At 41.5% G+C, this 72,089-nt stretch overlaps 2 protein-coding genes across 5 annotated transcripts; both read right to left on the reverse strand.

Moving 5' to 3' along the window:
- Nucleotides 1–11,883: 11,883 nt before the first annotated feature.
- On the reverse strand, nt 11,884–38,221 carry LOC110520995 (podocan). 4 transcript variants are annotated; one of them, XM_036969218.1, is made up of 13 exons: nt 38,016–38,220; nt 37,541–37,586; nt 35,108–35,449; nt 34,706–34,799; nt 26,967–27,031; nt 23,085–23,194; nt 22,529–22,685; nt 19,589–19,704; nt 18,119–18,332; nt 17,606–17,810; nt 15,759–15,997; nt 15,444–15,592; nt 11,884–13,132 (listed from the first exon to the last, which is right to left on the reverse strand). In XM_036969218.1, the coding sequence occupies exons 3-13, from the start codon at nt 35,402–35,404 to the stop codon at nt 12,946–12,948; spliced, it is 1,833 nt and encodes a 610-aa protein (XP_036825113.1). In that variant the 5' UTR covers nt 35,405–35,449; nt 37,541–37,586; nt 38,016–38,220; the 3' UTR covers nt 11,884–12,945. The 4 variants fall into 4 exon arrangements, with proteins under 4 accessions (XP_036825113.1, XP_036825112.1, XP_036825116.1 ...); XM_036969217.1 differs by having other exon boundaries at nt 35,108–35,479; XM_036969221.1 differs by lacking the exon at nt 37,541–37,586 and having other exon boundaries at nt 38,016–38,221.
- A 5,780-nt stretch (nt 38,222–44,001) lies between these two features.
- On the reverse strand, nt 44,002–54,890 carry LOC110521778 (non-specific lipid-transfer protein). Its single transcript, XM_021599631.2, has 5 exons — nt 54,729–54,890; nt 53,438–53,537; nt 50,110–50,239; nt 49,851–49,930; nt 44,002–45,970 (listed from the first exon to the last, which is right to left on the reverse strand). Exons 1-5 carry the CDS (start codon nt 54,770–54,772, stop codon nt 45,875–45,877), a joined length of 450 nt encoding a protein of 149 aa, XP_021455306.1. The 5' UTR covers nt 54,773–54,890; the 3' UTR covers nt 44,002–45,874.
- Nucleotides 54,891–72,089: the final 17,199 nt, after the last annotated feature.

A 72,089-nucleotide genomic window follows, 5' to 3' on the forward strand; every position in this document is an offset into this window, starting at 1 on the left:
GGATGTAATATTGACATTTCATAGTCACCCTTTGCGTAACAGTGAAACTCTACATAATTAGATTAGTTTACCCCAATGCATTTGCACCTTAAAAATAAAGGTGCAAGTTGGAACCAAATAAGGTTATTGACATACGATGCCATCCATAAATGAGATTGTTCTTTGAAGAACTATAAAAAAAATCCCAAACCAGAAATCGGAATTGAATGTAACGTTTTAGGCCCTAAAACCCTGCTTGTCAGGTTGCCTTTTAAGTGAATTTTAGAGTTACCAGTAATACCTAGGACTGTGTTTGCTAGTGACAGACATGGTTGTTGCATTAATAAATGTTCAGTCCTGTGTCCTTCACCAAGTGAAATCCTAAGTTAATATGAGGTCATTAAAATGAATTGCTAGATAAACAAATACTCTGATCTCGTATATTATTTCGGGTGAGTAAAGTATTTCTGAGTAATAAAAAAGCAGGTTAAGAGAGCTTCATCACCACAATGATTATCCTCCCTTCATATAGCCCTCACCAACCTCAATCATCAGGCAGCAATAGTTCTGTTTCCATGTCCAGATGTGGCGGTTGTTTTGTAACGCTCCCATGTTCGTTATTATTAAACTCGCTTCCTGCTTCTTTATAGCAGTTGCCATGTTCAATTGTTCAAAGCAGTAAATATTTGAAGGTGAGAAAAGTGTACAGTAGCGGACGAACAGTAGTCCTATAAATCTACCCTAATAATCCTCACTAATCATGGAACTGTGATGACAACAGTCCAGTCTTCACGAACCATGCCCCAGATTCCAGGTTTAAACAGTTATGTGTGGTTTGCATTTCATAATGTTTCAAATAGGATACATGTCCCAAATGTCTGCCCACTTGTAATACGTTAACCTAATGTCAGTGAGCTCCAAAAGTATTGGGACAGTCACATTCTTTGTAGTTAAGGCTCTGTATGAAATTATAATATCACTATGAGGTTAAAGTGCAGATTGTCAGCTTTAATTGGAAGGTATTTTCATCCATCGGATGAACCGTTTCGAGATTTCTGTAATTTTTGTACATAGTCCCCCTCTATTTAAGGGTCCAAAAGTATTGGGACCAATTCACTTATGTGTATTATTAAATAGTTAACAGTTTAGTATTCAGGACTATCTGTAATCATGGAAGAATCCACATTAATGTACAAGTGTTAAGAAACATATTCTATTCTTATTTACAATAAAAGTGACTCCAAAATGACACAATACATTATTTACCATTAATTTCTACAGGGCACAAAATAACCTGAAACACAACCAAAACAAACAGCAAATGCATCCAACAAGTTTGTAGAGTCACATGCTTTACAGTGCCTTGCGAAAGTATTCGGCCCCCTTGAACTTTGCGACCTTTTGCCACATTTCAGGCTTCAAACATAAAGATATAAAAATGTATTTTTTTGTGAAGAATCAACAACAAGTGGGACACAATCATGAAGTGGAACGACATTTATTGGATATTTCAAACTTTTTTAACAAATCAAAAACTGAAAAATTGGGTGTGCAAAATTATTTAGCCCCTCTACTTTCAGTGCAGCAAACTCTCTCCAGAAGTTCAGTGAGGATCTCTGAATGATTCAATGTTGACCTAAATGACTAATGATGATAAATACAATCCACCTGTGTGTAATCAAGTCTCCGTATAAATGCACCTGCACTGTGATAGTCTCAGAGGTCCGTTAAAAGCGCAGAGAGCATCATGAAGAACAAGGAACACACTAGGCAGGTCCGAGATACTGTTGTGAAGAAGTTTAAAGCCAGATTTGGATACAAAAAGATTTCCCAAGCTTTAAACATCCCAAGGAGCACTGTGCAAGCGATAATATTGAAATGGAAGGAGTATCAGACCACTGCAAATCTACCAAGACCTGGCCATCCCTCTAAACTTTCAGCTCATACAAGGAGAAGACTGATCAGAGATGCAGCCAAGAGGCCCATGATCACTCTGGATGAACTGCAGAGATCTACAGCTGAGGTGGGAGACTCTGTCCATAGGACAACAATCAGTCGTATATTGCACAAATCTGGCCTTTATGGAAGAGTGGCAAGAAGAAAGCCATTTCTTAAAGATATCCATAAAAAGTGTTGTTTAAAGTTTGCCACAAGCCACCTGGGAGACACACCAAACATGTGGAAGAAGGTGCTCTGGTCAGATGAAACCAAAATTGAACTTTTTGGCAACAATGCAAAACGTTATGTTTGGCGTAAAAGCAACACAGCTGAACACACCATCCCCACTGTCAAACATGGTGGTGGCAGCATCATGGTTTGGGCCTGCTTTTCTTCAGCAGGGACAGGGAAGATGGTTAAAATTGATGGGAAGATGTATGGAGCCAAATACAGGACCATTCTGGAAGAAAACCTGATGGAGTCTGCAAAAGACCTGAGACTGGGACGGAGATTTGTCTTCCAACAAGACAATGATCCAAAACATAAAGCAAAATCTACAATGGAATGGTTCAAAAATAAACATATCCAGGTGTTAGAATGGCCAAGTCAAAGTCCAGACCTGAATCCAATTGAGAATCTGTGGAAAGAACTGAAAACTGCTGTTCACAAATGCTCTCCATCCAACCTCACTGAGCTCGAGCTGTTTTGCAAGGAGGAATGGGAAAAAATGTCAGTCTCTCGATGTGCAAAACTGATAGAGACATACCCCAAGCGACTTACAGCTGTAATCGCAGCAAAAGGTGGCGCTACAAAGTATTAACTTAAGGGGGCTGAATAATTTTGCACGCCCAATTTTTCAGTTTTTGATTTGTTAAAAAAGTTTGAAATATCCAATAAATGTCGTTCCACTTCATGATTGTGTCCCACTTGTTGTTGATTCTTCACAAAAAAATACAGTTTTATATCTTAATGTTTGAAGCCTGAAATATGGCAAAAGGTCGCAAAGTTCAAGGGGGCCGAATACTTTCGCAAGGCACTGCATGTAATCATTGCTTGTTAGTAATATGGGGCCAAAATCTAAACCCTTGACTACTTTAATATACATTCTGTATAAGTCAATTTGTCCCAATACTTTTGTTCCTCTAAAAGGGGTGGACTATGTACAAATAGTGCTGTAACTTCTTAACGGTTCACCCTCAAATGAATCCTGACAGTCTGCAGTTTATAGTCATTGTATAATTTCAAGTGCTGGAGTACAGAGTCAAAACAACAAAAAGTGTGTCACTGTCCCAATACTTTTGGAACTCACTGTTTGATCCACTATTGCTACCGATCCTCAGGAACAACCATACGAACGTGACAGAGGAAAGAAAGGTAAACTAACACCCACGGAAGAATGTTTATAGAGCTGTTATCTTCCAAATAAACTCTTAAGACCTGGTAATCTTTTACCTCAATAGCAGTCAATTATTAATCGTCACCTTTTTCAGTCTCATCTGAACGTCGTAGAATCTTCACGAACCCTGGCTAACAAGTTGAATCAGCAATACAACCTTTGGTTTAATTATTTATTTACTAAAAACCTAAATAATCACACATAATTACATATACACAGGATGGATCATACATTGATTACTAATTATGTCATAAAAGAAACGCCCCTGGTGGACGGAACCTATATGACGCTGGTTACACAAAGAAAGGGGGGTTGGGTTTGAATGAAAGCGCGGGAAGACTGAGGAACAAAAGTTTTGGGTCTCTGATCGTACCTTGTGAAGCTATGCTATCGTAAATACAGAATCTTATGCATTCTAAATAACCGCCCATTTGGAAAAGGAAAATGCAAGAAATATTTACTCTGAGCTGCACTTCAATAGGTTGGTCGTAGATGGAAGGCCGGGTTGCCCAGCAGGGATCTCTTGTCCTCTGAAGAATGCCTGGTGGTAGAGTGGGTACGTTGTAGTACCGTCATCGTGTGGCAGAATAAATACTTTGTCCGTCCTTTCCTAGCCCAAGTTTACAGCTGCTGCTGCTAACTCAACGTCTAGGAGGTATCACTTCTTTAGTGAATAAGAGTTTAAAGTTCATACCAAGTTGCCACACTTTGAGGTCACGCTGAGGTTGGCTTAGTTCTGTAGTTGATATTAGCCCTTTTAACGTCTGGACAGCAGTCCTCACATCCTCGGGAACACAAAGTTACATTTTCGTAAAGGGGCTTATGTAGTGGTGGGAGAGAAGGGCGTGTTTCATAGAATACAACCAATGTCTGTTCACTTGAGCGGGGCCACTGAGTGAGCAGAGTTTTTACTTTAGGAAAACCATTCTCTCCTTTAGAAGCTAAAATTACATTTAATCTTTTTACAAATAGTTTCATATTTAAACATTTAAATTGCACAACAATTCCATGTGAATCTGATAACTAGAATGTGTAGACTTTCCAAGATACAGTTTATGTCATCCTATCATAAGTAATAATGTCTCAGACAACAACTGATCTGACATCATATTATTTAAGTACCAACATATATTTTCAGCTGGTTGGATTACCAAAATATGGTTCCGGTCCCCAACCTTTTGATGTTTTCAGACTCTCTCTATGTTAACAAAGGGCTTTCCAAGAGACACTCTGTAGAGTAGAGAGAGAGGAAAGGGGGAAAGGTATTTATGGGAGTCATAAACCTCCCCAACAGGGCAACGTCATGACAATGTGATATGTCGATATGCTTCAGTTTGCTGCAATATGACTGATTTCACATTTGTCTCCCGCAATCATAAGGTAAAATAGACCTAAAACAAATGTAGTTTATGTTTACAATCCCCTTTACTCCTTTACCTAGCTCTTATCAGTAGCTCTTTTCAATTTGTAAATTACAGTGCATGGAGAATGGTGTTATTTCTATCGGGAAAAGTAGATGTTGTTCCACTTGGAACCGTCAGGTTGCTCAACCTTATTCCTTGTTTCATTGCGTTGTAAATGTGGTGCAATTATGAGAGAATTAAGTAAGGTCAGAATAATGTGTATCTGTAGACTTATCTCCACCCCAAAGAAATAGCGGGTGAATAGCACGCTATTCTTAAGCCTAAATTCAAGGTCAGAATACGCGTAGAGAGAAAAGTGCATAAAAAGGGAATTACGTTCCACATACGCATGCTTAACTCGGGTCGGAAATTCCCCCCTAAGACAATCCAATATATATTTCGGAAGGCCTAGTTTTACCCTAATACCGTGGCCTGAAAGGTATAGTTTACAGGCCACAGCAGGCCTGCATGTCACATTATGGTGGCTTGCAAAGTGATGTGTAATGCCTATTGGAATCCAGCCAGAGTTAGGATTTCCAACATTTGGAATTTGTATTCACCCGCAACCTGCAATATGAATGACTGCCAGGGTTGGGAAGACAATGATAGGAGATTAACTTAAACATCGAAACTGGAACAACCATTTCAGTAACGTGTGCAAGAAGTCAAAGTAACAGATTGGAATAGTTTAGAAAAATGTATGTTACTTATATTTGAGTAGCATAAGATTAATTAATCAATCAATGTCAATTTCAAAAACATGCTGGAAAATATGATAGGGATAGGCATGGTTTTGGTTCAACACTGGTTATTAACACCAGCATTTGGGCTATTTTACACCACTGAGTGTTAATTGAAATCTTTTACCATGTTCATTTTAACACATGCTAGTCAATTCTGGCCGGTTTTGTTGTGTGCTGTGAAAGGGACACATATGCAGGCTTCAATTCATTTCAAGAATATTCTTTCAGAATATAATTTACCCCTTTCACACTATTGTACATGCTGCCATCATCAAACCTAGCTAGTTCCCCACAGAGTACAACTCCTGTTGATACTCAGCGCAGGTCACAGACATGCTGGCACAGAGGGCACAGACCTGCTGATAAACCTGGCTACTAGTCTATCTGTCCTGGTCTGCCAAATGCGGTGGAGTTATTTATGACACACATTCATTTTTTTAATGAACAAGCTAGAGCCTATGTTTTGTGTGAGGTACTATATGTCTGGAAAAGTTTGACCGGTAATGTCTATCTGTCTCTGTGTCATCTCCCGTCCTCTACATTTCAGCACAATTTGTCTCCAACTTCCTGTCTATATGTTTCCTTTTCCCCACCTGTTCCTTTATCCAGCTTCCTCCACCCATTCCCTCTCTCCTTATATATCTTGATTACCCTCACCCCTCTCTCCCCATCTCGCCATCGCCACTCCCTCTCTGACCTCATTGCCTCTGATCGGTGAGACCAAGCCCATGATAAAAATCCAGCAGCTGATGAACTGACAGAACAACAACAGTAGCTTCCAGCTGCCTCCCCCGGGCCCAGGGGTCAAACCCGGAAGCCATCCCCTCCGACATGGCCTGTCTCATGCAGCTGGAGGAAAGAACACCCCCCCCCCCCTGTGCAACACAGGCAGCTGAAGAAGGATAAGGACCACTTTGCCACACAGGCAGCTGAAGAAGGATAAGGACCACTGTGCCATTGATTTGAATAGCCTTGAGACCAATGTACAACATCCCATTCCTCACCTCATATCACCACCACTCATGGCAGCGGGACTGATGTGCAAAGATCCATAGTTCATCACCAGGTTTCAACTGAGTCTCACCGTTCAGTACATCGGAATGAAAGGCCAACACCACTGGAATGTAGGTGGATATGGATGAACAGGTGAACAGAGGGAGCATGGATTGATCCCATCTTGTTTGTTATTGTTGAGTGATTGAGTGATTCGGTTTTATGTCTTGTTTTGTTTGTGAGAAACGTGAGTTTTGCGGCAAGACTTCGTTCCTGTGCTTTCATGCATGGTGGATATAGGGCGGGAGCACAGTGAATGGGGAAGGATAGGCGTCTCTGAAACCTGAGAGTGATGCACAGGGAAATAATTATTTTCCAGGAGTCCTTCACTGAAGCGGACACGTCACTAGCTGGGATAAGTCACAACAAGCACGGTGACTGGGTTTTTTTGTGGCCTAACAGAGGACATACTGTATTTGCTGTTCACTTTCCAGTACCTGTACATGCCATAGCTGCATAGCAGGAGATGCTCCGTTTGTGTACACTTACTGTATGTGTGCCTTTGGAAGAAAAAAAAATCCCTTAATTTTACCAGTTAAGTTGAATCAGAACACATTCTCATTTACAGCAGTGAACCGGGGAATAGTTGCAGCAGAGAGGAGGGGGGATGAATGAGCCAATTGGAAGCTGGGGACGATTAGGTGGCCATAATAGGGTTAACACCCCTACTTATGATAAGTGCCGTGCCATGGGATCTTTAGTGACGACAGACAGTCAGGACACCCATTTAACATCCAATTTGAAAGAAGACACCCTACACAGGGCAATGTCCCCAATCACTGCACTGGGGTATTGGGATTTTTTGGGGGGGGGGGATAGGAGAAAAGAGTGCTTCCTACTGGCACTCCAAGACCACTTCCAGCAGCATCTGGACTCTCATTTAGGGACCAACCCTGCTTAGCTTTAGAGACAAGCCAGCACTGGGATGCATAGTGGTATGCTGCTGGTTAAAACAAGCACTCTTCAAGGTGGAATACTCTTACAAATGTATACAGTTGAAGTCGGAAGTTTACATACACTTAGGTTGGAGTCATTAAAACTTGTTTTTCAACTACTCCACAAAAGTCTTGTTTCAAACTATAATTTTGGTTAGGACATCTACTTTGTGCATGACACAATTCAATTCAACTATTTCACTTACAATTCACTGTATCACAATTCCAGTGGGTCAGAAGTTTCCATACACTAAGATAACTGTGCTTTTAAACAGCTTGGAAAATTCCAGAAAATTATGTCATGGCTTTAGAAGCTTCTGATAGGCTAATTTACATAATGTGAGTCATTTGGAGGTGTAACTGTGGATGTATTTCAAGTTCTACCTTCAAAATCAGCGCCTCTTTGCTTGACATCATGGGAAAATCAAAAGAAATCAGCCAAGACCTCAGAAAAAAAATGGTAGACCTCCACAAGTCCGGTTCATCCTTGGAAGCAATTTCCAAACGCCTGAAGATACCACATTCATTAGTATAAACAATAGTACGCAAGTATAAACACCATGGGACCACGCAGCCATCATACCGCTCCTAGAGATGAATGAACTTTAGTGCGAAAAGTGCAAATCAATCCCGGAACAACAGCAAAGGACCATGTGAAGATGCTGGAGGAAACAGGTACAAAAGTATCTATATCCACAGTAAAAACGAGTCTTATATCGACATAACCTGAAAGGCCGCTCAGCAAGGAAGAAGCCACTGCTCCAAAACCGCCATAAAATAGCCAGACTACGGTTTGCAACTGCACATGGGGACAAAGATCATACTTTTTGGAGAAGTGTCCTCTGGTCTGATGAAACAAAATTAGAACTGTTTGGCCATAATGACCATCGTTATGTTTGGAGGAAAAAGAGGGAGGCTTGCAAGCCGAAGAACAACATCCCAACCGTGAAGCACAGGGGTGGCAGCATCATGTTGTGGGGGTGCTTTGCTGCAGGAGGGACTGGTGCACTGAATAGAGCCTATTCACTGATTCTTGCAGTTCGTTCCAGTCATTGGCAGCAGAGAACTGTAAGGAAAGGCGGCCAAATGAGGAATTGGCTTTGGGGGTGACCAGTGAGATATACCTGCTGGAGCGCGTGCTACGGGTGGGTGCTGCTATGGTGACCAGTGAGCTGAGAAAAGGCGGGACTTTACCTAGCAAAGACTTATAGATGACCTGGAGCCAGTGGGTTTGGCAACGAATATGAAGCGAGGGCCAGCCAACGAGAGCACACAGGTCGCAGTGGTGGGTAGTATATATGGCTTTGTTGACAAAATGGATGACAAAATGGATCCAATATGCTGAGCAGAGTGTTGGAGGCTATTTTGTAAATGACATTGCCGAAGTCGAGGATCGGTAGGATAGTCAGTTTTACGAGGGTATGTTTGGCAGCATGAGTGAAGGATGCTTTGTTGAGAAATAGGAAGCCGATTCTAGATTTAATTTTGGATTGGAGGTGCTTAATGTGAGTCTGGAAGGAGAGTTTACAGTTTAACCAGACACCTAGGTATTTGTAGTTGCCCACATATTCAAAGTCAGAACCGTCCAGAGTAGTGATGCTGGACGGGCGGGCAGGTATGGGCAGCAATCGGTTGAAGAGCATGCATTTAGTTTAACTTGCATTTAATAGCAGTTTGAGACCACGGAAGGAGAGTTTTATGGCATTGAAGCTTGTCTGGAGGTTTGTTAACACAGTGTCCAAAGAAGGGCCAGAAGTATACAAAATGGTGTCGTCTGCATAGAGGTGGATCAGAGAATCCCCAGCAGCAAGAGCGACATCATTGATGTATACAGAGAAAAGAGTCGGCCCGAGAATTGAATCCTGTGACACCCCCATAGAGACTGCCAGAGGTCCGGACAATAGGCCCTCCGATTTAACACACTGAACTCTATCTGAGAAGTAGTTGATGAACCAGGCAAGGCAGTCATTTGAGAAACCAAGGCTGTCGAGTCTGCCGTGAATGTGGTGATTGACAGAGTCGAAAGCCTTGGCCAGGTCGACAAATATAGCTGCACAGTATTGTCTCTTATCGATGGCGGTTATGATCTCGTTTATGTTATGATATCATTTAGGACCTTGAGCGTGGCTGAGGTGCACCCATGACCAGCTCGGAAACCAGTTTGCAAAGCGGAGAAGGTACGGTGGGATTCTAAATGGTCGGTGATCTGTTTGTTAACTTGGCTTTCGACGACCTTAAAAAGGACAGATATAGGTCTGTAGCAGTTTGGGTCTAGAGTGTCTCCCCCTTTGAAAAGCGGCAGCTTTCCAATCTTAGGGGATCTCAGACAATACAAAAGAGAGGTTGAACAGTCTAGTAATAGGGATAATTTTAGAAAGAGAGGAGAGATATGGGGGAGGCTTGGGCAAGTTGCTGTGGGGGGTGCAGGGCTGTTGACCGGAGTAGGGGTAGCCAGGTGGAAGGCAAGGCCAGCCGTAAAAAAATGAGACGATGAGACAACCTATAGGGAGGAGGTCAGAGACCTGGCAGTGTGGTGTCAGGAAAACAACCTCTCACTCAACGTCAACAAAACAAAGGAGATGATTGTGGAGAGGGTGGTGCGGTCTGCACAACGCATCATCGGGGGCAAAATACCTGCCCTCCAGGACACCTACAGCACCCGATGTCACAGGAAGGCCAAAAAGATCATCAAGGACAACAACCACCCGAGCCACTGCCTGTTCACCCCGCTACCATCCAGAAGGCGAGGTCAGTACAGGTGCATCAAAGCTGGGACCGAAAGACATAGAAGCTATTTTTATCTCAAGGCCATGAGACTGTTAAACATCCATCACTAACACAGAAAGGCTGCTGCCTACATACAGACTTGAAATCATTGGCCACCCTAACAAATGGATCACTAGTCACTATTAATGCCACTTTAATAATGATGTTAACACATCTCGCACTACTCATCCCAGATGTATACACTATATTTTATACCATCTATTGCACCTCGTCTATGCCGGTGGGTCATGGCCCATCCATTATTTATATGTACATATTCTTATTCCATCCCTTTACTTAGATTTGTGTGTATTAGGTAGTTGTTGTGGAATTGTTAGATTACTTGTTATATATTGCTGCACTGTCAGAACTAGAATCACAAGCCTTTCGCTACACTCGCAATAACATCTGCTAACCATGTGTATGTGACCAATAAACATTTATTTGATTTGATATAGCTTTGTTATTTTATTGTGTTTTTTCAAATTACTTTAGTTCATTTAGCAAATATTTTGTTAACTCTATTTCTTGAACTGCATTGTTGGTTAAGGGCTTGTAAGTAAACATTTCACGGTAAGGTCCACCACACCTGTTGTATTCGCCGCATGTGACAAATACAATTTGATTTGAGTGGGTCCACGCAACTTACGTGACTTGTTAAGCGCATTCTTACTCTTCAACTTATTTAGGCTTGCAAAGGGGTTGAATACTTAGTCATTTTAGCTTTTCATTTTTTATGAATTTGTAAAAATGTCTACAAACATAATTCCACGTTGATATTATTAGGTATTGTGTGTAGGCCAGTGACACAAAATCTCAATTGAATCTATTTTAAATTCAGGCTGTAACACAACAAAATGTGGAAAAAGTCAAGGGGTGTGAATACTTTCAGAAGGCACTGTAATTAGAAAAGCTCTTGTTCCATCATAGCCCATATTAAACCTTTTTACAACGGATTAATCACATCATACCATATAAGATCTGGAGTTTTACCTGGTTAGGTTATCAGATCAGGAAAAACGACGGGGCCCAGCAAAATAATTCACCACACCACTCTGGGACCTGTGGTGCCACCTCTGGTAGAATTGCAGGAAAGTATCTTCAGAACTAAAATGTGTCTCTCTGCCGTGAAGTAGGAGGCCACTAAAATTTTTGCTGGGAGGTGGGGGGCCCCCAAACTAAATCTCGCTTAGGGCCCCCAAAAGGCTAAAGCTGGCCCCGAATAAAGGTAAATAGCAGGAGGATAAAGAACATACATTGTCTATAGATTTCCCTGCTGGGTAGACAGGCAGACTGGAGGCAGACTTCATTGATCGGTGTCATTTGAGACATTTCTATTATTGTGTCTGAAATGGTACACTATTCCCTATAGTGCATCAATATCGACGAGGGCCCCATAGAAAATAGATTGCCATTTTTGACACAGACAAAATGAATAGTTGAATTCCTCCAACATGTGACCCTTGAAAAGTATTGTGAAACATTTGAACGTTGTTCAAAACCACAAACTCAACATCTGTTCTGGACTGTCTCTCGTTTTATATTTCTGTCATGATTTCTAGTTGCTCAATGTTTTTGTTTATATGCTGACATCTCAAAAAAAAAAAAAATCTTTATAAAGTGCATTTTATATACATTTCACGCTTAATATTGTTGTGTGCTCAGAAACCTGTTAATGCATGATATTTATTGCTGTGTGAAATCCATATGTATACATCTGAAGGTGAATACATTGGTTCATAGCAAGGTGACTAATTTAATAGCATGAGTTTTTCAGATACCATATGCAAATACTTGCCGTCTTACAAAATAAGACTGGATTAAATTACGGCATTACATTAACAGCATGGATCAAGCTCATGGTAGTCTAAGAGCGAGGACATTGTAACACGGTCACAGAACTTGTGGCATAGTAACGCTGATATAAGAATGACAAAATTACATAAAGCCAGACTGTCTTACCAGACTACATCACGCAATCACAACCAGGGCCAATATTCACAAAAGATCTCAGAGTAGGGATACTGATCTAGGATCAGTTTAGCCTTTTAGACCATGATGAATAAGAGAGGGACCTAATCCTCAATCAGCACTCCTAGTCTGAGATGCTTTACAGTATAAATACAGGCTCAGAACTGAAAACAAAAACTTCAAATCTTGACATAATCTTCTTTGTAAGGTGACACAGCTAGAACACAGTAAAGTTCAGAGATGGGACCCACACAGTATGATCAACATATGACAGATATGACTGTCTTCTCTTTTCTGCTTCCACTAAAGTGGTGTTGAGACAAAGTATCTGTCCCAAATGGCACACTATTCCCTATATAGGGCATTACATTCAACTAGAATCCTATGGGCCCTGGTCAAAAGTAGTGCACTCAATAGGGTGCCATTTGGCATGCACAAAAAGACACAAGCACAGAAATGCAACCGTATCTGTCATTGCATAGACAAGCAAAGCCCAGAAAAATAATAGAACAAACAAAAATATAATTTTATCTGGTATCCTGCACCAGAGATATGTGCATCGTCAATTCACCACTATATGGGAAAAAATATCACTTTGCGCTTCCATTCATAGTTTAATTTACATTTCAGAATTGAGCCTGACCACTTGCAAAAATACTGTTTTCTGTACTTTCAAAAGAACAGGACTTTGAGATTGCAGCCTAAACAACTGCAACATTTGGTTTTAGATCATTGAAGCTGTGTGTGTCCATGGTATAAACCTATGAAGCGAATCCTTCTCTCACTTCCTCTTCCATCATCTCCATCTCTTCCTCCTCCTCTTCCTCTTGTCTGAAGGATGCTCCGGAGGGGTTGGAGTGGCTCGAGTGGCCGATGTCCAGCACCTGCAGATTGGTCAGGTGTTTGAAGGAGCTCTCCTTCACAGAGTGGGCTAACAGATGGTTGAACCTGAGAGGGAGACAGAGCAGAGGGCTGAGGTCAGTAGACAGACTTGCAATATGTGATGGTGACTGAGCAGATGCTTGAGTTTGATGTGTAAACCAGCACAGCAAGAGCTGCTAACTGATAGGATGTTGTGCTTAGAGTCTGAACCAGCATACTATAAGACCCAATCCGATATTGATATTGTCCTGTAAGGAACAACACAACATGTGCTGTAAACAAACGCTGAGATTCAGTAACGCAGCCAATTAGAGTGCCTGTATACTATTCTTTCTATGACTCATCAGTTTGCCTTCCATTCAAAGTTCTATTGAGTTAGTAAGCACCCTGATACTCCCTATACTGCGTCAAGGGGAAATAAGGCCATGTTATCCGAATCAAGCCAATTTTCCACTGTCTTCAGAATGGGCTCATCTATGACGTCCTGAGTGTCAGTGAATCCGACCCATCTTAGTTTGTAATTAACTCACTATCTGACCCAGACACTCACGCATGTGCGGGCACACTCACATACGCACACACGTTTATATCACACACTCAATGTAAACAGACGCATACATAGGCCACACAGACTCAAACAGATGTGCACACACAAATCCACCTCCCCTCCTCCACTGAGGCCATGGAGCATTCCAGATTGGCTGTAATTGGCTCGGGCCAGCAGCTCCCAGATGTGGAGGGATTTGGTGGAAAAACAAGCATTTCTAACTGCTGTGATACTGCAGCAGCTGCTGAGGCTGAGCCCACAGCATGAAGAGACCAACAGGCCAGACAGACAGAGTGAGCTGGATGGGGTCAGGATTTGTATAGTTCATTATCTGATAAAGCACCAATTAGACTCCTCAAAACCAAACCGACAAAAACGCAGGGCAGCATCCCAACAGTCTTGGATGGTTTACATTCCAAACTGACCTGAAAAGTCTACATTTAAGTTTTAAAAAATGAACATGATGGAAACTGATACTAACCCTAGCTACATATACTAGTAAATATTCAGACCAGTGGTAGCAAAAGGAAAGGATACAAGTCGATGAGGTGACAAGGATTTTGTTGGTTTTTAGAGTGTTGGGACCCAGCCCGCCCTGCAGACAAAGAAGAGGTCAGAAGGGGACAAGAGTAAGGAAACTAAGAGAAAACAACTTGGCAGAGCCAAGCTGTTTTAGTTGGAAATCCAATCATTGACTTAATTTAATTAATGGGAAAAGCAGTGGATCAACAAGCCAAGAAACTGATCTAGACACAGCGGGGAATATCCCTAAAACTTTACCACCATGGGTTCTGTTCTGTTATATAGTCCTCCTTCCAAGAGAGGAAAACAGCCAAGAATGTCAACACAAAGGAAATCATGACTTTAACTTTGTAAAATACCCGATTCATTGAAATGATTTACATTTCATAACCTAACCAGATAATTATGAGAGTTAATTTACAATCCAAGAACACATGATGGGAAATATACATAGTGTATCTGTGTAAGGGATTTGAATGAGCACAGTCAGCGCAGAAGAAGAGCAGAAAGACAACTTACTCCATCCTCAGCTCCCTCCTCTGCATCCGTTACATAACAGTCTCCTCAGCACAGCGCAGCACACACAGACAGACACACACAGACACACACACACAGACACACACACACGCATGCACTCACGTACGCGCGCACACACACAAACAAACACAAACAGCACCACAGAGCAGAGTAGGTCGGATCCAAATGGAAAATAAACTTAAGGAGGGATAAAGAGGGAACTATCAACCAAATATCTGTCAGATATTGGCACCCTATCCCCTGTATAGTGCACTAAATTCCAGTAGGGCTCTGGTCAAAAGTAGTGCACTATATAGTAAATTGGGTGCCTTCGGATGCAGCTTGGGACTCAGTGGACTAAGGGATATGTGGCTCTGTCTTAGATTTGGCATCAATCAATAGGACTTTGTCACACACTCACAACAGAGGATGAATGGAGTGATGGTAGGAGCCCAGTAGAAGGCCAGAAATGTCTCATTCAGAAAAATGCTACAGACATGAATGGAACAGTGGACAGGAGAGTGTTCTGCTGGATCTAGGAGTTCATGGGGAGGGGCAGGAGTTGAATGACGGTTTAATTACGGTTCTATAATAACATAAGTAAGAGTGCGTGTATGTACTGGTTTGAGAGAGTGTATTCATTCATATATGTACTGTAAGTGATTGGTACTCACTATTGAATTTGGTACACACACGAGCTGTGGGTTTGAACCAAGAAATGGGTTCAGTCCAGTGTGTGTGTGTGTGTCTGTTTCTGAGTGTGCGTTCGTTCATTAGTGCCCAGTCTCTCACCGTAGGAAGATGCCCTTGATGTTTGGAGTGCCCTCAAAGGCGGTGGCGGGGACAGTGCTGATGTGGTTGGACTGCAGGTACAGGTACTCCAGAGACTCAGGCAGGTCAGACGGAACATGGGACAGCTGGTTACTGGACAGGTCCAAAGTCTGGAGGAACACATCAATCAAATCAATCACTGCATTTATAAAGCCCTCTTTACACTATCAGAGTGCGAACCAACAGGTCCAACAAATGAAGGACAGGGCCAACAGCCAGCTTATCACACAGAAAACCTGTAGGTGTTACTTGTGTTAACCCCCCACCCAGTCTCACCGTCAGAGCGCTGAGCTCCATCCATGCTCCCTGGTAGATGGAGTTGAGTCTAAGCTGGTTGTGGCTGAGATTGATGTCCCTGAGCTTGGTCATGCCCTGCAGCGCCCCTTCTGGTATGGAGTTCAGCTGGTTGTCCTTCACCCGGAGGACCTGCAGGGAGCGGGGCAGGCCCAAGGGCAGGAAGTGGAGGGCGTTCCCTGACAGGTCCAAGGTCACCAGCAGACGCAGCTTCCTGAAGGCTGGATGATTATCAACATGGTCTCATTTAAATATGAAAAAATAGATACAAAAAACATTGTAGCTAAATGTAGTTATAACTTTACTGATTCCGTTAGGAAATTCTTTCTGTGTCATACAGCAGGCCCAAAAATAGATATTCATATAGGGCTCCTGAATGGCGCAGCGGTCTTAGGCACTGCATCTTAGTGCTAGAGGCGTCACTACAGACCCTGGTTCGATTTCAGGCTGTATCACAAGTGGCCGTGATTGGGAGTTCCATAGGGTGGTGCACAATTGGCCCGGTGTTGTCCGGGTTAGGGTTTGGCTGGGGTAGGCCGTCATTGTAAATAAGAATTTGTTCTTAACTGACTTGCCTCGTTAAATAAAACAAATATAGACAGAAGATTTCATCACAAACATGATATGTGTGCAAGAGCCACATCACCAACAAACTATCATGGTCCAAATACACCAAGCCAGTCACGAAGAAGGCACGACTGTCTTGGTGTTCCCCCTCGGGAGACTGAAAAGATTTGGCATGGGTCCTCAGATCCTCAAAAAGTTTGGAAGGCACTATAGAGGGTAGTGCGTATGGCCCAGTACATCACTGGGGCCAAGCTTCCTGCCATCCAGGACCTCTATACCAGGCGGGGTGTAAGAGGAAGGCCATAAACATTGCCAAAGACTCCAGCCACCCATGTCATAGACTGTTCTCTCTGCTACCGCACGGCAAGTGGTACCGGAGCGCCAAGTCTAGGTCCAAAAGGCTTCTTAACAGCTTCTACCCCCCAACCCATAAGACTCCTGAACAGCTAATCAGATGGCTACCTGGATTATTTGCATTGTCCCCCCTGCTGCTACTCTCTGTTTATTATCTATGCATAGTAACTTTACCTCTACCTACATGTACATTCTACCGCAATTACCTCGACTAACCTGTGCCCCCGCACATTGACTCTGTACTAGTACCCTGTATATAGCCTCGCTACTGTTATTTTATTGTCGCTCTTTAATTATTTATTATTTTTCTATTTTCTTATTTATTTTTTTATTTTTTACTTCAGTTTATTTGGGTAACTACTTTAACACTTATTATTCTTAAAAATGCATTGTTGGTTAAGGGCTTGTAAGTAAGCATTTCACTGCATGTGACAAATAAAATTTGATTTGAAGAGCCACATGTCACGGATTCCCACTAATTGTATTTGTATATATGTGCCCTTTGTTTACCATGGTGCGGTCGATCATTGTTACAATGTCTGTTGGTGCGTGTGAGTACCTGTGCTGTGTGTTTTGGCTTTCGTGCCATTGTGGTTTGCGCAGATGATTACGGGTCTCGTCCCGTGGGATAATCATTGGGGACTTGTGTTATTTATTCAAGGTACTCCTCGCTCTTTTGTTTTGGGTTTCTACCCAGTGTTTGTATAGTGTTTGTTTGGTCTTCGTACCTGTGCCTTTACACGGCATTTCTGTGCCTGTCTCCCGAATCATTCATACCAGCGTGACACCACATATAGTTCTACTGTAGATGTACAGTATTCATGTAGATGACAGCAAAGCAAAGTACAACACAACAAAACACAATACAACAAAACATTTCCATATACTCCATATGTGGTCCAGTCTACCTTCTCTGTGTAGCTTGGGGCTGGTGAGGCGGTTGTAACTGAGGTTGAGCTCGGTCAGGGAATAGAGAAAGACCAAGTCGTTGCGTTCAATCACGTTGATAGTGTTGTGAAGCAGCATGAGAGTCTTGGCTCGGCGGGGCAGAGCCCTGGGGACACGCTCCAGCTGGTTGTTGTACATGTGGAGGGTGTGTAGTTTCTTCAGGCCCTGGGCGGAAGATACAACTCTTTATGTGAACATTTTCATGTAATTCTAATGGCATTTCATAGCACATTTCAGGATTCTCATTGCTCATTTAACAGACAAAAATATAATCAGAATCATAACATCAAAACAATTGTGCCCAACTCTCTGTGGCGGTTCAACCTGACCGAACTAGCAGTCAGATCAGGCTTTATATTATATTTAGAATATTTTTCATGGTCCTTCGAGCCATATACACCTGTGGTAATTCAACTATACGCAGTATGTCCTATAGCCCTCTATATAAGATTGAAGTATCCTGCAGCACCTACCTGGAATGCAGCATGGTGTATGGAGCGGGAGTGGAGCTGGTTGTTGTGCAGCAGTAGGTACTCAAGGTTACGACAGGCTGTGAGAGCATCGCCAGGGATACTGTGGATACTGTTCCTCTCCAGGTGTAGCAATATCAGACTCCGGGGCAGACCCTGAGGAACCACACTCAGGTTGTTGTTGGACAGGTCCAGATACTCCAGACTGGTCAACTGGCTGAGAGAGGAGAGGAGAGAGGAGAGAGGAGAGGAGAGGGTGACATTATATTTGATACAGGAGAGGTGAGGTTAGGGCGTCACTTTATCTTTAAGCGGTCATCTTATCTTTCCATGAATAGACAAATCTCACTTTTCTCTCCCATTTTGACATTTTCTCAGAATGTACCAGTTCAACCTAATCTCTCACCACTGACTTATCACTCTCTCTCTCTCTCTCTCTCTCTCTCTCTCTCTCTCTCTCTCTCTCTCTCTCTCTCTCTCTCTCTCTCTCTCTCTCTCTCTCTCTCTCTCTCTCTCTCTCTCTCTCTCTCTCTCTCTCTCTCTCTCTCTCTCTCTCTCTCTCTCTCTCTCTCTCTCTCTCTCTCTCTCTCTCTCTCTCTCTCTCTCTCTCACTCACTCACACCACTCTATTCTCTCACATTCTCTCGCTGAACTGAACATGAGATCAATATACATACATCGAAAGTAACAAGTGGACACTCAACTCACCATTCCCTTATGTACCTTCTCAGAGTTTGCCGTGTTGTCAAGTCTATAGGTCTTTGTTTTGAATTGATGCACTATGTAATAACCATTGACACATAATGGGCAACAGTGCTAGTGTTCAACCTTGGATATATCGAATCAACTGCACTCAGGTGGAGTGACTGAATGACTCTGTCGAGCGTGTTTGTGTGTCTGAGCGTCCTACAATAAAAAGAGAGTAGTTGTAGTTCGCAGCTAAAGTATATTTAAAAAAAGAACCCTGCTGAAAGTCTTATCTATTGACTGAAACATTGGTTATAAGATCCAATGAATTGTTTGTGGAGTATTCAAGAACACCCGACACACTCTTCCTACTACAGTACGTGAAGGTGTCATTGTCCATGCCTTATATTTGCCTGTGTTGTAAAGTCTACAGTATAGGTCTTTGTTTTGAATCAATACCCTTGGTTTTAACGTAACATGTGGCCTCAGATATGTCGAATCAACTTAGAAGAAGAGGAAGAATAGAAGAAGACAGCTGGACTGAATTGCTCTCTGTTGAGTGTGTTTTATTTGTTAGTGTGTCTTATTATACTACAAATTGATAGTAACAGGTCCTCCAGTACCTGGAGGTCTTATCATCCATGCTGTACTAAATCAAATTAAATTGTATTGGTCACATACACATGGTTAGCAGATGTTATTGCGAGTGTAGCGAAATGCTATTACAGTACTATTAAAATAGTACTACAGTAATACTAGAATACTACTACAGTACTACAACATTACCTGAAGGTCTCGTTGTCCATGCCTTCGTTGCTGAGCAAGTTGTTCTGTAGGTAGAGCTCTCTGAGCTGGGTCAGGCTATCAAAAACCCCTGACGGGATCTTCTCCAGCTTGTTACTCTGTTAACCAAGAAGAAGCACAGACACACAATCAAGCATCACATATCATTATCACAGATAGGGAGTAATGGATTGCATGTAATCAGTTACATGTAATGGATTACAAAAAAAAAAAGAAAAAGTAACTAACCTGTTATGTTACCAGCAAAAATATATAATATATATATCAGATTACAGATACTTTTGAAGAAAATGTATTCTTACTTTGAGGATTACATATAAATTCAGAAAGGATGTTTGCGAAAAACAGAGTATACACCTTTCTGTTTTCTCAATGACATTCAAATCAGCTTTGAAAAAAGGCGCAAGTTTAAGTTTGTTCCGCCTGAGAGAGTCACCACAAGTCAGAGACCACTATGATGACACACCAAATGCGTTTGATGAATCACGGGAAAAAGAGCAGGAATGGGGTTTTGGGTAGGCTACAGCCTAAGCCAAGTCTTGCAATGGTGCGACTGCTGTCGGCATCTAAAGATTGTCCAACTTGAATAAAGTTGCCGGTATGGACGACAGAAGTGGTGCAATCTATGGGCGATATGGATATCACTTATTATCGATATCTACATAGCGCATTGATGTGAATCATCGAGCTGCTCTCTCATTGAGCTCTTGGCACCTTACGGATTGTGGTTGTTGTGGAGGGCTGTTCACAAATGTATACAGTGCCGTGAAAAAGTATTTGCCCCCTTTTTCTCTATTTTTGCTTATTTTTGATACTGAATGTTATGAGAAACCTGAGTTTACAAATAACAAAAAAATGAAACACCAAAAGCAATTTCCCCCTTACACTCAATACCTGGTTAAAGTCCAGACCTAATCCCACTTGAAAGACTTGAAATGAGCAGTCGCTGAGTTAAAGCAGTTTTGCATGGAAGAGTGGGCCAAAATTCCTCCACAGCGACGTGAGAGGCTGATCAATAACTACAGGAAGTGTCTCGTTGGAGTCATTGCAGCAAAAGGTGGCACAACCAGTTATTGAGTGTAAGGGCGCAATTAATTTTTCACACAATGGGCATTGGGTGTTGCATAACTTTGTTTATGAAATATATGAAATAAGTATGTCATTGTTGTGTTATTTGTTCACTCAGGTTCCCTTTATGTTATATTAGGTTTTGGTTGAAGATCTGATAACAGTCAAAAATTCAAAGATATGTAAAGGTAGAGAAAATTCGAAAAAGGGCTAATTATTTTTCCCAGCACTCTTTGTGTATTTTAACTGAATAATAGTTGAATTGAAGAAGTTTAAGATGCCTATCAATCATTGTTTTTGCGACCAGTGAAAAATGTGCTCTTGCAACAACTGCATAGTTCGGATCCCAGCCTATAGAATAAAGGTTTGAGGGAGTTACCTTCTAAACTACTCTGTGGTATTGTGCTCCATACTGTCAAAAACAAGTTTAATTTAAGAAGGCCACGAGTGGGGCTTTTATTGCTCAATCTAATTCGTCCTAATAAAATAAAAAAATCCATAGGCCTAACGGACACATGCTCAAACTTCTGTACTTTTGATCAACTTAAAGGGGCAATCTGTAGTTGCTACATCCATTTTTGGATTTATAAATGAATAATATATACTGTACCCATTGATTCTTGAAGAATATAACTTATAAATGCCTCATGAGCTTAGTTCAACTGTCACACCCCATGAGAGCCCAAAATATAAGCTTGTTTTTTCCCAATGTACAATGTAAACAAACACTGTATAGACTCAAAACATGGTTAAAAATGGTTTTGATATCACGGATGGTCAGTCCTTGCATCCATAGCTCTGTCTATTAATCTGAGAGTGGTTACATTTCTCAAGGACCATCTCTCAGCTTGTTACCAAACAGAGGTGCGGTGACCGCTTTGCTATTGTTTCAACTGTGGATTCACCCTTTAAACAGCTGCAAATTATCGCGATATCAAATTGTCGCCAACAAAACGTAAACAATAGGCCTATAGCAAATCCAGCATTTGGCATACATGTTTTACTTGCAAATAATACTTTTTTGTAGTGCTCAAAGCACGCCATTCCATGAGAGCAGCATTTATTTTTCAACTCGAAGCAATGAGCCCAATTAGTCCTCCACGACAACATAATCATAAACAACCGAGTAGGCTAAAACATCCTTGGTTTTTGGGTAATGCTCAGGTAAAACCATTTGGCTAATCTATACTTCCATAATTCCAAGTCCTATGCTTGAAGATCAAGGGGTATTAAAAGTGAGTCAATCTAAAAAACTAAATATTTCCTAAGCTTTCTTATACCTCCTAGATTTAGGACAGACACTTCAAAATCTTATTCATCACAATTTTGTTTTTGAATGTCTGTTTTGCCATTTATTAATGACCTATGGTATGACCATCTTAAAACAATTCCATACATTAGCTAGTATGACCCCCCCCCCCCCCCCCCCCCCACAGAATAAATGCATGAAGTCAAATGCAACATCCATTGATGGCCAGCTACATAAACTATAACAATGACTTTTCCTACAATAGATGTTGTTCAATTGGTAGTATTCCTTTTAGTCTTTTTCTAATGGCTTTTAAAGGCTATGGGAAAAGTAATCTAAAAGTAACTGAAAGTAATCCAAACGTTAATACGGATTACAATTTGACAGGTAACTGTAACTGATTACATTTAGAAAGTAACCTACCCAACCCTGTATATAAATCAAGTTTATTTATGCATTTGTTAGATATTAGAGTACTTACATGGGAATATATAGACAGTTTATAAACAGAGATCAACTTGGCCGTATGAATGGGGAGTGAGCTCTCAGGATAGGTTGTTATTGTGTGAGGGCTGTAGCTACTCAACTTGATTTCACAAGCTCACCTTCAGATGGAGGCGGTAGATGGAAGAGGGCAGGCTCCTAGGGACGTAGCGGAGGAAGTTACTGGACATGATGAGAACCTCCAGGCTGTCAGAACCGTTAAACATGTTCTCGGGTAGCCCTGCATCTGTCAGCTTGTTGTCATGGAGATACACTGACCTGGGGTGGTTAGGACATGGGGGAATGCATGAAATTAGTGGTCTGGAGTGGAGCAAAGGGAAAAGATAAGCGATGGGTGATTTGTTTTATTTTATGAATGAAGCAAATTAATTAAATGCAATATAACACCTACAGCAACATAAGACCTTTCTACTGTGAAAATGTAATCCTCCTATGCCCAACCAACTACCTACCTACCTGCCCACCCACCCACCCACCCTCTCTCACACACACACACACACACACACACACACACACACACACACACACACACACACACACACACACACACACACACACACACACACACACACACACACACACACACACACACACACACACACACACACACACACACACACACACACACACACACACACACAGACTTTGACCGCTTACTTCAATCCTGGCTTCTGCCCAAATGTGTACGGGTAGATCTTCGCGAGCAAATTAGCGGCGAAATCAGCACTGACCAGTGAGGGAGGCAAGTGTTTGGGTGCTGTGGTGAGCTGGGAGGGAAAAAAACAGAGGGAAAGAGAGAGAGAGATATTATGTTACTCTCTTCTTTTGTTTTCTCCTGTTGTACTGACCACAAAACGACCTGTATGTGACGGCAGTGAGGGGTAATTTACGCCACACAGACAATCATTCTCAATTGACCTTGGAACATTGACGGATGAGTCAAAACAAATGAACACTTCAGTACATTTCAGTACTGTTTCCCTCCCAAATGATGCCAAGAGGGAGTTTCTGCGTTGCTTTAAATGGCTATGACAGGAGAAATAGGAGAAACTACCACAGTGGTAGTGAGCTTAACTTGACACTCTTGGTTTCAAAGGGTTATTTGGCTGCCCGTATAGGAGAACCCTTTTTGGTTCCAAGAACAACTCTTTTTGGTTCCAGGTAGAACCATTTTGGTTCCAGATATAACCTCCGTGGAAAGGGTTCTAAATTTAACCCAAAATGGCTCTACTTGGAACCAAAAGGGTTCTACCTGGAACCAACAAGTGTTCTTCAAAGGGTTCTCATAAGAACCCTTTTAGGTTCTAGATAGCACCTTTTCTTCCTAAGAGTGTACATAGCATCATACTCTATCTGTCCCCTTTTCAACGTGGTTTATGGATTCAAGTAAAATGGGTCTTTGAAGCTTGGTTCACTGTCTGCCACCTCTCCTGCTGGCAACAGCAGCACGGCTGGCAAGGATACAGCATCATAACAAAATAGAATAGAAAATAATATCAATTTCACACAGAATTGTACTCTGATGCACTAAGAATAAGAGATCCAAGGTTTAAGATCCAAGTAGGGAAGGAGAGGGAAAATGTTAATTATAGAACATACAATAAATACAGTGCCTTGCGAAAGTATTCGGCCCCCTAGAACTTTGCTGCCTTTTGCCACATTTCAGGCTTCAAACATAAAGATATAAAACTGTATTTTTTTGTGAAGAATCAACAACAAGTGGGACACAATCATGAAGTGGAACGACATTTATTGGAGGATCTCTGAATGATCCAATGTTGACCTAAATGACTAATGATGATAAATACAATCCACCTGTGTGTAATCAAGTCTCTGTATAAATGCACCTGCACTGTGATAGTCTCAGAGGTCCGTTAAAAGCGCAGAGAGCATCATGAAGAACAAGGAACACACCAGGCAGGTCCGAGATACTGTTGTGAAGAAGTTTAAAGCCGGATTTGGATACAAAAAGATTTCCCAAGCTTTAAACATCCCAAGGAGCACTGTGCAAGCGATAATATTGAAATGGAAGGAGTATCAGACCACTGCAAATCTACCAAGACCTGGCCGTCCCTCTAAACTTTCAGCTCATACAAGGAGAAGACTGATCAGAGATGCAGCCAAGAGGCCCATGATCACTCTGGATGAACTGCAGAGATCTACAGCTGAGGTGGGAGACTCTGTCCATAGGACAACAATCAGTCGTATATTGCACAAATCTGGACTTTATGGAAGAGTGGCAAGAAGAAAGCCATTTCTTAAAGATATCCATAAAAAGTGTTGTTTAAAGTTTGCCACAAGCCACCTGGGAGACACACCAAACATGTGGAAGAAGGTGCTCTGGTCAGATGAAACCAAAATTGAACTTTTTGGCAACAATGCAAAACGTTATGTTTGGCGTAAAAGCAACACAGCTCATCACCCTGAACACACCATCCCCACTGTCAAACATGGTGGTGGCAGCATCATTGTTTGGGCCTGCTTTTCTTTAGCAGGGACAGGGAAGATGGTTAAAATTGATGGGAAGATGGATGGAGCCAAATACAGGACCATTCTGGAAGAAAACCTGATGGAGTCTGCAAAAGACCTGAGACTGGGACGGAGATTTGTCTTCCAACAAGACAATGATCCAAAACATAAAGCAAAATCTACAATGGAATGGTTTAAAAATAAACATATCCAGGTGTTAGAATGGCCAAGTCAAAGTCCAGACTTGAATCCAATCGAGAATCTGTGGAAAGAACTGAAAACTGCTGTTCACAAATGCTCTCCATCCAACCTCACTGAGCTCGAGCTATTTTGCAAGGAGGAATGGGAAAAAATGTCGGTCTCTCGATGTGCAAAACTGATAGAGACATACCCCAAGCGACTTACAGCTGTAATCGCAGCAAAAGGTGGCGCTACAAAGTATTAACTTAAGGGGGCTGAATAATTTTGCACGCCCAATTTTTCAGTTTGTGATTTGTTAAAAAAGTTTGAAATATCCAATAAATGTCGTTCCACTTCATGATTGTGTCCCACTTGTTGTTGATTCTTCACAAAAAAATACAGTTTTATATCTTTATGTTTGAAGCCTGAAATGTGGCAAAAGGTCGCAAAGTTCAAGGGGGCCGAATACTTTCGCAAGGCACTGTACATGTCGGGGTCTCAACGACTGGAATGAACTGCAAAAATCTCTGAAGCTGGAGACTCATATCTCCCTCACTAGCTTTAAGCACCAGCTGTCAGAGCAGCTCACAGATCACTGCACCTGTACATAGCCCATCTGTAAACAGCCCATCTATCTACCTACCTCATCCCCAAACTGTATTTATTTATTTATCTTGCTCCTTTGCACCCCAGTATCTCTACTTGCACATTCATCTTCTGCACATCTACCATTCCAGTGTTTAATTGCTATATTGTAATTACTTCGCCACCATGGCCTATTTATTGCCCTAACTCCCTTATCTTACCTCATTTGCACTCACTGTATATAGACTTTTTGTTTTCTTTTGTTCTACTGTATTATTGACTATGTTTTGTTTATTCCATGTGTAACTCTGTGTTGTTGTATGTGTCGAATTTCTATGCTTTATCTTGGCCAGGTCGCAGTTGCAAAGGAGAACTTGTTCTCAACTAGCCTACCTGGTTAAATAAAGGTGAAATAAAAAATAAAATAAAAAAACGTACTGTTGAGAGTTACAATAGTATAATACACAAGGTGCAATTTCAAAAATGTGGTTGTGCATCAGCAGTTTTTCTTTTGTTATGTCAGTCACTGACAGTCACTAAATTAGCCCATGTTGACTGGTAAGTTTGTCTAGCAGCCAGCTATCTAAAACTGTAGTAATCATGGTTGAATTACAGAACAGGGCCCCCCCATTGATTTTGTTAGTGGACCATTCTATACACCCGGGAAACTGTTGAGCATGAAAAACCCAGCCATGTTGCATTTCTTGACACACTCAAACCAGTGCGGCTGGCACCTACAACCATACCCCGTTCAAAGGCACTTAAATATTTTGTCTTGACCATTCACCCTCTGAATGGCATACATACAGTGTATAAGTTACATTTTCTGATGGTTCTTTGACTTCTTTCAGCCATTTGGTTATTTTGCAGTTTAGTTCAGAAAACAATTACTCTTTGAAGGGAGACACTGCGTTATGGCTTTAGCCTGAGTCATTACATATCTGTATTGCTGAATTCTTGTGGATGCAGGACTTTGGTTGTCTCAACCTTAAGACCATCATGTTTTTAAAATTAGGATTCCAATAGGAGTAGAACAAATAAAGGTGTGAAGATGGCTTCAGAGAGCTCCATGATGACCTAGCAGTACTTTTAATGAGCACAGCACGCTATACTGTACGCTACTCACTCCTGGGAGACCTGATTATATATTAATGACTACCACAAGTGAAAACATGTACTGAAGAATGTTTACATGGAACCATATTCCCCTTGTTCAAGTTATGTCGCAATGACGGAGGAATAGTGATGTGTTGTTTTGTTGAATGTGTAAAGTCTATGTTTACGGCTGTGTTTAGAATTAATCACCTTGTTATTGGCCAAGTACAAGTAACTCAGTTGTTCCAGCACTGTAAATCCTTCATCTTCAAGGCCTGAATACACACACAAACACACACAGACACACAAGAAAAATAGAACATGGAAAATGTTATTCAGACTAAAAACATATACAACACAGAAAATAAAGATCAGACTGATTTGTTTTAGTGAATAGACCTGGACAGCATATAAGAGAAAATAAATTATCATTATTTTAATTAGGTATACATTATTAATGGAGTGGATCTAGAAGAACTAGAGCCCACACACTGGTTGAATCAATTTTGTTTCCACGTCATTTCAATGAAATTGCATTGAACCTACATGGAATAGATTTAGAATTGAGGTCTGTGCCCAGTGGGCAGTCTCTTAGCCAGATTAATAAATCAAATCCAATTGCATTTGTCACATGCGCCGAATACAACAGGTGTAGACCTTAGCGTGAAATGCTTACTTACAAGCCCCTTAACCCCATTTTTCTCCCCAATTTCGTGATATCCAATCGGTAGTTGCAGTCTTTTCCCATTGCTGCAACTCTCTTACGGACACGGTAGAGGCGAATGTCGAGAGCCATGCGTCTTCCGAAACACAACCGTGCTATGCCGCATAGCTTCTTGACACACAGCTTGCTTAACCCGGTAGCCAGCCACACCAATATGTCAGGATGCTTTCGATGGTGCAGCTGTAGAACTTTTTGATGACCTGAGGACCAATGCTAAATCTTTTCAGTCTCCTGAGGGGGAATAGGTGTTGTCGTGCCCTCTTTACGACTGTCTTGGTGTGTTTGGACCATGATAGATTGTCGGTGATGTGAACACCAAGGAACTTGAAGCTCTCGTCCTGCTCCACTACAGCCCCATCAATGTGAATGGGGGCGTACTCGGCCCTCCTTTTCCTGTAGTCCACGATCAGCTCCATTGTCTTGATCACGTTGAGGGAGAGGTTGTTCTCACTGCCAAGTCGCTGACCTTCTCCCTATAGGCTGTCTCATCGTTGTCGTTGATCAAGCCTACAGCCGTTGTGTCGTCGGCAAACTTAATGGTGGTGTTAGAGTCATGCTTGGCCACACAGTGGGGCGGTATGCGATTGGAGTGGATCTAGGGTTTCTGGGAGGATGGTGTTGATGTGAGCCATGACCAGCCTTTCAAATCACTTCATGGCTACAGATGTGAGTGCTACGGGTCAGCAATAATTTAGGCTGGTTACCTTGGCGTTCTTGGACACAGGTACTATGGTGGTCTGCTTGAAATATGTATTTATTACAAACTCCGTCAGGGACAGGTTGAAAATGTCATTGAAGACACTTGCCAGCGCTTGCTCTGAGTACACGTCCTGGTAATCAGTCTGGCCCCGTGGCCTTGTGAATGTTGAGCTGTTTAAAGGTCTTACTCACATCGGGCTGTGGAGAACGTGATCACACTGTCTTCCTGAACAGCTGGTGCTCTCATGCATGCTTCAGTGTTTTTGCTTGCCTTAAAGCGTGCATAGAAGTAATTTAGCTTGTCTGGTAGGCTCATGTCACTGGGCAGCTCGCGGCTGGGCTTCCCTTTGTAGTCCGTAATATTTTGCAAGCCCTGCCACATCCGAAGAGTGTCAGAGCTGGTGAAGTAGGCCCAAAGCAGGCCTAATGTATCCATTTTCATATCAATATCAAATTATTCCTGGTTAATAATTAAGTACCTTACTTGCAAAAATAAAGGAAATTCACATGAGCACCACAATGCCTACTCCACCCATGCTCTGCCAAGGCTTTCCAGCACAAAGCTTTGACCTACTACAGTAGCTACATTGGTCTATTGTACTTCAAACAATGTGTTGGCAGGTTGCTTAGGATTCAAACTTCAAACTCAAACAGTCTAATTTATACTCTTAGAGGAGGTGTTCCCACAATAATGTGATTTATTAATACTTTAACCACATACGAGTTTAAGTATTGGATTCTTCACACACCACACTAATCCCATTCCACTACCCTTTCAAGCTTTTTCTTTGGTGTAACGAGAAATCAACTGGCAATAATCTGGTGGCCTTTGATGGTTGCAATTGGCCAAGTACTTTTTACATGTGGTTGTTTATCTACATTAGTTGAATTCACTAACTTATTTGTTTATTTGGATCCCCATTAGCTTTTGCAGCAACTACTCTTCCTGGGGTCCACAAAAAAACACACAAAACACTGATACAATAATAGACAAGGAATGTCACACACATTTTAAATACAACAATATACAAATAATGCAACAAAAAAAATAATACAAATAATACAACAACAAAAATGATGTGTGTGTCAGAGAGTGTCTGTGTGTGTGTGTGTGTTTGTTTTTTAATCTGTTTTAATGTAATTTTATTGGAGATGGAAGGGAATTCATGTTATTTTTGATACAGTAATAATTTTCATAAAAACTAGGAGAACCAGTTAATCTCTCGTCAATCCAATGTTATACCTAGGAGTTTACTTTCCTCAACTTGCTCAATGGTCACACCCTTTATGTATAACTCCTGTTGAGGTGTAGGTCTTAGAGAATGTCATAAACCAAATCCAATGCTTTAGGCTTTAGATGTATTTAAGACCCATTTATTATTAACCAACCATTCTGGAACTGACTGTAACTCCTCATTTAGAATTTCATTGAGCTCACTGGCTTCGGGTGTGGACATGTAGAGTGTGGAATCATCCGCATACATAGTCATTCTAGCTTCGTGTAAGAGCAGTGGCAAATCATTTGTAAAAATAGAGAAGAGTAACGGCCCAAGGCAACTGCCTTGGGGGACACTGCACTGTACATATCTGATGTTAGAGAAGCTTCCATTGAAGAACACTCTCTGGGTTCTATTGAATGAATAACTCTCCAACCATGTGAAGGCAGGTGATGTAAAGCCATAGCAAGTGAGTATTTTCCAATAACAATTTATTATCAATAACATCAAAGGCTGCACTGAAATCTAACAATACAGCTCCAACTATCATCTTATTATCCTTGTATTTTAACCAATCATCAGTAATCTGAGTCAGTGCAGTACAAGTTGAGTGCCCTTCTCCATATGCATGTTGAAAGTCAGTAATTAACTTGTTTTCTGAAAAAGAGCATTGTATTTGGTCAAACACAATTATCTCCATCAGTTTACTAAGAATAGGCAGCAAACTGATTAGTCGGCTGTTAGAACCAGCAAAGGGTGCTTTACTGTTTTAGGCTCATCATTATTGACGGATAACAATTGTTTTTCCTTCTCGCCCACACTAACTTTACCTAATTGAAAACAGCAATCCTTCTGTTTCATTATTTCATTATTATTGTTCAATGTTGGAGTTTCCCTTCTGAGTCGTTCCACTTTACTAGTAAAATAATAATTGAAATGATTGGCAATATCGAAAAGTTTTGTTATAAATTACCCATCAACTTCAATGAACGATGGAGATTAATTGGGTTTTCTTCCCATGATATTATTTAAGCTACAGTACTCCAAAGTCTTTTTCCATAGTGTTTTATGTCATTCATCTTTGTTTGAAAATATAATTTCTTCTTCTTTTTGTTAAGTTTAGTCATAACATTTCTCAATTTACAGTGTGCCAACCAATCAGCTGGGCAGCAGGTGGTGGTGTGCTGGTCACAGGTACTCATATATAGACTTACATGAAAGCAAGCTTGGCTTTTATACTTACAAGACCATCCTGCTTGATTGAGCGAGCTGTTTTGTCTTGTAGTAATGTGGTGCCAGCCTGTATTTCCTCAACTCTTTACACTCATGGGAATTAGCCTATGGATAGGGCTAAATATAAATGTTTCTTACAGAAGAAATATGAAATGCATAGCCATGGTATCAATTGAAAGGGAACAGTTTCGAGATTATAGGAAAAGTATTAGACCAAATGTGAAGACACAACAATTCACCTGACAAGACTGAATCCAAACATTACACTGTTGATTTTCTGTGAATTTTAAATTAACTGTACTTTTTGCTGCATTTGTTGATAACCAAATCTGAAAATACTCTGGATACATAATAATATTATTGGAAAATGTGTGGTAGGTGCAACACATAAGGGTTTGAGTTAGAGGACTAACTGGTGTCTCCAAGTGGCCACACTTATCGTGTGGACAGTTCCCAAGTAATTTCAATGCACTTTTATGACTCAAAGAAGAGTCTTCAATTACAAGGAGCTTTTTTGAGCTCTCCTAGCTGTGCCGTTGAGGAACTAGAGCAAACTCACTTGTAGTTGTTTTGTTTGAAATACAACCCTGAATCACTGACCTCACACAATTACTGTTGTTGTTTACACAATCCAAAAATGTTATAAATTATAAATCGCAATCTGAGTCAGGTGTGTATAATTTGAAAGCCTGTTCTATTGCAACATGAGTTGTAAAGTATAAGTTATAAAATACGATATTACACTGTTAGGCATTCACAATGCAATTCAGGGAAACAGATAATTTTGGTGTGCATAAAAAGGAGTCATGAGTGCATTCAGGTGCGTGTGCGGCGGCAAATTCTCTTTACAATTGACAAACAGACTCATTCTGATCAGAACAACTAAGGGTATGACGCCATGTTATCTTGTAACTGTACATCAAACATAGTGATCATAAACATTGACATTGTATATGATATGAGTTTTATGGTAGCTAATTTCCCCCCAACATTGGACACCCCCTAACTTCGGACACTCTCTAGCGGTTATCAACATTTAAATGGACTGGAAAATAACGGTAAGTTTTGCGACTGAAGACACCCTTCTAGCTAGCTGACCACCAATTTTCATTGCAATTTATGTTACTTAAGTAATATATATATACATGTACTATATATATACACATTTTGTGGGACACGCTGTATATTGCAAAATTTGACTGCGCAACAGACCATACTTCATTTAATATCCAACTTTTTACCTCTGAAATATAGCTAACAGAATTCAGGCAAGTATTTTTTTTTTTCATTTGGAAGGCTAGCGAACTAGCCAACTATCTAGTAAGCACTTCAGATACAAGGTTGGTGTCTCTTTTTTTGAACAAAATTAAACTGATATATCTTGTATTTGAACAAAATAGTATGGTGGCCAATAACTGGAGACCGTATGCCGATAATACGGGACATATTTTTTTTGCTAAACCGCTTATCAAAAAGCTGATAGTAGTAGTATTTCCACTGAAATTTCAAACATGCTAATTGCTAACCCGTTAGCTAACATTTTTACTACACCAATAATTACATTGATGGCTTGATCACAAGATAATACTGTTGAAGGTAATATATTTCTTAAACACGGTTGAATATGCCGATAATATGGGGTGCTACGCTATGGAAATGTGAAGTGCACATTAGGCTTGCTTGGATGACGTCAAAGCAGTATTTATTATAATCCTCAACCTCTCATCTTTCAAAATAAATAGAGTCCTCTTAACTTACAGCATTTCCCTCCCTTAGACAACAAAACATTTTCTAAATAATTGTACCATCTAAATAGCTATGAAATATATTTTCAATAACAAAAATATAGTTTTTTACAGCTGGTTTAAGCTGGTGGACCAAAAAATACTTTAAATACTTTCCTTAAGAAGTTTTTTTTATGGGTATCTGTACTTTACTATTTATAGTTTTGACAACTTTTACTTCCACTCCACTACATTCCTAAAGAACATATGTACTTTTTACCCCGATACATTTTCCCTAACACCCAAAAGTACTTGTTACATTTTGAATGCTCAGGGAGGGCAGCAATAAGGTTCAAATTTACACCCCTATCAATGTAACGAGTTGTCATCCCTACTGCCTCTGATCTGGAAGACGTACTAAACACAGATACTGTGTTTGCAAATTATGTCTGAGTGTTGGATTGTGCCCGTCTGTCCGTAAATTTTAAAAACAAGACGATCGTGCCTTCTGGTTTGCTTAATATAAGGAATTTGATGTAGAATTGACGTATACTTTTTACTTTTACTCAAGTATGACAATTTAGTACTTTTTCTGCCACTGTACTTAAGTACATTTATAACCAGATACTTTTAGACTTTTACTCAAGTAGTATTTTACTGAGTTACTTTCACTTGAGTAATTTTCTATTAAGGTATCTAGAACTTTTACTCAAGTATGACAATTAAGTACTTTTTACACCACTGCCAGCTTCAAACAGCGGATTTGGTCTACCAGCTTATTTCTTGTTATTAAAAATATATTTCACAGCGATTACGATGTGACAATGATTCCCTACACTATTCGGTACTTGTTTTCTCACATAAACTGAAATTGAGCGAAAAGTGTAGAATTTTTGTTACCAGCAATTTCCACTAGATAACACATCCACAAATCAGAACAGCTTTCCCAGTTTGACAACAGATGCCACTCCGGCGGGAGAAATCAATAAGCGAATATCACAGCCAATCACAACAATGGAGGATAAGTAATACTGTTAAACACTATCATTCCACTATTAGCACCAAATATATTATGTATTTGTTTTTTTTGTTGTTACAATGCAAAAAAATAAAAAATCCTAAGTGTAGCACCTTTAACTGCATATACAGAACTATCAACAACAACACGCATGCCAGTCTTTCCTGGTTGATGAGAGATTAACCACTTCTCTTCTAGTTTTCATGAGAAATATTACTGTGACAGAATTTCTATGTTTGCATAATCGGCAGGTAGCCTAGTGGTTAGAGTGTTGGACTAGTAACCGAAAGGATGCAAGATTGAATCCCCGAGCTGACAAGGTAAAAATCTGTCGTTCTGCTCCTGAACAAGGCAGTTAACCCACTGTTCCTAGGCCATCATTGAAAATAAGAATTTGTTCTTAACTGACTTGCCTAGTTAAATAAAATCAAATAAAAGACACCCATACATATGCCACAAGTCCAAAACAAATGCATGGCAACACACAGAGCCATTCCCTTCCATCTCCAATTACTCAAGCAAACAGCAAAATGACCTTTAAAAAACAACTCATTTATTTAATTAGGCAAGTCAGTTAAGAACAAATTCCTATTTACAATGATGGTCTACTGGGGAAGAGTGGGTTAACTGCCTTGTTCAGGGGCGGAACGACAGATTTGACCTTGTCAGCTAGGGGATTCGATCCAGCAACCTTTCAGTTACTGACCCAACGCTCGAACCACTAGGCTACCTGTCTCCCCCCAAAAAAACAAATGGAAAGGCGTGGACTGTGAGGAGACACACAAACACACAGGCACACTCTATGCACACAATTATTTTGTTGTATTGTTTTTATTATTTTTTGTTGTGTTGTTTATATATCGTTTTATTTCAAATTTGTGTGACTGTCCTCATCTATCAGTGTATCAATGTTTTGTGTTTTTTGTGGACCTCAGGAAGAGTAGCTGCTGCTTCTGCAAAAGGGTTTAGAATAAATGAACAAACCAGTAAAATAGCTGGAGGCTCCGATTTGACATGGACCTAGACAGTGAATCCCAGAGAGAACAAGACACTAACAGAGCTCCCACAGTTTGTCGTCAACAAATTGAACAACTTCCAACCATACTAAATGTCTGTCTGTCTGTATCTCCCCTAGCTACTTTCAGATCTCTGTCCCCTTAAGTCCTTTGTTATTTTCGTTTGATTCTCTCTCTCTAAGTCCCCCTGTCTGGTTTACCTTGCATGGTCAGTCTGTCTGTCACTTTCTCCCTTGGCTATTTTCAGATTAAATGTCTGTCTCTCTCAGTTTCTGTCTGGTTTACCTAGCTCTCTCTAAGTCTCTGTCTGGTTTTTACCTTGCGTGGTCAGACAGTTGTTTTGCAGGTTTAGTGTTTCCAGCTGCTGCAGACGTGTCAGGTCCTCAATGGTTACTACCTCTATCTGGTTGTTCTGAGACGAAGAAGAGGCAAAAGTATTATTGGCAGAACAGCAACACTTCATTCATTCATTATTGATTGACTTAGATAAATGTACTCCTACCCTGGACATGTCCAGCCCTCACTTATGTGCTTTAAACCTTAAATCAGTCCTATGAAGAAAGATCTATCGCGTTTTAGGTGTGTGTGACCCACCTGTAACAAGATCTATCAGGTATTGGGAGTGTCTGTCAATTGTGACTGATGTATCTAATGGATGTCTGAGACCCAACTGTAGGGAGGGAATGTGGGTGTTGTGTTGGGTGTGTGTGTGTGACCCACCTGCAGTGAGAGAATGCGTGTGCTCTCAGGCAGCTCACTAGGAAATTCCATGAGGTCAACCCCAGCACAGTCCACCGCTCCCTCTGTACAGGTACATTCCCCTGGACATACAACCGGCTCGGACTTCACTACAGCCGGGACTGTAAAGGTCTCTATCTCTGGCTCTGTCTCCTCCATGGGTTCTTCCTCCTTCTCCTCTTCATTCTGGGGCTCCAGAGGGGGCTGGCAGTGTACCAGAGCCCAGGCCAGGAGCAGCACACTCAGGCCCTGAAAGAGAGACCTCCTGGGGCTGGCCATGTCTGCTGGTCGTGCCTGGTGGTCAAGCTACCTCAGATACCTCAGCTGCCCAGAAGCACCAATGATCAGATGGGTCTATATAACAGTGTGATAAATCAATGAATGGATATATATATATTTTTGAACTATAATCAGTGACCAAGGACAAATATTTCCTATTTTCTTTTACAGCTTTACAGAGGATTTCAAGCAATGGTTCTAAAGAGGCCAGTATTATGAGACAGAAAAATAGATTACCAAACATAAAATTGTATGTGTGTATATAGAATAGGTAGCTCATAGGACATGACATTTTTAAAATAGAGTGTGTAAAAAAAGAAGCTGGTTACATTGTCAGAACAGCAGTCTAACGAGGACAGAACGTGTATTGTCTGGGACAAGATTAAACCGTCTGCTTTTGTATTGAAAATGTTTAGTGGTAGACATTATGTTCCTATTTTGCCGTATTTAAAAAAATCCATTCTCTCATTTATTGTGACGATCATATGGGTTGACCTACAGCACCCAGCATGTTCTCTATACTGTAACTTCTTTCTATTTTCCATATAGTCAAGTGAAAAATGTACAAAGTACAGTGGGGCAAAAAAGTATTTAGTCAGCCACCAATTGTGCAAGTTGTCCCACTTAAAAATATGAGAGAGGCCTGTAATTGTCATCATAGGTACACTTCAACTATGACAGACAAAACGAGGGAAAAAAATCCAGAAAATCACATTGTAGGATTTTTTATGAATTTATTTGCAAATTATGGTGGAAAATAAGTATTTGGTCACCTACAAACAAGCAAGATTTCTGGCTCTCGCAGACCTGTAACTTCTTCTTTAAGAGGCTCCTCTGTCCTCCACTCGTTACCTGTATTAATGGCACCTGTTTGAACTTATTATCAATATAAAAGACACCTGTCCACAACCTCAAACAGTCACACTCCAAACTCCACTATGGCCAAGACCAAAGAGCTGTCAAAGGACACCAGAAACAAAATTGTAGACCTGCACCAGGCTGGGAAGACTGAATCTGCAATAGGTAAGCAGCTTGGTTTGAAGAAATCAACTGTGGGAGCAATTATTAGGAAATGGAAGACTTACAAGACCACTGATAATCTCCCTCGATCTGGGGCTCCACGCAAGATCTCACCCCGTGGGGTCACAATTATCACAAGAACGGTGAGCAAAAATCCCAGAACCACACGGGGGGACCTAGTGAATGACCTGCAGAGAGCTGGGACCAAAGTAACAAAGCCTACCATCAGCAAGGGCATTGAAGATGAAACGTGGCTGGGTCTTTCAGCATGACAATGATCCCAAACACACCGCCCAGGCAACAAAGGAGTGGCTTCGTAAGAAGCATTTCAAGGTCCTGGAGTGGCCTAGCCAGTCTCCAGATCTCAACCCCATAGAAAATCTTTGGAGGGAGTTGAAAGTCTGTGTTGCCCAGCAACAGCCCCAAAACATCACTGCTCCAGAGGATCTCTGCATGGAGGAATGGGCCAAAATACCAGCAACAGTGTGTGAACACCTTGTGAAGACTTACACGTTTGACCTCTGTCATTGCCAACAAAGGGTATATAACAAAGTATTGAGATAAACTTTTGTTATTGACCAAATACTTATTTTCCACCATAATTTGCAAATAAATTCATTAAAAATCCTACAATGTGATTTTCTGGATTTATTTTTCTCATTTTGTCTGTCATAGTTGAAGTGTACCTGTGATGAAAATTACAGGCCTCTCATATTTTTAAGTGGGAGAACTTGCACAATTGGTGGCTGACTAAATACTTTTTTTGCCCCACTGTATGTTGTTGTTTTTTTTTAAACAATAAAGGCATTGTAATGGTGATATTATTCTCCCAGCAGGCAGAAAGTGTCCCAGTAGAGAAGTGTTTTGATCCTATGGCCTGTCAGTAAAAAGTTCCAAACAGGCACTCTCTCTCTGTGTGTGTGTGTGTGTGTGTGTGTGTGTGTGTGTGTGTGTGTGTGTGTGTGTGTGTGTGTGTGTGTGTCGCTACCACACCACCAGCCAAGAGCCCGTGTGTGCCAGACCCTGGAGCCTCACAGTGTGTGTGTCTGAACACCAGCCGAGTGTCTATGTTCACGTCAGATAAAATAAATACAATTAAAAACCATGCAAACCTACACATGTGATCCTGAGTATATCCCCACACACGTACCAGACACCACGACTGTAACAAAATGGAGCATATTCAACCCCACATGCATAAAACTACTCATAAACAGACATCATGTTCTCACACCTACCTAAAGGACTCGTTAAAGCTAAAAAAAAAAAAAAATTTAAAACACAACAACATTGAATCAATGACTCACAAGCTGTCAAAAATATATATTTTTATAAAAGTTGTAGGTGAGTCTGTAAAAGGTCATACACATCTGAACAGCTGTACACTTGTACAGCTTACTATTATTCACTTATTTGCATACTGCCACTCAGTCCATATACAGACAGTCCTTTTCTAATGTAACGGTATATGATTGGTGACACGTTACCAATTCATACACAGCCAGTCCATAATACATAGCACATAATGAGCATATATAATATAGATGCCTACATAATTACAGCATATCTATACAATTCATGCATTCTTTACCTTCTTTGACGGAGGGAGGTTAGCAGTGACAAAGGTAGTCAGTCTGGTGTCCAGTCGAACCAGAGACAATCACATAGCAGGATAGAGAGGAGCCACAGTCACTCCAGATCACAGATCCCTACCAGATGTAATAGGAGAGTGGGAGTGACAGAGGGAAAGTTCAGTGAAAGAAGGGGAGAAGAAAAGATAGAAGAGAAAAAACTGAGCTGAAGGACAGCCAAAAGCACAAAATTCTTTGCTTTTAAACTTTTCTTTTTTTCATGGTCTGAGACAGGTCTTTTCCAATCCCCACATAATAATGAGGCCATTTCATGTTGCAATTAGTTTGTTCTGAAGAAAGAAAGAAAGAAAGAAAATGGGACGTTTTTATTTATTTCCGTTATGATTCAACAAGAATAACTTTCATATTGCTCATGAATCAACATGGATTAGTATCACAGTGAGACTGTATCTTGGACCGAAAGTATCTTGGATGTCGTATCTTGGCTGATGCTGAATCATACATTCCCTGTTTTTCTTTGAGCCAAGTACAAAGAGAGAGCTATCATGAACCAGTGAGCCAGGGATGGCAGTACCATTGTGTTATTAGCAATTTGTTCCCTCAAAGGCCTAAATTGCAACTGACCACCAATGGGGAACCAATATTATATGAACTTATAAACTTATCAGCATTAGCATTAAAGTATTTAGAGAGAACTCATATAATTCCAGCTCGTCTTAAAATGATATTTGCTTTGAAGGTGACATTCCATATAGACAGGAAACAAGAGTCTTCCAAAAAACGGCGACAGACAGGATATGTCATAATAGCGCACACGTTCTGCATAAGGTCCCTCTCTAGTCTGCGTGAACCCCGTATGGCACCTTATTCCATATAGTGCACTACTTTTTACCAGGGCCCATTGGGACATACTGTTTATAGAGAATAGGGTGCCATTTGAGACACAAGCCTATACCTACCATCAGATGCTATGCTATCTTCTTTCGGTAGACATTTCTTTGTATCACAAATTATGATAGTTCCACCAATAGCAGGCCTGTCTTTCCATATTCCCTCTGACACTTCTCAGAGGATATTCTGGCTGAATTATGACACATTTGGAGGCAAGGCTCTCCATGATATTAGAGGATTAAATCTATTTTTTTTTTATGATACAGTGCACACTAAGAAAAGAGGGTTCCTCAAGGGTTCTTTGGGAAAGATGATGGTTCTATGTGGAACCATAATGACTCAAATAACCCCTTTGAGCCCTTCAATGGTTCTTTGCAGTTCACAAAAGGGTTATTTGCTCTTTTAGGGCCATGATACATTGGTAATTTTTGGGGGCAATATTGCCAAGCAATTTAGCTGGCATTGGAGTGGGGTATGAGACACTGGATGCGTAATGACCAACATGGACATGAATAATAGACTTCATATATCAACTTAAAACTGAACATGGTATGTATGTATTAATGTATCATGATAAAATAAGCAACATATGAGACATGAACAGCCAACATTTTACTCCAACATTGGAGTTCATTTTCTCTCGCTTGAGCTCAAAAACAATCGCCATTTTTCCCAAAATATTTTGGAAGAGCTGATCACATGACCAATATCTGGCCTGTTTGGAGGATTCCTAAAAATTGCCCACTATGTGGCACTGCCGATCAAGATACGCCAGATATTAAAAGTTGCTATTTTTCAAATGTAAACTAGTTGCAGCAACTATTGCTCACAACACTGCTCCGCAATATTGCAAGATAAAAAAAAACAGTGTATCATGGCCTTTAGTGATAATTAATATGTTGGGGCAGCAGCACGTATGAATATTTTGGGTAGTTCTATTTTTTTAACCGTGAGTGAGAGTAACATCACAGTTTATGTAATCTGTTGTGTTATTCCATTAGATATGAACTATGACTATGGCCAATGATGGTGTCGTGTGAAAGACTCACATATGTCTTATGTCAATTGAGAACTGATACCTAAATCAGTGGTTTGTAAACCCCAGATTTTCCAGAGCTAGCATACTTGATTCAACTTGTGAATTAACACAATAATATGACCTATGGAATTTTAACAATATAATAATTACGTTGGTAACCAGTTTATAATAGCAATAAGATACCTCAGGGTTTGTGGTATTATACCAATATACCATGGCTAAGGACTGTATCTGCGAAGGATAAACTGGTTTCTCTGGAATGGGCCCAAATCCCCATCATTTGCGTGAAGAAAAGACAGATGCATAGATAATTAACAGAGAGTAGCAGGGCGAATAGTCTGGGTGGCAATTTGCATAGATGTTCAGGAGTCTTATGGCTTGGGGGTAGAAGCTGTTTAGAAGCCTCTTGGACCTAGACTTGGGCTCTGGTAACGCTTGCCGTGCCGATCAGTCTATGACTAGGGTGGCTGGAGTCTTTGACAATTTTTAGGGCCTTCCTCTGACACTGCCTGGTTTAAAGGTCCTGGATGGCAGGAAGCTTGGCCCCAGTGATGTACTGGGCCATACGCACTACCCTCTGTATAGTGCCTTACGGTCGTAGGCCGAGCAGTTGCCATACCAGGCAGTGATGCAACCCGTCAGGATGCTCTTGATGGTGCAGCTGTAGAATCTTTTGAGGATCTGAGGACCCATGCCAAATATTTTCAGTCTTCTGAGGGGGAATAGGTTTTGTCGTGCCCTCTTCACGACTGTCTTGGTGTATTTGGACCATGTTAGTTTGTTGGTGATGTGGACGCTGATGTGGCGGATGTGTTGTTGCCTACTCTTACCACCTGGGGGTGGCCCGTCAGGAAGTCCAGGATCCAGTTTGCAGAGGGAGGTGTTTAGTCCCAAGGTCCTTAGCTTAGTGATGAGCTTTGAGGGCACTATGGTGTTGAACGCTGAGCTCGAGTCAATGAATAGCATTCTCATATAGGTGTTCATTTTGTCCTGGTGTGAAAGGGCAGTGTGGAGTGCAATAGAGATTGCATCTGCTGTGGATTTGTTGGGGCGGTATGCAAATCGGAGTGGGTCTAAGGTTTCTGGGATAATGGTGTTGATGTGAGCCATGACCAGCCTTTCAAAACACTTCATGGCTACAGACGTGAGTGCTACAGGTCAGTAGTCATTTAGGCTGGTTACCTTAGTGTTCTTGAGCACAGGGACTATGGTGGTCTGCTTGAAACATGTTGGTATTACAGACTCGGACAGAGAGAGGTTGAAAATGTCAGTGAAGACACTTGCCAGTTGGTCAGCACATGCTCAGAGTACACGCCCTGGTAATCCATCTGGCCCTACGGCCTTGTGAATGTTGACCTGTTTAACGGTCTTTCTCGCATTGGCTGCGGAGAGCGCGATCAAACAGTCATCCAGAACAACTGATGCTCTCATGAATATTTCAATGTTACTTGCCTCGAAGCAAGCATAGAAGTAATTTAGCTCGTCTGGTAGGCTCGTGTCACTGGGCAGCTCGTGGCTGTGCTTCCCTTTGTGGTCTGTAATAGTTTGCAAGCCCTGTCACTTCCGACGAGCGTCGGAGCCGGTGTAGTATGATTCGATCTTAGTCCTGTATTGATGCTTTGTCGGAGGGCATCGTGGGATTTCTTATCAGCTTCCGGGTTAGAGTCCTGCTCCTTAAGAGTGACAGCTCTACCCTTTAGCTCAGTGCGGATGTTGCCTGTAATCCATGGCTTCTGGTTGGGGTATGTACGTACAGTCACTGTGGTGACGACATCATCGATTCACTTATTGATGAAGCCAGTGACTGATGTGGTGTACTCCTCAATGCCATCAGAAGAATCCCGGAACATATTCCAGTCTGCTAGCAAAACAGTCCTGTAGTTTAGCTTCTGCTTCATCTGACCACAGAGTTGTACGAAATCTTCAGTTTCTTGACAATTTCTCACATGGAATAGCCTTAATTTCTCAGAACAAGAACAGACTGATGAGTTCCAGAAGAAAGGTCTTTGTTTCTAGCCATTTTGAGCCTGTAATCGAACCCTCAAATGCTGATGCTCAAGATACTCAACTAGTCTAAAGGACCGTTTTATTGCTTTAATCAGCACAACAGTTTTCAGATCTGCTAACGTAATTGCAAAATTGTTCAATTAGCCTTTTAAAATGATAAACTTGGATTAGCTAACACAACGTGACATTGGAACACAGGAGTGATGATTGCTGATAATGGGCCTCTGTACGCCTATGTAGATATTCCATAAAAAATCTGCCGTTTTCAGCTACAATAGTCATTTACAACATTAACAGTGTCTACACTGTATTTCTGATCAATTTGATGTTATTTTAATGGACAAAAAATTTGCTTTTATTTTAATAACAAGGACATTTCTATGTGACCCCAAACTTTTGAACAGTGTGTACATTGTGTGTACATCAAACATCTCAAATCCAAAGTTTAATCTAGAATTGGCTTCTTCCTATTTCACAAAAGAGCATCCTTCACTCATGCTGCCAAACATACCCTTGTAAAACTGACCATCCTACCAATCCTCGACTTCGGCAATGTCATTTATAAAATAGCCTCCAATACCCTACTCAATAAATTGGATGCAGTCTATCACAGTGCCATCCGTTTTGTCACCAAAGCCCCATATACTACCCATATACTACCTGTACGCTCGCGTTGGCTGGCCCTCGCTTCATACTCGTCGACAATCCCACTGGCTCCAGGTCATCTACAAGACCCCGCTAGGTAAAGTCCCCCTTTTCTCAGCTCGCTGGTCACCATAGCAGCACCCAACTGTAGCACGAGCTCCAGCAGGTATAGCTCTCTGGTCACCCCCAAAACCAATTCTTCCTTTGGCCGCCTCTCCTTCCAGTTCTCTGCTGCCAATGACTGGAACGAACTACAAAAATCACTGAAACTGGAAACACTTATCTCCCTCACTAGCTTTAAGCACCAGCTGTCAGAGCAGCTCACAGATTACTGCACCTGTACATAGCCCATCTATAAATTAGCCCAAACAACTACCTCTTTTCCTACTGTATTTATATATTTTTCTCCTTTGCACCCCATTATTTCTATCTCTACTTTGCACATTCTTCCACTGCAAATCAACCATTCCAGTGTTTTACTTGCTATATTGTATTTACTTCGCCACCATGGCCTTTTTTGCCTTTACCTCCCTTATCTCACCTCACTTGCTCACATTGTATATAGACTTATTTTTATACTGTATTATTGACTATGTTTTACTCCATGTGTAACTCTGTGTTGTTGTATGTGTCGAACTGCTTTGCCATATCTTGGCCAGGTCGCAGTTGTAAATGAGAACTTGTTCTCAACTTGCCTACCTGGTTAAATAAAGGTGAAATAAAAAATAAAAAAATATATTTAGGGGATACAACCATCCCAGCTCTGCAGATTTTGCTGTGAAGAGACAGAATCATTAGATGCTTCGTTTTGGTACTGACCATATGTAGATTGTTTGTGGTCGCAGGTTCAGGACTGGTTGAAGTAAAGCAACATTTACCTGGAGTTAATTCTGAAAATGTTTATCTTTAATTTACAATCTGTAGAAGCTATGAGAATAGAAAGGTTCCGGACTTTTGTGAAACATCACAGTTGAAAAAATATATGGCAAATAGAAATCAAAACTCAATGGTTTTCAGAGATAGATGGGAGGGGTTGAGGGTAGCTGAAGGATGGGACTAAAAACAAACAAATTATAACTAATGTAAAATATACTGTCCGTAAAATGTATATAGTATGTATAATCTGGAAGTAGAAGCCTAAGTGTTGTTGTCCATTAGTTTACTCCAATTAGGGGAGCGAGCGGTGGTAGGGTTAGGGGAAAATGATAAAGGATAGTATATAACAAACCTAAAACATTTTCAAGGGAAAAAAAGAATGGTTAGTGGTAGAGCTGCAGACTCCAGACTATGTATGGCCTCCAGTAATTGGGATCTGCAACTTTCACCTCTGTATTTCTCACCATCTATGAGTCCTCCTATCCTTCATGCCTATCTACGAGTAAACCATTTTTAAAGAGGGAGAATACCATTTTTAAACAGCATTTATTAGCAAGTAAAAGAGAGTTTATTTAGGATAAATCACTTTAGCATCATGAGTCATTCAGGTGGTCACAGTCTCAACAACATGTCTGAAAGTAACACAGTAACATTAATTCAGTGGTTCATCCATTCAGGTGTATTTCAGATTTTATGAATCAGATGAGACCTTATCAATAGTTTTACACTTGTTCATAAAGTAACAGGGGATACTGCACACCTGAGAGGCACTTTAGTGTTTTATATCTCATAAAGGCTGAATAGGGAGAAACGACTATAGCACAGCTCTGAGACAGTACAATACATGAATTATGCTGTCCCAAACGTCAAGAGCGATGATATATCCATTTACACATGAAACTTAATGGGGGAAAAAAGATCAGACATTGCCAGATGAGGGGCATGATTAAGGGGCATGATTAAATTCATTACATCATTTTCATGCAAACAGATCTTCTCTGAGTCATAATAAATCAAACTGAATTAATATAAAAATATAACTGGAAGATGCAATGCCGGGGATCAAGCTGTGGGCCCACTTTTCCACCATCAGAACAAATTGGATAAACTGCCCTAGGACGAGCTACTTCTGTACTCCTTACCAAGCTTGCCAATTATCAGAGCTCAAAATCAAACAGATCACGCTTTTAATGTAATATTTTCCAAGAATCTTTCTCAAACAATATGGGTTCTATGAGTCAATGTGCTTGCATGAATGATTCTGTCCAACAATGCCACCATGTGGCCAAACTGAATCACACTTTATAACTTAGCTAGCTAGACTCATCGGTCTTAAAAAGGATCAAGAGAGATAAACATGTGCCCGTTATAGCGCCATTGTTTGGTCGATCTGAATGTGCATAGATGTTGAGTCTTGACAGTGTTTGGAACATGTGTACCAACTTGTTACAATACGAATATCGGTTTCGGATTTATATGCATTCATGTGCCAGAACACACCCACATGAATGTTTATTGATCAGTAGCAGCCATGTTGTTTGACATGCTGTCCTGGAAAAACATGTGAGAGCTTGGTCCATAGATGCCATGTATTAAGTGTTGTACAGATGTGTCATTTGGTGCCAGAGGAGTAATATTTTGTGTTTTTTTTTTTTACAAAATTCTAAAATGGCAGAAAATCTATCATAGCAGACCTTCAGGGTCCTGGAGGCAAATATGTTCCTTGTGAGGAGAGGGTCCTATGTAGCAAATTTTAGGACTCTAGGTCACACGGGGTGAGGGTTGTGACCTTTCAAAGTTAGCATTTTCAATCGCTTGCTATAGTGCCACCATGTGGCCAATTGGCATGGCGTTGCATGAGAGGGTTTGGCCCTTGGCCTTTTACCATCTTGCAAAGATCCACCCGCCTGGGCCAACTGACGTGAATTATATTTTTTCCCCACACAATTTATGGAAGAACCCGAATAATAATAAACGGCATCAAATACAATAGGGTTTCACCCAGATTTGTAGGCTTAGCCCCCTAACTACACAGTTGGGAGAGTGAGATTAGAGTGCACCCTTATAGTATATCTTTCGAGTCTAGTGTGTTCTGGTCATTAATATATTAGAAAAAGACAGAGGGGTCAGAGAGAGCGAAAGGGAGAAAAGTCTTTCTCTTCATCCATTATTCCATCTCATCATTCTCTCCTCACATCCTCATCCTTCCTCTCCTCAAACTACTAGAGTTGGATGGGGGTGGTTGCTGTTGAGCTAGAGAAATGGTAGAAGTTACCCCTTAGTGCAGGTCTGGGACCAGTTTTGTTGTTGTAACCCCTAGTGGTTCAGGTTAGGATATGAAGATCTGACACTAGACTAGTGCTAGGGAGGTAACCTCTGACTGTAGCCCCAGGTTCTACCTCACAGCTTGGCTTTGCCTGGCTGCAACTGCAAACTCTGGAGCTTCATGGCCATTCCCATATTCCCTGTGATCTTCAGCTTGCCCTGGAAGAACGCCTAAGGATCAGAATAGAGAGTCAGTCATTAGAATCAAAACACAGAGAGAGAGAGAGCAAGCAAGACTAATTTCACAGATGCTTTTTGGGAGGGCATAGCACAATACTTTTTTTTATTAAACACACAAACACATATGTTGCACACACAATTCATCTCTCCAAACAGTTGTTCGTCAAAGTGCAGCCTCCATTTTGAGCAGTGGAAAGTAAGTCACACTGCAGACAACACAATGAGGAAATACTCTTCTGGAGTGGGTCGGAAAACAAACCATTTTGAAATGATTCCTGACCTGCACTATACTCCGGTAGTGTGTGTTCCTGTCTGGTTTAAAGAGTTAAACTGGAGAAATTAACATCAGTGTGGAGAGTGGGGCAGCAGCAGGATCTGCATATCCTGTGCCTTGTGTGCCTTGTGTGGCAGGCAGCACTAACCCAGTGACCCTAACGGTTTTGGCACTGCACCCAGCGTGTGAAAAACCACTGGGAAAAGTGAAACCAGATTAACTAAACAGGCAGCCTTCGTGGACAAATCTCTCCCCGCTGTATTGCCCAATATAGGCTACAGCTCAATAAGAGAGTGAGCACTAAGCATGCAGGCCTTCTCAGAGCTACAAGTGTGAACACGTTGTCTGATGTACTCAATGTACTTGTGTAGTGTACACCCGGCTTAAGCAACAACGATAGACCCTGGAGGTTTCCTTGGTGAGACCGTAGTTCCACCTATCCTCCATTACAAAAGCACCATTATATAAAATGGGGGAAAACTAGAGAAGAAATGGACCATGGTCAACCTTTTGAATGATAGATAATAGTACAGTTGGATCTAAGGTAAACAAGCATGAAATCATTGCACTATGAAGATCTCAACCCTCTTCCTGGAGAGCCATCCTCCTGTCGATTTTTTGCTCCAACCCCAGTTGTAACTAACCTGGTGCAGCTTATCAACCAGCTAATTATTACAAATCAGGTACGCTAGATTAGGGTTGGAGTGAAAACCTACAGTACGGTAGCTCTCCAGGAACAGGGTTGGAGAGTCCTGAACAAACCTTACAAATTCACAGCCGAGTTCCTATACTACAATTTAGTATACAAAAGTCCATTAAAATCAGACATACCTACAAACAGAGCAAATTAAAAGTAAAATAACACAGACATTGACACAGACGTTGACCGCAGCGTTACTCATATTGAACCCGTTCTTTTATTTTCCAGAACGTGTTCTACTTAAGAAACAATAAGGTTAATGGGCTCTTTTCTAAAGGGATCACCTATCAAGAGGCCAGTGTTGGGATCTGGCTAGTAAAGACTGTGCCCCATAGCAAAAGTCTAGACTGTGTTGATGAAGTTAATCAACAAGTGAAGCGTTTTATCAAGAAAATTACGCCAAATACTTTAAAAAAATGTCAAGTCGGCTGAATGTCCTTTGGGTGGTGGACCACTCGATACACAGGGAAACTGTTGAGTGTGAAAAACCCAAGTGTTGAATGAAGTTCTTGACACAAACCGGTGCACCTGACACCTACTACCACACCCCGTTCAAAGGCACTTAAATCTTTTGTCTTGCTCATTCACCCTCTGAATACACAATCCTTGTCTCAATTGTCTCAAGGCTTGAAAAGAACGTATTTAACCCATCTCCTCCCCTTCATCTACACTGATTGAAATAAATGTAACAAGTTTTTTTTTCTTCACCTTTATTTAACCAGGTAAACTAGTTGAGAACAAGTTCTAATTTACAACTGCGACCTGGCCAAGATAAAACAAAGCAGTGCGACACAAACAACAGTACAGAGTTACACATGCAAGCGTACAGTCAATAACACAATAGAAAATAAGTGACATCAATAAGGGATCATAGCTTTCGACTGGTCAGTCTGTCATGGAAAGAGCAGGTGTTCTTAATGTTTTGTATACTTAGCCTTCGGATAGTATTCAGACCCCTTAACTTTTCCACGTTTTGTTACATTACAGCCTTATTCTAAAATTGATTACATAGTTTTTCCCCCCTCATCAATCTATACACAATACCCCATAATGACACAGCAAAAACAGGTTTGTAAACATTTTTGCAAATATATATTTTTTTAAATACATTTTTACGTAACTATTCAGACTCTTTCCTCAGTACTTTGTTGAAGCACCCTTGGCAGCGATTACAGCCTCGAGTGTTCTTGGGTACGACGCTACAAGCTTGGCACACCTGTATTTGGGGAGTTTCTCCCATTCTTCTCTGCAGATCCTCTCAAGCTCTGTCAAGTTGGATGGGGAGCATCGCTGCACAGCTATTTTCAAGTCTCTCCAAAGATGTTCGATCGGGTTCAAGTCCAGGCTCTGGACTTTTCCCGAAGCCACTCCTGCATTGTGTTGGCTGTGTGCTTAGGGTCACTGTCCTGTTGGAAGGTGAACCTTTGCCCAAGTCTCAGGTCCTGAGTGCTCTGGAGCAAATTATCATCAAGGATCTCTCTGTACTTTGCTCCGTTAATCTTTGCCTCGATCTTGTCCAGTCCCTGCCACTGAAAAACATAGCCAGAGCATGATGCTGCCACCACCTTGCTTCACCATAGGGATGGTGCCAAGTTTCCTCCAGGTGTGACGCTAGGCATTCAGGCTAAATAGTTCAATCTTGGTTTCATCAGAACAGAGAATCTTGTTTCTCATGGTCTGAGAGTCCTTTAGGTGCCTTTTAGCAAACTCCAAGCGGACTGTCATTTGCCTTTTACAGGTGTGTGGCTTCCATCTGGCCACTCTACCATAAAGGCCTGATTGGTGGAGAGCTGCAGAGATCTTTGTCCTTCTGGAAGGTTCTCCCATCTCCACAGCGGTACTTTAGAGCTCTGGCAGAGTGACCATCGGGTTCTTGGTCACCTCCCTGACCAAGGCCCTTCCCCCCTGATTGTTCAGTTTGGCCAGGCGGCCAGCTCTAGGAAGATCCTTGTTGGTTCCAAACTTCTTATATTTAAGAATGATGGAGGCCACTGTGTTCTTTGGGACCTTCAATGCTGCAGAAATGTTTTGGTACACTTCCCCAGATCTGTGCCTCGACAAATTCCTGTCTCGGAGCTCTACAGATAATTTCTTCAAACTCTTGGCTTGGTTTTTGCTCTGACACGTACTTTCAACTGTGGGACCTTATATTGATGTGTGTCCCTTTCCAAAACATGTCTAAACAATTGAATTGGACTCAATAAAGTTGTAGAAACATCTCAAGGATGCTTAATGGAAACAGGATGCACCTGAGCTCAATTTCAAGTCTCATAGCATAGGATCTGAATTCTTATGTAAATAAGGTATCAGTTTTTTTTTTAAGTTTTCACTTTGGGGTATTGGGTAATTGTGTGTAGAGTGCTGGGTAAAAACTTTTTTTTAAATAATATTTTGAATAAGGCTGAAACATAACAAAATGTGGAAAAAGTCAAAGGGCCTGAATACTATTCCGAAAGGATCTGTACAGTATGTATATAACATTCTGTTGGCGGCAAGAATTTTGAATAATCATTTAAATGTAAAAACTGTGTTGAAAAAAGTGTTGAAGCTTGTTAGCTAGCGTACTGTTAGCCAGTATGTCTGACTGGCTGGCTTGTTGGCTGGCTGACTGACTGACTAAAGAAATTAAGTCAAATGAGAGGTCATGAAGAGCAGGAGTACAGCCCACGCCATTGTGTAAAACCTAAATATTGAAATGGACCAATTAGAATATAGACAGCCTTCCTCACACCCATAAGTCTAAGAAGATTGTTTAAGTTTGCAAACTTAAACAAAGAGACTGACTAAAATACAGCATATCAACTCCCTAAAGTAATAACAGCAGAAGTCCGCTACTAACAACTATGGGGGAAAAGAGTTTGTTGAGTCACGCCACACCAAGGCCAGGTAATACTTACTGTCTGTGGGTTCATTTTCCCCGTCATCAAGGACAGCAGGTCTGCATCCAACATGGCAATGGTGCAGTCCGCTTTCTTTGCTAGAAGGGGAGAAGGAGGAGAGGAAGAGGCGAGCAAGAATGGGAGAAATACAGAGAGCCCACAACAATCACAATACAGCCTGTGAAAATACAACTAGCTTTTTACATTCTTACTGTCAATGTGGACGAAACCTCTCATTCTGACCTGTCGTTGTGGACACAGCCCTTGCTGTTCTTACCTGTGTCATTGTGAACGCAACCCTTGCCATTCTTCACGTCCACTATCCAGGTCGCCTCTTCACCATCCGGACCATCCTTTACCTTGAAGGCAAACACCCCCCCAATCTTCTTCACAAATGACTCCCCATCCTACACAGAGATACAAGGCAGTATAAGTCATAAGAATGATAATGAGTACTATATCATAATGTCATGTCCAAATATGGGGGGGAAAAAGGACTGATGTTAGGCAACAGCAAAAAAAAAAAATATGTGTCCCTAACAAGACATTTAATATTTAGTTAAACCATTCTTTGATCCATGGGCTTTGTAAAATCATTAAAAGAACTGCAAAGAATTCACTGGAAACACACACTGAAAACACACATACTAAATCATTCATTAATGATCAATTAGGCTACTGGAAAACAATTTTCTGAACATGTGTAACAAGGAATAGAATGTTTATTTTCCTGTAATTACATATTCTCCCAGTCTAGATAGGTATCAATATTGTATTAATCTGTGGATTATCAGATACATAGTAGTAGAATACCATTACACCAAAACAGAGATCCTAATGGGAACCAGATAGCCAGCACTGCTCCACTGCTGCCAGACAGACTTGTAAAATCTAAAGTAGGACAAGAGATTAGTGATGCACCGATATGACATTTTTGGCCGATTCCGATTTCCGATATTTACCTTGCAAAAAAAAAACAGATACCGATATTAAACATTTTAGCAGCCTTTTAAGCATTCTAGTACAATTAAATAGTTAACACACACACGGTCTAAGGTCTAAGGCCCTGCATTTCAGTGCAAGAGGCATCACTACAGTCCCTGGTTCGAATCCAGGCTGTATCACATCCGGTCGTGATTGGGAGTCCCATAGGGCGGCGCACAATTGGTCCAGCATCACCTGGTTTGGCCGTCATTGTAAATAAGAATTTGTTCTTAACTGACTTGCCTAGTTAAATAAAAATTACACACACACACACACACTTATCAAAAAGTTATTTTGTTGATATTTACGTATCTACCCATTACCAGTAAAACATAATCAAAACCTATTTCTTTCACTTACGTGCTGTGCCGTTTCGTTGTTCATTTGTTCAGTCATTTCATCCTCAACCAGGATTTCTATGGGACGCCGTTTGGGTATTTGCGTGTCAGAAAATATACTATTTAACAGTTCAAATAACACTATTTGATGTGTCAAATAAGCTTGTTGACCAATCAGGACCTGAATATGAGTGCACGTCACATAATAATTTAAACGGGTTCACACATTTTTTATGTAGTTATTACACATTGATTACACTATCACTCGTATTTCATATGTCACAACGATTCATCGATACGTATGCTATGATGCTGGAAAAGTTGTATCGCGCACCTACAGTGCTGGTCATAAAAAAAGCTAGCTAGCTCATGGATGCAAACAATGTTCTTCCCCAAAAACATAGCAAAACGACGTCCTGTTTCAGTAGCTATAGTTAGCTAGCTACCGATATAGCTAGGTGTCATTTAAAAATAACCCTAATTTATAAGACAGTTCTTATTTGATTAAATGGTGGTCAGACCCATCTATGTGAAGCTAGCCAAAGTAAGGATTAGCCACAATAGTGGAATTGTATGCATAATTCTACTATTTGTATTCATTTGCATTACTTTCAATGACATACCTTTATTTTGAACCAAACTGCAAATTCCAATATTGGGCCTTATCCTTATTGTGGCTAGCTTCACAACACATAACCCAGTGCGGTCAAGCCTCACCAGCCAGATGAAGCTACCTGGCTGCTTATAACGTTAGCTTTGGGCAACAGGGTTAGGTAGCTGGCTAGCTATGTATTTTCATGAACTGAAGTTCAATTTCAATAGGCAAACAAGTGGCTACCTAGCTAATACTTACTTACAAGGATTCCTAAACCATTGCTAAGAATAATGAAAATGACTGCAGGTTCTACTGCAGGTTTTCAGGCTGGTTGTATTGCTGTGGCTAAAGCTAGCTACCCCAGAAGTTGCGGTCGCGGTATTGTAAACACATCATTCGTGGCCAGTGTTTGCAGACTTTTTTGTACATCTTTTTTAACACGCAAAGACCCAAACGGCATTCCATAGTATGTATGTCGTGAAGCTAACAGCAGTGATGCTATTACTGTGTAACGCCGATAGGGAACCATCTGAAAAATAACGCACTTGGTAGCATGTACCGGTGCTCGACCAGTTGGCAAAAGCCAACATCACCCACGACAGAGAACAGTTGATTGTCAATGGCAATGAATTCCATTATCTTGGCTTTAATGGATTTCGCCTTGGAGTTGTCTCGCTGAAATGTTGTTACTCTTTGAAATGACTGCTCCATCCACACAGCAGACATTGTGGGCTAGTTTAAGAATGCTGTGTTGCACATATAGCTCAGATTTTACATGGCATCATTATGTCATGTACCTACGTTATATAGGTATGCACGTCAGCTTTGACATCGGTTTTGCACAATGGGGCGTTAAACTAGACGTTGGGCTGATACCGATGTTGGCATTTTTAGCTAATATCGACCGATTCCGATATGTTCACTGATATATCGTGCATCCTTACAAGAGATGAATGTTACACATCCAGAGTCAAAAGAGTTGCAGACTAGTTTGGTTCCATTTATTTCTGTCTGTGTAATAGAGGTCTAGTTGTGTATTTTGGACCCAACAGCACTGCTGTTCACTGATGGCTAGGCTGTGTTAAGGCGAGAGATAGAGATAGCGAGAAACTGAGATGGCGAGAGAGAGCAAGTGAGGGGGAGAGAGATCTGCCATCATCTAGCTTGTGATGTTTATAGTAGTAATGAGGTCAGAATGAGCAAAGCAGCTGCCAATAAACACACAACTTTATAGAGTGCAGGACCATTTATCTGATTGGTTCAAACAACATAACTTTATCATTGTATGACATGGAGAAAAGCCTGTTTCCGGGAAGGGATCCATGTGTGCTGCAGTCGAAGTGGAAAGAGAAATGGAAATAGGTTGTCTCCTTCATGTAGTACGGTATGATCAAGATGAATAACACTCATATGGCTGTAGTGTGGAGGAAATGGATCAGAGGTCACAATATACACATTTTCAGTGAAAAGGAACAGAAAAGAGGTCTAAACATGTTGGTGTGAAAACAGGATTTGCAGCATAACAGGTTTGCAGCATAAGCAGGTTTGCAGCATAAGCAAAACAGGTTTGCAGCATAAGCAGGACATATTCCAATAGCCATTGTTTCATTTTATGCCATTTTAGCCTACTTTAGAGGATGAAGCAATAATTGATAACTGAAACAGATAACACACAGTAATGAAGATACCTCCTCCAGCTTCTTTTTTATCTCCTGGAAGACTGCATAGGCCTTGAACCTCTCCAAGCTGCTCTCTGCATTGGTGTTAACTGCCTGGATTCTCTGGGAGCTGAGAGAGGAGAGAAAGAAAGAGAGAGCGAGGGGGAGAACGAGAGAGAGAGACACACACACATAATGGACAGAGGGCATGACATACAGAGCCTGTGAGATAGGCTGCACCTATAACAAGCCAATTAGGATTATTCAGCAGGAGAAAATAGATATAGCATGGGGGTAGATCACCCAGGCTAAAGAGACAGAGTCCTCATTACATAAGGCTCTTGCCACAGTCCCAAGTAGCTACTTTTAGCAAGTATATAGCTACTTTTAACTAGTATTTACACACTAATGTTGCAAGATATTAGCTTGCAAAAAAACAGAATAGTCCTCCAAAGGCCAGGAGTTAAATCTAATTCAATTTACTATTCCGATTGTCCGTAGGGTAGGTCCTTGTGCAGGAAAAAAAAAAAACACAAATCTGCTTCTTTGTGCAGGTATGTTGTAGACTCACTTGCTCGCTGCTTACTTCATACTAAAATAAAAGTCCTGCACGTGCACCATACCTGCACAAAAAAGCAAGACTTTTATTTTGACATGAGGTAAGCAGAGAGGAACTGAATGAGTCTCCAACAGACACACATTTGGAAATTCTGTTTAATTATACATTCCATTCTGTTTTTCTCAAATTCCCTACTGCACAAGGGTTCAAACATACAGACAATCAACAGAATAAGTTGGAATGTAATTCGATTTAACTTCTGGCTTCCTGCGAACTATTGCGTTTTTTTTTACAAGCTAAGTCACAACATGATGGTATCAGTGACTGACATCCACTGTGAGAGCAGTCCAAATGCAGAGAGCAGAAGACATATTTGATGCAAGTTGTAGAAAGGGGTTGGCTCTTTGATTACATAATTAGACTAAAGTTGACCTACATCTAAACGCAATATTATGAATGTGGTGTGAAAGTAATAGCAGTGGCTAAAGTTAATAGCTAGCAAGTATATGGATAAATAAAGATGGATTCCATAGGAATATAATATAATACTTGTCAGGTTGTTATCTTGTTATTATTACACAAGTCATGTGTTAGCACAGCAGTTGTCATTGTTTTCAAAGAGCTAGCCAATGAGCTAGCCAGCAGCTAGCATAGCTCCACACTTGCATTTCACAAGGTTGGCCCGTTCCAGATGAATAACGCGAGGAAACGAGTGGCAATTACATGGCTGTGATAATGTTACTCATTTGAAGTATTTCTCACCTTACAACCTGTGATTCGCGCATTTTGAAATTTGAAACAACCATTTTCAAACAGGCCGATGCAGCTCTTATGCTTGCTGTGTTGTGAATAAACTTTGTAACCGGAATTCCTTATTATGTTTCTCTGCAAGACCCTACATGTCAATAGCCGAGAAGGCGATGATTTGATCTTCAATGCAGAGTTCTACTACACTGTTCCTTGGAGCCAAAGATTTTGATTCTGTTTGAAAAAAAAACAGCAGAATTTGCTCTCAGCCTATCTGACCAAATAACTAACATCTTTGTTCGTGTGTTGATGAGTATTATTGGCCACTATTCCAATCACACGATCTTATTCTGCCTTAAACAACTAATTTCACTTATAAGCCTTGCTCTTTTTATGCAATATTATTTTTAAAATTGTATTTATTTAATGGTTTTATTTTTAATAAAACATATGTAAGACATTTATATTGCAAACCATTTTTTAAATAGATTGTCGAACACGGTCAGTACCATGAAATTGTCTTGTCCCTCGCGTCATAAGTCGTGGTTTAGTGACATATTTTGAGTTAGAAAATACATTTTTCTACCACTTTAAAACCTGTTAAACTCTGAGCGGTTGTTTTGGGTCATGTACAAGGCCTGGTGAGTATGGGGGTACACCCCCCAAATGAAAAAATAAAGTAAAATATTCATCATAAAATAGAAAGTGACAAATCATTTGAAAGCTACAGCCTTGTCTTCTTGGATATTGAACTCAAATCTTACTACTGGCAAGTCATAAAAATTTCCTCCCTCCCCCATAAAGGGTGGCAGGTAGCCTAGCGATTAAGAGTGTTGGGCCAGTACCCGAAAGGTCGCTGGATCGAATCCTCAAGCCGACTAGGTGAAAAATCTGTCGATGTGCCCTTGAGTGAGCCACTTAACCCTAATTGCTCTTGTAAGTCGCTCTGGATAAAAGTGTGTGCTAAATTACTAAAATGTAAATGTCATAGAGTTGAATGGCTGTGATAGGAGGAAACTGAGAATGGATCAACGACATTGTAGTTACTACACAATACTAACCTAATTGACGGGGGGGAAATAAGGAAGCCTGTACAGAATACAAATTTTAATCCTGTTTGCAACAAGGCGCTAAAGTAATACTGCAAAAGATTTCTGGGTAAAAAAGAAACAGAATGGAACTAAGCACAGGCAAAATCCTAGGGAAAAACCTGGTTCATTCTGCTTTCCACCAGATACTGGGAGATTAGTTCACCTTTCAGCTGGACAATAACCTAAAACACAAAGCCAAATCTACACTGGAGTTGCATACTAAGATGGTGAATGTTCCTGAGTGGCCGAGTTAGTTTAGACTTTAATCCACATGAAAATGTATGGCAAGACCTGAAGACTCACAGCTGTCATCGCTACCAAAGGCGCTTCTTCAAAAAATGGAATCATGGGTGTGAATACTTATGTAAATTAGCTATTTCTGTATTTCATTTTTAATACATTTGCAAAAAAATCAAAAAACATTTTAACTTTTCCATTATGGGATTCAGGCTGTAACACAACTAAATGTGGAATAAGTCATGGGGTATGAATACTTTCTGAAGGTTACTGTAAACAGCAGTAATAGTAACCAGTATCTGGATAAATAGATAGATACTAATGGTAATGGAAATCAATAAGCAATGAATTGCAGCGTAGTGGTAGTAAAAAATCGAATCAATAATAATTTTAGCGGCAGGTGTGAGGGGGAGCAGTAGTTGTTAGCCATCAAAACTTATCTGGATTTTCGCCTGTCGGATAGGATTAAGTGCATAGGAATAGAATGAACGAATTGTTGACTTGAATGTGGACTCCCGTTCTATTCATTATATTTCTATGCATTTAATCCTATCCAATAGGCGAAATCCAGATAGATAACATTTGAAAACTGGTCCCTGGGGATAAAACCTGTACCGCCTGCCGGACGGGAGCATGGAGAGCAGTCCACATCTCGGGTGGCTGAAGTCTTTGGCAATTTTTCAGGCCCATCTCAAACACGGCTTGGCATGTACATCCTGGATGTCTGGGCGCTCACCCCCAGTGATGTGCTGGACCGTCCGCACCACCCTCTGTAGGGCCTTCCGAGAGTGGTGCAGTTGCCATACCAAAAGGTGACACAACCAATAAGGATCCTCTCGATGGTGCAACTGTAAATTCCCTAAGGATCTGAGGGGCCAAGCCAAATCGTTTCAGCCTCCATCCTGGAGAAGAAGCACTGTCGTGCCTTCTTCACGACTGTGCTTGTTTGAGAGGACCCTGTTAAGTCCTCAGTGATGTGGACACAGAGGAACTTGAAGCTCTTGGCCCTCTCCACTGCGACCCCGTCAATGTGGATGACGGGGCCGCAGTGTGGATGAATATTTGATGAGGGGTGTTGACGTCAACCGCCTGTATTCAGTTAAGAGTGATATGCTATGCTGGCCTCATGAATATGCATAGACCATCTCGAATTTAAACAGGGACAACTCAGATATTAAGTGTTTTTGGTAGCGCTTCACTTTAAGGGGTCCTTATTACAGTGTAATTACATGTTTAATTACACTAACAAGCATTGTAGTTAATTGTAATAACTCCTAGTTACAATGTAATAACAACATGTAACTCACTGGTGGTTATTGCGGTTTGTAATTACAGAGGTGTAACAACAAATGCTTATTACCATGCTTGTTACAATTTAGTGTTTAGTTTATTCTCAGCTGCATCTGATTCAGTAATAACTGTTACAAGGTTGCGATCTCTTCTGGACAAGATGTGCCAGGTGTCCGAGATTACAAAGGTTGGAGGCTCAAAAGGCTCTAATTACCTACCTGTGAATGTGCACTCTTCAAAATCACCACTCAATGTTTTTGCTAAAACTTGCCCCCAAAAAGTGTATAATCTGAGTTAACTTGGTTGAGTTTACAATAACAGATCAGATGTAGGTCGACCTCACTGACTGGGGTCTACCATATGGGTGTCATCCCAGATTATAAAAATAAAAAAATTACTTATATGTACTTTACCCATTATGACAACCTGAACCTCCTTGCCATCCAAGTGCGAGGATAAAACCACAAGTACACCACAGAGTAATATCTGCATAAGTACAATGTAATTACTAGGTGTTACACAGGAGTTAGCTACTTAAAATGAAGTGTAACTTGAGGGGTACTTATACTTGTAATTAATGTGTACTTATATAGCACATGACCGAATCCTGACCCTCATGTTAAAACATCTGTAAGCACCATGTAATATTTGCATAAGTACAATGTAATTACTAGGTGTTACACTTAATTGTAATTAGCTAAATCCTGTGTATCTTGAAGTGTACTTAATTGTAATTATTGTGTACCTACAAAGTATGACAATTCTGACAATCCATTCTTACAATTTAATTGTCAGCTTTTGAAAGCGCCATTCAAGTGAGAAAATAAACCCACTATTACACCACAGACTACATATAGTGGAGCGGGTTGAGTTTCAAGCTCCTTGGTGTTCACATCACCAACAAACTATCATGGTCCAAACACACCAAGACACTCATGATGAGGGCACGACAACACCTGTTCCCCCTCAGGAGACTGAAAAGATTTGTCATGGGTCCCCAGATCCTCAAAAAGTTCTACAGCTGCACCATCGAGCATCCTAACGAGTTGCATCACCGCCTGGTATGGCAACTGCTAAGTCTAGGTCCAAAAGGCTCCTTCCTTAACGGCGTCTACTGCCAAGCCATAAGACTGCTGAACAATTAATCAAATGGCAACCCGGACTATTTACATTGACACTTCCCCCACCCCCTTTGGTTTTTACACTGCTGCTACTCGCTATCTATTAGCTACGCATAGTCACTACCTACATGCACAAATTACCTCGATTAACCTGTACCCCCACACATTGACTCAGTACTGGTACCCCCTGTGTATAGCCTCGTCATTGTTATTTTATCGTGTTACTTTTTATTTAATATTTTACTTTAGTTTATTTAGTAAATATTTTCTTAACTCTATTTCTTGAACTTCGTTGTTGGTTAAGGGTTTGTAAGTAATAATTTAACGGTAACGTCACACCTGTTGTATTCGGCACATGTGACAAATAACGTTTTATTTCATTTGTGATATCTGCGTAAGTACAAGGTTGTCGCTAGTTATTACACAGGATTTAGCTATTTAAAGTGAAGTGTAACTTTATAGTTACCTATGAGCAATTGCTTTATAATGACTTTACTCATTACCAAGTGGAAATAACTACAATATGTTTGTTTGTTTAATCTCATTAATCAAATTATTAATCTAAGATATATAGACCTACTCAATAACATACAAATAACTATTCTAGTGGTGACTCAAAAATGTAGCCTATAGTATGCTGTGTAGCCTAGACCGCTAGCTAATTCAGAACAAATGGGATTGTCTTTTTCATCCATTTTTAACACTAATAATGGAAATCGAAAACTCTGTCTCTGGCTTTGTCTTTATCCGTTTATTTTTTGCAAGAATTTTACCATCCTAGAGTCTGAGACCTTGTGGGAATCTGTAGTAGTTATCATCATCATGATTTCTATAGTTTAGGCATATCCAGGCCAAGCTAGTTGTGTCATCCAGCTAGCAATAATAGTTAGTGCTTGTGTTGACACAAGTAACTAGCTAGCTAAATTTAACATGCTGGTTCAGTGTTGCGAACTTAGCGAATTTGTTGCTATATTTATCGAGTATTCAGGCCCCTCTAGCCACACATTTTTTAAAAATTGACTAACGACAAATCTAGCTACTTTTTCTGGTGATATTGGAGTATTTTGGAGACTCTGACGTGAAAGCACATATCGTTCTTACTCTTCTCAACGAGCAGCGGGTGCTGCCGTGGGCCCCACCCCCATTCCAAAGCACTCATAGGTGGCCCAGTCCTTGGCCAGCAGTCCTTCCCAGCTGCAGTCAGAGCAGGAGATGTTCACCCCTCCGCGTCCAGAAGCCGCCGCTGGCTGATCCCGCCCTGGGAAGGAAAGAAATTCCACAAATTAACTTTTAACTAGACACACCTTTTAATTGTAATGCATTCCTGGTGACAACCTCATGAAGCTGGTTGAGAGAATGCCAAGAGTGTACAAAGATGTCATCAAGGTAAAGGGCGACTACTTTGAAGAATCTCAAATATAAAATATATATTGATTTGTTTAACACTTTTTTGATTACTACGTGATTCCATATGTGTTATTTCATAGTCTTCACTATTATTATAAAATTATTTGATGAAACATTGAATTTGGCCCTTACTTCTATAGCCCAGAAAAACGCATTGAATAACACATTTGTACATGGCAAAACAAACAGTTAAAACATAAATCATAAGGAACAAGGTGTCACGCCCTGATCTGTTTCACCTGTTCCTGTAATTGTCTCCGCCCCCTCCAGGTGCCACTTATGTTCCCCTGTGTTTCCTGTCTCTCTGTGCCAGTTCGTCTTGTATGTTTCCAAGTCAACCAGCGGTTTTCCCATTCTCCTGCTTTTTGCATTCTCTTTTTTTTTTGTCCTCCCGGTTTTGACCCTTGTCTGTTTCTGGACTTTGTACCCGCCTGCCTGATCATTCTGCCTGCCTTGATCACGAGCCTGTCTGCCACTCTGTACCTCCTAGACTGTGATCTGGTTTTGGATTTATAAACATTGTAAGACTCCAACCATCTGCCTCCTGTGTCTGCATGTGGGTCTCGACCTTGTGCCTTGATACAAGGTTTTGAAGTGTGAGTCTGATATCTGAGAGACATAAGAAAACTCAGAATAAATGTTTGTTTTAGACCCATGTTTGGTCACCTTTTCCATGGTACATTTGACCCCCTATGCACTTTTTGCCATTTTTACAGCCATGTAATGGGTTACCTTCAGACAACTGCCCCGAAGCTTGTGTGCATCATTGAGTAGAACAACCGAAACCTTTGTGTTCATAAGAATCCCCCCTTTCGACATTGGTGTTATACAGATGATTTCATGACGATTCTTGTCCGGATCCTCTCGTTTAGAAAAATAGGGCTTTCACAAGCCCCATGTTATGGAATAGGCACAAATGTTATATCGGCGGGAAAAGAAAATTGAGTTGCAGCCACTACAAGAAACAGTAAGTGTCTAGCATAAACACTAGGGGAGCTATTCACAATTCACTGTGTGATGCGCTGGTGTGTCAATCGACTCTAGGGGGATTTATTTAAAAAGTCATGATCTGCTTAACATTAAACAGATTTTGGGTGGAGTAAACCCTTTCGCTTCACCTCTTCTTCTCTTGAAGGCAATACAACTTTTCAGCATGTAGTCCACCCTAAAACCCCACGAAGAAGAAGGTTCATTGGAGGCAGGGCTGTTTTGAAAAGCATATGGTGGGCCTGCACTCTCTCTTCATATGTTAGCAATTTGGTAATTCCATGCGAGGCCTGAAACATCTGTCACTTGTGTTACGCAGTTTATAGTAAGAGGAAAGGACATTTTTTTTATTGATCAAATCACATGGTTAAGTGATTTATTTACAATTTAAGAAGTATGGTTTGAGCTACTGTGGCTGCCATATTAGCTATGCGATCGTATCTGCAGATTTGTCACTGGTGTTACCATCACTGGTGTTACTGTTCAGGCTGGTGTTATTAGAATAGTATGCAGATTTGTCACTGGTGTTACTGGTCACTGGTGTTATTATAGAAAAATGTTACATAAACGATCTTTACACATACTTGTTTAAAGGAAATCAAAACATTTTCTTAATATTTTCATGAACCTTTTTCGTCTTTGATTATATATGAAATAGTAAAATGCCCTACCGGAAAGCCTGAATTGCCATCTAAAATATAGGTAACACGAGTGACAAAAAGGCAACACAAGCAATTTCTTTCAATATAATGTACTAAAAATATCAAAATACATTCATCCTTAAGTTTATTGACGCACCCATGCGTCAATCTAAGTAACATAACAAAACAATCCCCTTCAAAATCTGTCAGTTTAAGCAAAGCATGGGCATCTCAACAGCTCAACACATCGCATCCGCCTATGTCGGCCTTCTACAGGTGACCTAGCTACAGCAGTGTTTGTCAGACTATGAGACATCCCGAAAATCGGTCTTCTCACAAAAACGGTCTGTAGGGTCCAAACGGTTTGGCCTACAAACTATTATGGAAAGGGGAGACTCTCACAAACAGAATTGTGTTCTCTGTTTTGCTCTACAACGCCCACAAGTGTCAAGGAACTCGTCTGAACTTAACCCATACAAACCAATGGAAATATGGAGGTAGTTTTGTTTCAACAAAAATAAGGGGTTAAATACGTGTCAAAAAAAACAAAAATATTTCCTGGATATAGGACAGACACTTCAAAACCTTATTCCTTATGATACACTTTTTTTACTGTCTTTTTCACCATTTATGAATGTGTTATTCAACATGTTTTATGGGCTACAGTAGTAAAGGCCAAATTCTATATTTTATCAAATCATATTTACATCTTTTTTTATATACCTAAAGGGGTCCTAAAATTCAAATTTGTATCTTAGTAAAAATATATTTGGGATTTTTATAAGTGAAAAATTATATTTTTCTGAATATCACTAGCCGCATTGTGGACACCATTTTTATTTATCTGCGTCTAGTATGAAGGAAGTTAGAGGTAGTTTCACAAGCCAATGCTAGCTTGCGTTAGAGCAATGATGTCTACAGGAACAGTTAGCATGCTAGCTGTTCTTTTACATCTGTCACGTTCGTTATAAGGATCAGACCAAGGCGCAGCGTGGTATGCGTACATTCTTATTTATTTAAAGAATGAAACACTGAACAAAATAACAAAACGAAACATGAAGCTATACAAACGAGTGCTGACAGGCAACTACACATAGACAAGATCCCACAAACACCAAAGGGAAATGGCTACCTAAATATGATCCCCAATCAAAGACAACGATAAACAGCTGCCTCTGATTGGGAACCATATCAGGCAACCCTAGACAATACAAAAACTAGCGTACCCATCCTAGTCACGCCCTGACCTAACCAAAATATAAAGAAAACAGAGATATCTAAGGTCAGGGCGTGACATCATCTGACTTTGGGGAAGTAGATAAATTGCTTCATTGACAATCTCGAACTATACCCTTAATATGGAGGAAATTACAGTCATTGGAGCTAGATTTTATTTCTATATAGACCATTCTTAGCGGGGTAAGTGGTCATTTTTGGAATGGAAAAACTGTTTCAGTGTCAACTTAAACAAGCAAAACCAGATTAAAAGCATGCAGAAAAGATATAGAACTATATCTATGTTAGGAATTTTATGAATAAATGACTAAACAATATCCCCATTTTAAATAGAACTGTAACTAAGTAAACTTATACTCTGTTTTATTATATCTGATTAACAATATGAGTTCATAAGTGAGGGATTGTGGAACCTGAAACAGGGGGTAATTACATTTAAATAAATACCATTCCAGCCAGGTTGGAGGAGATTAGGAGTGTTTTTTTTAAGTAAGCAGAAAAGGTCTTTAACCTATGGTTGAACCGACAAAACTTAGCACTGGGGTGTTTTAGATAAGGCAGTGAGTGCATTCCTAGGTTTTCTGTTAACTAGAACTGTCAGCTAAGTGGTGATCGATAATGGTGAGAAGTCAATAATTAATTCAGTTATGTTGTGTGTCCTGTGTGTGTGCTAGTGGATCGGAATGATATTTTAAACTTGCTCTGTCTTGGTCGAGAGGAGGAGATTCATTCACCAATGACGTCTTATTTTGTATATAAACTGTTGTTCGTGGTTAAATGCAGCGTGCTCCGAGAATAAATACTATTATCCATTATTGATAAGACTGGTCACCGTCTATTTTATGCAAATAAGAATCTTACAAATTCTCATAAAATAGACTAAGTGAATTAAATTAATGAAAACATATTGGAAATAATGACATTACAGTAACAATCTACTTTTTATATTATACCATCTTTGAGAAACCAGGCATTCAGGACACATGCCCATTGATTTTGTTATAAAGTTTGAGCAGAGGAACACAGCATTAGTCATGGCAAAATGCATAGAATTGCATGAATTTAGCTTTAATAAAACTGCTAAATTGTCTCTCACCTCCATACCAAACTGTGTAGAATTGCCGGAAATTAGCTTTAAAACTGCAACATTTTCTCTCACCTCAATGGAACAATGTGTAAAGTGCCGAAAATGTGCTTAACAGAAACAACAAATATTTTTTATTTTTGTCACCGGTTTGCCTGGGCAGGGGTCCCTGGGCAAGAAAAGTCAGAAAACTCTATTCAACCTGCATGGAATGTGTTGGTATAGTGGACAAATGTTTAATGGAAGTTTAGTTGGTTGTCACAGAACCAGTCATGGCTTAACTACATTATGAGGACACTGATGTCCAGGCCACAAAATGTTTTTATAAGTCTAAGCGTGCTGCCTCTTTGCGAACGTGGAATCATGAACAGTGGTTTGTTCACCTGCGTCCCCCAGATTTGCCTTTTTAGCAGCACATTCACCACTCTCTCAAACTGCTACCTCTGCCCTCTCGCGGCACAGGTCAAGGGCCACATGAAACGTTTGCAGTCGGCTCAATAGGCAACTAGTCTGGAGACACTGCTGACAGTGTGTTTGCCAAATCCGGACAAAAGGCCCTTTGAAAACTTTCCCACGACTCCGGCCACAAAAACGACTCTCGGAGAATGAGTGCAAAACTAGTAAATAGTCGATTACAGATATCAGTGAAGTGACGGAGATTTCTATTGCAGTAACGTTGAATTTTTTTATTTTTTATTTAACTAGGCAAGTCAGTTAAGAGCAAATTCTTATTTTCAATGATGGCCTAGGAACAGTGGGTTAACTGCCTTGTTCAGGGGCAGAACGACAGATTTGTACCTTGTCAGCTTGGGATTAAAGGGCTCTGGCTAGTATTACTTCAAAGCGCCGCATGGTCAATCCGACGTCTGCACTGGCCGTGCAGCATTTAAGGTGATATAGCCTCTGCAGAAGTCAGGGCATTCTTACTTCTTGCGTTTTGTGGAGCAGTGCAGAGCTGTTGTGAAGGAAGTTGTCAAGGAAGTGTATTTGTGCTTATACAGGTCCTCCCGACCCCAACTACCATCAACCAATCATGTCAATGCGGAGCTATACCAAGTCAAACTTTGCTTCACAGAGTAAGCTACTGAGATAGACAGTGATGTGGCACTCAGTGGTGAGGCTAAAAGCCAATTTATGCTTGATCCGAAATGTGGTCGGATATTTTATTTTTATTTCACCTTTATTTAACCAGGTAGGCTAGTTGAGAACAAATTCTCATTTACAACTGCGACCTGGCCAAGAGCAAAGCAGTGTGACACAAACAACAACACAGAGTTACACATGGAATAAACAAGCGTACAGTCAATAACACAATAGAAAAAATAAAGTCTATATACAGTGTGTGCAATTGGCATGACGAGGAAAGGCAATAATAAATAGGCCATAGTAGCGAAGTAATTACAATTTAGCAAATTAACACTGGAGTGAAAGATGTGCAGATGATGATGTGCAAGTAGAAATACTGGTGTGCAAAAGAGCAGAAAAGTCAATTAAAACAATGTGGGGATGAGGTAGGTAGATTGGATGGGCTATTTACAGATGGGCTATGTACAGCTGCAGTGTTCGGTTAGCTGCTCAGATAGCTGATGTTTAAAGTTAGTGAGAGAAATATAAGTCTCCAGCTTCAGCGATTATTGCAATTCGTTCCAGTCATTGGCAGCAGAGAACTGGAAGGAAAGGCGGCCAAAGGGGGTGTTGGCTTTGGGGATGACCAGTGAGATATACCTGCTGGAGCACGTGTTGTTATCGTGACCAGTGAGCTAAGGCGGAGCCTTACCTAGCAAAGACTTATAGATGACCTGGAGCCAGAGGGTCTGGCGACGAATATGTAGCAAGGGCCAGCCGACGAGAGCATACAGGTCACAGTGGTGGGTGGTGTATGGGGCTTTTGTGACAAAACAGATGGCACTGTGATAGACTACATCCAGTTTGCAGGGTAGAGTGTTGGAGGCTATTTTGTAGATGACATCGCCAAAGTCGAGGATCGGTAGGATAGTCAGTTTTACGAGGGCATGTTTGGTGGCGTGAGTGAAGGAGGCTTTGCTGCGAAATGTTGCAATTCTAGATTTAATTTTGGATTGGAGATGTTTAATATGAGTCTGGAAGGAGAGTTTACAGTCTAGCCAGAACACCAATGTATTTGTAGTTGTCCACATATTCTAAGTCGGAACCGTCCAGAGTAGTGATGCTAGTCGGGCGAGCAGGTGCGGGCAGCGAACGGTTGAAAAGTATGCATTTAGTTTTACTAGCATTTAAGAGCAGTTGGAGGCCACGGAAGGAGTGTTGTATGGCATTGAAGCTCGTCTGGAGGTTTTTAACACAGTGTCCAAAGAGGGGCCAGACGTGTACAGAATGGTGTCATCTGCGTAGAGGTGGATCAGGGAATCACCAGCAGCAAGAGCGACATCATTGATGTATACAGAAAAGAGAGTCGGTCCGAGAATTGAACCCTGTGGCACACCCATAAAGATTGTTAGAGGTCCGGACAACAGGCCCTCCGATTTGACACCCTGAACTCTATCAGAGAAGTAGTTGGTAAACCAGGTGAGGCAATCATTTGAGAAACCAAGGCTGTTGAGTCTGCCAATAAGAATGTTGTGATTGACAGAGTCGAAAGCCTTGGCCAGGTCGATGAATACGGCTGCACAGTAATGTCTCTTATCGATGGCGGTTATGATGTTGTTTAGGACCTTGAACGTGGCTGAGGTGCACCCATGACCAGCTCTGAAACCAGATTGCATAGCGGAGAAGGTATGGTGGGATTCGAAATGGTCGGTAATCTGTTTGTTAACTTAGCTTTCGAAGACCTTAGAAAGACAGGGTGGGATAGATATAGGTCTGTAGCAGTTTGGGTCTAGAGTGTCACCCCCTTCGAAGAGGGGAATGACCGTGGAAGCTTTCCAATCTTTGGGAATCTCAGACGATACCAAAGAGAGGTTGAACAGGCTAGTAATAGGGGTTGCAACAATTTCGGCAGATCATTTTAGAAAGAGAGGGTCCAGATTGTCCAGCCCGGCTGATTTGTAGGGGTCCAGATTTTGCAGCTCTTTCAGAACATCGCTATCTGGATTTGGGTAAAGTTGAAATGGTGGGGGCTTTGGCGGGTTGCTGTGGAGGGTGCAGGGCAGTTGACCGGGGTAGCGGTAGCCATGAGGAAAGCATGGCCAGCCGTAGAGAAATGCTTATTGACATTCTCAATTATAGTGGATTTATCGGTGGTGACAGTGTTTCCTAGCCTCAAAGCAGTGGGCAGCTGGGAGGAGGTGCTCTTATTCTCCATGGACTTTACAGTGTCCCAGAACTTTTTTGAGTTCGTACTACAGGATGCAAATTTCTGTTTGAAAAAGCTTGCCTTAGCTTTTCTAACTGCCTGTGTATATTTGTTCCTAACTTCCCTGAAAAGTTGCATATCACGGGGGCTATTCGATGCCAATGCAGAACGCCACTTATCAAGAGCAGACAGGTCTGGAGTGAACCAAGGACTATATCTATTCCTAGTTCTACATTTTTTGAGAGGGGCATGCTTATTTAAGATGTTGAGGAAGGCACTTTTAAAGAATAGCCAGGCATCATCTACTGACGGGATGAGGTCAATGTCATTCCAGGATACCCCGGCCAGGTCGATTAGAAAGGCCTTCTCGCAGAATTGTTTCAGGGAGCGTTTTACAGTGATGAGGGGTGGTCGTTTGGTCGGAGACCCATTACGGATGCAGGCAATGAGGCAGTGATCGCTGAGATCTTGATTGAAAACAGCAGAGGTGTATTTGGAGGGCGAGTTAGTTAGAATGACATCTATGAGGGTGCCTCTGTTTACTGATTTGGGGTTGTACCTGGTAGGTTCATTGATCATTTGTGTGAGATTGAGGGCATCAAGCTTAGATTGTAGGATGGCCGGGGTGTTAAGCATGTCCCAGTTTGCTTAGAAATTCTAGGGACAGTAAGGAGGCCTGCGTGTTGTGACCATAGCATCTGTGTAGGTATGTACGGCAGGACCAAATCGGAAAGATAGGTAGGAGCAAGCCCATGTAATGCTTTGTAGGTTAGCAGTAAAACCTTGAAATCAGCCCTAGCTTTAACAGGAAGCCAGTGTATAGAGGCGAGCACTGGAGTAATATGATTTAAAAAAATGGTTCTCGTCTAGATTCTAGCAGCTGTGTTTAGCACTAATTTAACTTTATTTAGTGCTTTATCCGGGTAGGCGGAAAGTAGAGCATTGCAGTAGTCTAACCTAGAAGTAACAAAAGCATGAATTTTGGATGGAGCTAGCATGCTGTTGTTGGGGGCAGGGTTTAGTAGTTGTGGGAGGATTTAAGGCCAAGCGTCAAAGTCAAGCTAGCTTGATTACTCTCTCACCCAACAGTCTGACAATATTCCAAGTTGAGGGAAGCCAGCCAATGTTGTGCTGCTGCTGCTGACTGCTGCCAGACAGTGGGGGGGAGCAGGCCCCCGTTATGGCCTTTTGGGGCCATAAGCAAAATGTTGTTGGTCGAGTGTCCCCTAGCAGCCATGGTCGCTTATTGGCTAGGGCCGGCTCTGAGAGCAGCAGAATAAGCTTGCTGTAGCCGAACCCATAGAGATGGAAAGAGGTCTTAACTTTGTGTCTGTGACAGCCTCAATGGTGCTGCCCATGCTATCTCCTTTTTAAAGTTTTCAGTTATCTTAGTCTTTTGAGGTTTGAAAGAAGTGTAAAGCTTATATTGGTGATTTACTGCCATCTGCAGTGCTGGAGTCTTGAACAAAATCTTGTGTCATTCATTAATTGTGGCCACTAGATAGATGGTGGTGATATAGCTTAAATCCATTTACAAACTAGGCAAAACAATTTGAAGAAGAAGACAATGCTCTGATCTTTGGCTGATTGCTGCCAACTCATAGGACTCACCAGTTGACTACTTTAAAATGGTGGAAGCCTTCAATAATAGTGTCCATGCAAAAACGGGTTATTTCCAAGTAGAGAGCTCTATACCACAGGAGGTTGCTGGGAACTTAATTGGGGAGGATAGGCTCGTGGTAATGGCTGGAGCGGAATTAGTGGAATGGTATCAAATACATCAAACATATAGTTTCCATATGTTTGATGACATTCCATTTGCTGCGTTGTTTTAGCCATTATTATGAGCTGTCCTCACCTCAGCAGCCTTCACTGCTGTATACATCTATATGGGCCAAACCAAACCTTTCACTGATGAAGTAGATGCTGCCCTCTCCTGGAAAAGTATTGCGCTAATAAATTAGGAATGGTGTGTCTCTTTAAATTTCAATATACTAAGCAAAAACATTTGTCTGAACCATTTGTAGCTATTATGTCACGTGGTCAGGCAGGGAAAATATCCTCAAATTTTAAAGAGAAAAATGTGTTCTTCTTAATGAGGAAACCTGTCAAGCTGCGTAGCAATATCTTGTGTTCTGTGTGTGTGTGTGTGTGTATGTATAAAAAGCTTACTTTGTCAAAGTACAGTAATGCAAACTGAGAGGTCACTAGCTGTGACTATCAGGAACCTGATCCATGGTGGGTAATTGTTCCCCTGCTCCTAAATTCTGATGTACCACACAGTGTCAATTTCCGGTAAAACACTTCCTGCTTCCGCTGTCACAAATTCTTATCCATTTATTTCTGTCTGTCTGGCTCTGTTGTCATTGTCAATCCTTAGGCGGTAGTAGGGGAAGTTATGGAAGGAGGACTTGTCTAGCCACTGGGCAGTCATAGGAGTTAACTCATTCATTGAGTAAATAGCTTGCGACCAATTAAAAGTGCCACACACTAGCTAACTTAGCTAGCTATCTAGCAAGCAGGTCGGTCATTGCCAGTTCTCCATATATGACCCTCTCATTTTTGTAAGAATAGCAAATAAAATTACTATTGACAACAATTTAAATGACACATTATGGCTAATTTTCTCTACCTGCAGTTTTGTGCTACACTCAGAAAATCTGGGAATCTGAAGCCTCTGAGAAGCATATAGTACCTAGCAAAAGATGTAATAGGAAGTCCAGCTGGCCGTAGCACAATATCAGGGGGGCACTCTTCTCAGTAGAGCCCAGGACACAGCCACACCTTGTGTTGAGTGTGCCACCACAGATCCCAGCACTAGCCTGCCAGCCAGGCGGTATGCTGTCTTAATCGTGTCCACAATCCAGTGAGAGAGCCTCTGCTTGATAGCCCCGCCCCCAGGACTCTCTCACCATAGCAGACAAAAAGCTGGTCTGTTTGCACTGACTGTATTCGCTCCACATAGGCAGCCAGTGCCCACACGGCACAGCATGCCGGAGGGAGGCCCAGGCTCCCCCGCCACTGCTGGGGGGTCGTAAACAGACAGGATTAAAGGGATGTTCACATGCCTGTCTGACTGAACCTTCGGGAGGAATGAAGGGTTGGGGCGGACAGATATACTCCTCCCACTGGGGTCCATCCGGTAGCACTCAGAACTTACAGAAAAAGCATGGAGCTCACCCACCCTCTTCATGGAAGTAATCGCTACCAAGAAATCCACCTTCATAGAGAGGTGTTTCGGGGAGGCAGACTCCAACGTTTCTAAAGGCGGCTTTGCCAAAGCTGCCAAGACCACATCCAGATCCCAGCTCGCCATTGAGTGGGTCCTAGCTGGACGCAGGCAACAAACTCCCTTCATAAACCTGGAGACCAAGGGATGGCGCCCCACTGGCCTGTCCATCCACCCCACATGGCAGGCAGATATAGTGGCCAAATACCCTCTCAGTGTACTAGAGGCTGCCAAGCCCTCATCCAAGCAAGACTGCAGGTATTGGAGGACATACTGCACCCTGCATGATTCGGGCACAACCTCAATACCAGTGCACCAAGAGCAGAACAACCACCAGCGCAACTGACATGCTGCGGTTGTAGCCGGTCACCTTGTGCTCTGCATGGTGTTCCTTACACCGTCCTGTAGTCCTAACATGGACCACTGGTGCCGTTCAGCGGCCAAGCCCACAGACTGAGGCGGTGCAGTCTCGGATGCCACAGTGTTCCCTCAGGCCGGGTCTCAGGGGCAGTTGCCAAGGTGCCCCAGACAACAGGGACAGGAGAAGGCTGAACCATGGTCATCTGGGCCAGTATGGGGCCACCAGCAGCAGACAATGCTCCCCATACCTGGTCCTGTCCAGCACAGCCTGGATCAGGGAAAAAAAGGGGGGGGGGGGGGTGCGTAAGCTCCAGCCCTGGCCAATCATGAGCCAGAGCATCCAAGCCTAGAGGCCCTGGTGGCTCTGACATGGAGTACCACAGGAGGCAGTGTGCATTGCCCAGGGAGTCAAACAGGTCCATCTGCACCCTCCCAAACTTGTCCCACAGGTGCTACACCGCCTGGGGATGTAGGCTCCAGTCCCAAGGTGGCGGGCCTTGCCTCGAGAGCATATCTGCTGCCACATTCAGGATGTCAGGTACATACGTTGTACGTAGAGATGCTAGACATCCCTGATCCCAGAGAAGGAGCTCCAATGCTATAAGATTGAAGCGGTGGGATCTCAGTCCACCCTGTAAGCCACCAAGGTGGTGTTGTCTGTTCTCACCAGGACATGTCTTCCTTTCAGATGTGGAAGGAAAGGCTGCAGGGCCAGCAGTACAGCTCAGAGCTCTAGTGTATTGATGTACCTGCCACTCCAAGGGGGTAGCCAACAGCCACTGGCCGACCTGCCCTTGGTCACATCCCCATAGCCGATCTGGGAGGTGTCAGTGCTGACCAGCTCCCGGCGGCACATCCTCAACATCTCCACCCCACCTGAGAAAAAGGAGCCACCTCAACAATGCTGAGGATAGTATGTGGAACCTCGGTTGAGGTTTGAGGTCCAGAATCCGTTAGAACCTTCCGTCTCTTTTTAGAACCACAAAGTAAGTGGAGTAGAACCCAATTAGCCGTTCTGATGCCCTGGGAGAGCTTATGCCGTGACCTGCTTGGAGGAATAGGAACCCGGTGAGGGATAAATTACCCAGTACCTCTGCAAAAACTGGGGAAGACCCATGTGGACAAAAACAGGCTGCTTCACCTCACGCTGTGCCCCTCCCCGCTGTCGTCCCTTAGCACGAGGCGATGGGGCAGGAGAGGGACCCCAACGTCGTTCGGGTGCAGGTAGGTGGCGACGGTCCGTCTGCCTTGGACCCAGGGCCTGAGGAGGCGGCATGGACCGTCTCAGCGTCTCTCGGTCCCTATGAACCTTATCGGTCTGCTCTAGAATGTCATCAACCCCTGGGCCAAACGCCAGCCGTGGGGTGATGGGGTGAGTGGTAAATGTGCTCTGGAGAGCAGCTGGCAGATGGGATTGGGCCA

The sequence above is a fragment of the Oncorhynchus mykiss genome, chromosome 30 (genome assembly GCF_013265735.2).
Source record: "Oncorhynchus mykiss isolate Arlee chromosome 30, USDA_OmykA_1.1, whole genome shotgun sequence".
Lineage (NCBI taxonomy): Eukaryota > Metazoa > Chordata > Actinopteri > Salmoniformes > Salmonidae > Oncorhynchus > Oncorhynchus mykiss.

Bases quoted from the DNA above. Each gene is read 5' to 3' on its own strand.
- LOC110520995 (XM_036969221.1), bottom strand. From the start codon at position 35,404: ATGGCCAGCCCCAGGAGGTCTCTCTTTCAGGGCCTGAGTGTGCTGCTC. The intron at 27,032-34,705 runs GTAAAAACCAGA...GTGTGTATTCAG, and splicing joins CAACTGTCTGACCACGCAAG to GCCTTGAAGATGAAGGATTT. The intron at 15,593-15,758 runs GTGAGACTGGGT...GTGTTCCTCCAG, and splicing joins TGGAGCTCAGCGCTCTGACG to ACTTTGGACCTGTCCAGTAA.
- LOC110521778 (XM_021599631.2), bottom strand. From the start codon at position 54,772: ATGGTTGTTTCAAATTTCAAAATGCGCGAATCACAGGTTGTAAG. The intron at 53,538-54,728 runs GTGAGAAATACT...CTCCTCTCTCAG, and splicing joins CGCGAATCACAGGTTGTAAG to CTCCCAGAGAATCCAGGCAG. The intron at 50,240-53,437 runs GTATCTTCATTA...ATCTCTGTGTAG, and splicing joins TAAAAAAGAAGCTGGAGGAG to GATGGGGAGTCATTTGTGAA.